This window comes from Struthio camelus, chromosome 3, assembly GCF_040807025.1.
Source record: "Struthio camelus isolate bStrCam1 chromosome 3, bStrCam1.hap1, whole genome shotgun sequence".
NCBI lineage: Eukaryota > Metazoa > Chordata > Aves > Struthioniformes > Struthionidae > Struthio > Struthio camelus.
In genome coordinates this window covers 74,446,304-74,518,392 of record NC_090944.1, presented here as the reverse complement: position 1 = coordinate 74,518,392, position 72,089 = coordinate 74,446,304, and the positions used below count along the sequence as shown (strand labels likewise).

Here is a 72,089-nt window from a genome sequence, read left to right as displayed (position 1 = left end):
AATGCCCATCAGTCCTCTCATTTGCTGTAACAGGCAGGGAGGACTGTACAATTACACCTGTTGAAACAATGCTCATCTTTAACTTGACTATTAAGCCAAGCTACCTGCTCTCTTAGGCTTCTGGTTTCAGTCACTCAGAGCCTCATTTGTTGAAAGGCTTCAAATACCGAGCAGTACTTCTTTTCTTTCTCGTCTCCCTACATAAGGAGTTTTTACAAGCAGTATTACCAGTGCACCTGCAGGCTCCTACCTTTAAATAGGCACCAGAACACGGGCCATAGAAAATGTCCTTGAATATCATTACAGACCTTGTCAAACAAACCTAATGCATCTTTTTTTAAACAGTAAATACTGCCCCTAACACTGCTAATTACATGCAACTGCATTTTTAAAAGAGGCACTGTAATCCTGAGGCAGGACAAACACTGAGGACTGTCTCTGTTTCTGAAAGGAAAGTCATGCTACATTGCAATAACGTCTGAGGTTATAAAGACATGAAAAGAATCTGGTCCTGTGAAATCCTCAAAGTTTGAGGTCTAACACTTTCCATAAGAATGGTTTTCTATTAAGAAAAGTTGATTTGATGAAACTGAAATGTGTATGGTTTTAGGTAAAATTTCTCATTGAGATAGCAGTATAATATTAAAATAAAATGTTAAATAAAAGTCCAAACAATAACTTTGGAATGAGACAGTCCAGGGAGTTTCAAACAATATATATCATTTGACTAAATAATTCGGAGATGTCAGTATTTCGTAACAGTTGTAAATTACCATATTTAAACCTAAAAATATTCATCAGAGCAGAAATTCAGTTTTTTAGCGCACTCTCCTGAATGACTGACAGCCAGGAGCAAGGGGAAATGCACCTGAAACGCATGTTTTTGTCAGAGGTTTGAATGTTGACCTGGAATTTTCAGAATTACTCTGAAGTCAGTGTTGAGTACATGAGAGAAAACATCAGCTGCCTCTGTCTGAAGGAGCCTTTCAGTTTTTGAGGGTTTTGCTACTGCTAAGACTGAGCATTACTGGAAATCTTTGCCTGCCAGAGCAGTTTGAGAGTCTTTTTTGAAATTAATAGAGACATGACAGAACTCGCTGAAAGAAAGAAATCAGCACCTGTCATACTTACAGATCTGGTGGAACAATCTTAGATCTTTGAAATATTGCTCTGGAAAATGGTATTTAATATGTGTTCTTTTCCTAAGCTTGTGAACCTCATTAAGTCCCAGTCTTGCAATGGGCTCTGGAGGAAGGGAGGAATGAAGAAGGAGGGAGGCATAGCTGGTAGCCACAGAGCTCTCTGTAAGTTCGGTGTAAGTGGTATAATTAATGGTGAATAAAGATACTCGCTTTACTCGCTTCATATCTGGGTAAAATTTACTCACTGGACAGATGATTTTACCCGCTGTTATTTTTTTCTTTAACCTCAGCTCTGATCCCATCTTATCGTGGGCTACAGTAAATTGCAGACGTTACTGTTATACCTAACTGCTTCTCCACAGCTCCCTTGCAGATTATAAATTAAAAAAAAGGTGGATGAAATCAGGTGGGGAAGCCCATAGTTGCCTTATTTTGCACAAGTTTCCTGTGTTACTTCTTTTCAAAAGGTTCTTCTTGTATAAAATAAGAAGTAGAGTCTGCTTAAACTCAAAGGAGATCAGTGCTGGAGTGGAAGATCAGGGTATTCATGAGACTTCTGTGAATTGTTGCTCTATATAAGAGTAGCTGGGGTTGCTAGTTGTAAAGGATGGACGTTTCAGAAATATTTCAGATGTCAGCAGCAAGAGTGGTACGGATCGTATCAGTACTCATGATCAGGAAGCAAACTTGCTGAGGTAAAGCAAGCAGCTGCACTGAGGTTGAGACAATAAAGTGAGGACAGTGATCGCAATGCAATGTGATGGCAGTATAGCCCAGACTCAGAGAGTTTTGAAGTTATTACCAACTTAATTCTTCTTAGCCTAGTCTCCATATTTCTCTCTCCTAAAAAAACCTATATTCCTGTTGGCTGTAGACTATGGAACACTTAGCATGTAGAAGGTCAATAAACTTGAAACAAAAATAGGAAATAACTTCTTGGGGTAAAGATGCAGAGATTCTGAAAGTAGTATAGCTGAAGCTATCATTTTAGCATCTCAAAAGCAGACCTGTTTTAGGGAAGCAGAAAAGCCTAGGAAAAAGTCAAAGGCTTATAATAGTAAGAAGGTCAAGAACTTTTGAAAGTCGATACAGGCCTTACAATATTCCTCTCATGCAGTAGTAGCTGGTCATCTTCTTATAAAATATTGCCCTCACGAAATGCAGATGCAAAGGATGCAGATAGCTGAAGAAACTGTAGGATCTTTGTTATTTAAAGCACTAAGGAAAGAACTGAACAGTTTTGTTCCTGTCATGGGAAAATAATTGTGATGAAAAATGCTTTTTTTCACCAAAAATGAATATTTTAGTTTTAGTTACTGTTTTTCATAAAATGACAAAAATGAAAATATTTCAGTAATGTTTACAAAATTTCAGGAAAAAAAAAATTGTTTCCCAGAATGCAGTTATTTTTACTGAAATTGATTTTTAAAAAACCTTGATATTATATTTGATGCTGTATTTTCTATTTTCTCAAAAACTAAAAGCTGTTTTTAAACAAGAAATATTGCTGAAAATAATCAAAACAACCAGTAAACTTTCTGGAAAAGCAAGACTTCTGGCAAACACTAGTAACCTGATAAGTTCAGAGCAAATGAAATGGGGAAGCCTCTTATTAAAGCAGCATGTTCTTTAACTCTGCATTGGAGTTACAAGACCCTGTGATCAAATCCCAGCAGCATTTTTTCTCAGCTATAACTGTAGTTTTCCTGAATATGGGGGAAATTGGGTGAAACTCAGTATGGCTATCCTGCTTTCAGATTGCAAGCTAGATTTCCGTGAAGTATTGCACCACACTGTAGATCTACCAGTATGCTGAGTTCTAGCTCACAGGTGTCTGCACAATGCATTGATAGAAATGTCTTTATTCTGCGGGACTCTTAAACCACTTTTGAAGCTTGGATTTATCAGTCTGAAATCCCTAAATTGAACAAAGTAAAACAGAGTACTTCCAATGATGATTTTTAGCAACTGGAGGTTGTCTTTTGCTAGAGGAGGCTTGTGGAGTTCCTGCGTTTGATTTCAGTGAGACTGAATAAGCCCCCGCTCTGTAGTGCTGCTGCTTAGTGGTTTCAGTTCCAAACTTGGGGAAGAGGGCAATGAAAACATTTTTTTAACTTTCCAAGTTCTAAATCATGCAAAAATACCCAGAATGTAAAGGCAATATTGCTTAAGCAAGCACACAGGATTTAGCCTCATGGAGTGCTTCAGGATCACACAAAGACATTACAGAGGTTTCTGAGCGAAAGCCTATGCATGCACTGTAAATGCTCCATGTTCCTCTGAGCTCACTTTGAAATCTGATAGCCAATCCATAAAGCTCTATCTCATGCTCTTAGCTATTATTATTGCTGCTCTCAATATCATTGATATTAATAGAAGTAGAAACTTCTGGTGTAGGATGTGACACAGAGACTTTAATTTCATCCTGCAAGATTTTATACAACTTCCTTTTAAATGAAAGATATTTTGTTCATTGACTCAAGTGAGCATGCATAAAGGCTACCTTTATAAGCAGAATGTTGTTGTATAGTGGAGAGAGTTTATCTACTCTGCTTAGGGAAAGCAGACTACCTGTGTAATTATTTCCTTAGTGAGGCTGCATAAAACTTCCTTTGCATTTAATTCAACACAAAACAATTTCTATATTTCATGTCATGGGTAGGAATGAAAATAGAGATAGTTCATCAATGCTGATATGTGATATAAAAAGAGCTGAGAAGCCAAGGGTATGAGAGTGCATAAAAATGTTTTGTGTCCTGACCACTACGTTGCTTAAAAAAAATTTTACAATCAGCCCCAATTGTTCATTCTTCCCATGCAGAAGATACTCACATATTCATTTTTAAAAGGGCAAATCAACCATAATTCAGTTTATAAACTGTGAAGCTGGTTGCGAATGTCTGGATGAATATTCATTAGAATCTCTTAATCTGCCATCGACTGTGATTCATTAGGCATATGTAAATATCACTCACTTTAATTGCCCCTAAACTGACTTAACATAATATTGTCATTAGCAAATTATTAGTTATTTGTGTAACTAATGGTACATTATGGTGCACACGTTAAATCGCCAAATATATGATTACAATTATGATGATGTTTTATGCTGGGTGCTTTGTAAACTATTTGATGAAATATAATGGAGCCAAATCAAATCTGGTATGTTAATAGGACAGTTGTGGAACTTTATTATTATATTTTTGCACCTTGGTGACTGCTGTAATACGTAAGCCTTTAGCCCACCCTGTGCTTTGATGGATTATGGATTGTCTTCGCTTTCCTTTCCATATCAGAGGCTATCCTGACACTTGCATGCCTGCTTTCCCCCACTTTTACCTAATGAACTCAGTTCCAGTTAATTATTGGTGAAAGCACCCTAGGTCACTGTGGTGAGACCTTTCAGCTGAATGGCTGGTGGGAGGGAACGGAGAAGATGGGCAGTGCAGCGTGAAACGTTAATAGGCCTTCCTCGGGAATGCAGTACAGGATAGGTTTTCTTCCAGTGCCAGTAACCTTCTGTCACGTGTTCAGATTCTCATTTCTTGTACTTTTCCCTGCCTCTTAACTTACGGAATATTATTCATTCACAGGATGAGAAGTCTTTCCAGATTGTTTGACCCACTTTCCAGCATTTCTAACAGTTCCGCGACAAGCAAGTAGCTTTAAAAGGGTCAAAGTTATGATAGCAAAGTCTGCTATTAACTTTGTTAAAATTGTTCTAATCGACAGACTAATAATAAGAAAAAAATGTTTGTGTAAAAGGAATTAGTGATAATCTCAAAGGCTTTTAGTGGGTCTATCTCATAAATGTCAATGCGTTTATGAGACTGTTAGTGTTCATAGTCCCAGGAAGCTAAGTAGGGGCCAATTCCTCTTGCCACATGTTAATTTAAGATGGATTTTATAAAACAGTTACTTTATTTCTGAGAAAAAGAGCTTATAAAGACACATTTACTGGGAACTAATGAAAATGTGACAAATACAGATCACAAATTAATACAGGGCTTCTGAATGGGTGTACTGTACCACTAAACAGTTCTTATCAGCTGCACTGCTCGCTCTGGGCCCCTGAGCCAACAGCTCAGAGACTACAAACAGGCCCATACCTGCAGTCAGTAGAGTAATACTAATTTGTATCAGCTATACATCTGGCCTTCCCAATCGAATAGGACACTTACTGTAGGTTAAGTAGACACAGCCAGCTCATTACTGCCAAAATAATTTGTATGTTTTAAAATACTACTTCGTCTCTATTTGATTTTCTTTCTCAGTGATTAGTCTTGCAAAGAAGTTTATTGGGATTCATGTTCGTTCTGGGCTTCTTCCAAAAATCTCGAGAACGTTGAGAGAACTTTTCCATTGACTTCAAAAGATAGACCTTCAAACACCGCATTTTAAGGCAACTAATGGACAAAGGACATAGGAAGTCAGTGCTGATGTTGCAAAATGGGACCATCACATAAAAAACCTGGGCTTATTTATGTGCAAATTTGAATGAATTTATCTAAAGTGGCTTTCAACTGTTTAAAATGGTGCAAAAAGCACATGGAAACTGTTTTGATGTGAGCCTAGATTGTATTGGTTTAACTTAATTCAGTCAGAAACATGTTTATGCTAGACCACAGAAAAACATTCGGAAAAAAGTTAAAGATCTCACATGGAACTGTGTACTAATTTAATAGAAATATTTAATGGAATGGACTGTCTTATGCAGACAGTCTCAAAAATTTACACTTGGATATCAGAACAGAACCCACTGCCGGGCATACAGCAGACCCATGTAACCAGTCAAGAGAGTTCAGATATTGTTCAGTGAATATTTGCAATAAACTCCTAGCAAATTAATTGCAGAATAATTCCCATAAATTATTGTCTGGGTAATTTTGAATAATGAATCAAGCAGGAGAAAAGGATGCATTATTACACAATTTGTTAAGTCCTAATAGAAACATTAATAATGCTCAATAAGCATAAAATAAATTGCACTTACATATTATTTAGGCCTAACTCAAACCTCACTGAAGGCAGCAGGAACGCTCCTCTATGCATGATGCGGCCAGAAGGCAGAACAGAGAGAGAGGCAAAAGATGGGCTGGTAGATGGGCTGCAGCAACAAACATATTTCCAAGGCAGATATAAATGTTAGTGAGTAACTAGCTCTTTGGGGGGCAAGTCTGTGAACTTATCTGCAGTTCTGTCCATTGAAGACGTCACTCGAAGACCTGCTGAGCTCTTCATCCCTAGGGCTTGGGGTGCGTGCTCCTGGGGCGGGAGCCATTCCCAAGTGGAGGAGGGAGGAAGGAAACGGCACCAGCAGCCACATACTGTGCGGCATTTCCAGCTCTGTTACTGCAGTGCTGGAAAACCCTGGACAAATCAGACTCAGCTGCTGCGTCTGTAAAATAGAGATAATGGTGAGAAGGAGACACTGGCCTGTGGATGGAAAATAAGCTGGCCTATGCGACTCCAGGCAACCGCTGTGAACTGTACTTCTGAAATGATCTGAGTTCACTTCTCCCTGACCCATCTCTTGGAGGGTTTTCTTCCTCTGTGGATCATTTTGTAGACCCACAGCTGTGCACACAGTTGCTTTGGTGCCACAGAGGGAGAGGGTTTCATCAGCGCAAGGGCTGGGCTTGGGATCTCTTTCTGAAAAGATCCATGGTGCTACATTGTAGGAGGCCTACTTGATGAGCTCAGATAAAAGTGAATTGACTGCGGCTGAGTCCACTCTTTTAGACAAGAAGTTTGCATTGATGTTATTTGTTAATTAAAAAGGAAAGCAAAGATGCGATGTTTGTATTATGTAGGAAACATTTGGGTTGCTCGTCAGAGTTCTTTCTGGTTAATAAACCACCTGCCAGATTAAAATATAATTATAATAAAACTGCCATAATATGATGATTAAGATGTAAGGCTGATTTAAATGTGAGTGTTTATGGCACTAGTAAGGGGTCCACACCTGAAAAATGTACTAGTCAGTATGGAAAAAAAATGTTTGGGAAATGAACATGTAAACTAGATACCATAAGGAGCTCTAGAAGAAGTTTTTCTTGAAGTGATGCAGTATGTTACCAGGTTTCTTGGTCATCAGGTGGGGTTAAAAAGATAGACAAGAGATGTGGTGCCTTGAAGGAAAGCAGTCACTTTGATCCCAACAATAGAAGTATGTTAGCTCTGCCTCTTGCTTTCTGCTGAGGTACGCGTGTGAGTTGCTGTAATAATTTCAGGTTTTATGACACACCCTTATTCATCCACTTCCTCCTAGGGGAATAATATTCATAGCATATTCATCTCGCTCAGATGATAGGGCTAACTGCATGCATTGAGAAAGACTCAAAAGGCTGATATGAGTTAAGCAGATTCTTACATTTTCTTCTTGCAGACAAACAGGAGGCCTGGAAATCCTTATTAACTATCTCCTCCCCTCCCACGTATCTCTGTACTGAGAAGATATGCCACTCTCTGTAAAACTTTCTCACTTGGAAAAAAGAGACTGGGTAGGAGGGATTCTTCAACCCTGAAAAGCCTAGAAGTATCTTACCAGGGTGGCTGGAGCATGTCCACAGGAATCTGTTTACTCAAAAGCCTAAATACAGTTGTCTCTCTCAGAGATTAGAAGCACCAGTGCTAACACCACCATGGTACTTCTTGGAGGATATTTTCAGTCACTGCAAAAAGTGTGTGGCAGCCCCTTGAAAGAGGAGTTCGCTCACTTAACCACATCCAACAGTATACGCATAGGCAGGATCTGACCACGTTTATGGGATGAAAAAAGACCAAACACCTAGCATTTTTAGAGGAAGGCAATTCTGTGTCCTGTGTAGAAGCATGGAGGACTTGGGGGTAGGGACTGGGAGAGTGAAAGAAGAACAGAGCAGGTAACTAGAGGAGGCTTAAACCACTTTGGATCCTTGCAACAATGGGTGGTGGCTCCTGTGGCTCAAAAAATCTTCAGAATAACTTACGCTGTTTCAGCACATGCCAAGCTGCCTACATACATACAGTTGTGAAGCCCAGAGCTTCTCCTTACTCTTTCCTGTTTTTTATACCTAGGCTTGGAAGGGGGGTCTCCTGTTACAGCAGGGCTCTCCTGCAGGTCCTGCAAAGGAGATTTTTCCTCCCAAATCTTTATGAGACTTCTAAACCCCCTTTTGGCTACTCTGGTCACCTCCTTGTTTATAGATTCTTGAAAAGATGAGAAACTATGTTCCCTGTCATTGTGCAGGAGTAAAGACCCAGCTTCTAGGCTGTGTTTTGGAAGAAAAATAGTTGACCTATGACTGTTTCTTAATGGCAAAGATACAGAGCGAGGATCTGACCACCTGTTAAAGACCTTCTCATACTTTCTGAGAGACCAGTCTTTGGCAAACGGGTGGGAGGTGAGAGCAGTGCTTGATGACTGGGAGTCCAGAATGCCACCTACTTCAAACCCACCTCTCCTGAGCCTGCTTACCAATGTGTAAAATCAAGGCAAAGATATTTTACTTGTTTTGTACCCACATCTTTCAGATCTGTGGGTTAAAAGTACAAAATAAAAGCTGTTCATTATTATAATGGTCTTTTTTGTTAGTACACATGCATAAACATCTAACTTCTGATTGTTTTTAATGATGAATACTTGAAGTGGCAATGCAATAGCTGGAGTAGTCTCTGCAGATTTTGCCATTAATCTAGAAATTAAGACACACCGTTAACTGTATGACCCTCATGGAAAATTTGTACCAAAGTTCGCAATTTGGCTTATGATGAAATCTTTTGGGAGCCAAATTTGCAGGCCTTACGGAAACAGAGATTGCACCACCGCGATTACATCCCTTACACTGCCTGATCGCACAGAAAAAGGAGTCCATGCGCCTAGGGAGTTTGAATCATGCAAAACCAAAATCCATTAAGTTACAATATATTTAAAGGAGTAATTGCTGCAGATTAGAACTCAGCGGAGAACGGTGCATAATGCCAAGAGGTGACCTTTTTCCAGAGGTGCTCTTGCGTGATTGTTAGGACCTTGTAACAAATGCCTAGTGCCATTTAACGATGGAACGACATATCTCTGATATGCAAATTTTTACAGCGCAGCAATTAAGCGGTTTAGAATTTTACGACAGTGTTTGGGCTTTCTACAACAAAAAAAGGGCCAATAAAAGCTGGTGATGGATGGGCTAATCCCCACTGGAAATATACCATGTAATCTCATGGAGACAATGCATTATGGATCTCATTGTGATTATTGGTTGTTAATATCTTCTCCCTCCTTCTCCTCCTCCCCCCCTCCCCCCAGGAACCTTCCCCTTCCCCCTGCTCTCGGCTGCCACCGAAACTGCGTGGCTGCCGCGCCGCTGGGGGCACGAGCCTCGGGTACAGATGGGCACGTCGGGCCACTGCAATCTGCCGTGCGCAAGGAAGGCCCTGAAAAGGGGGCTTGAGGCTCGGCAGCTTGTCAGCAGGGGACAGGCCTGGGGGCCATATGCCTCTCTTCTTCGCCCTGCTGTCGCCAAGTCTGCCACCGCCTCCTTCTGTCGGGGGACACTTTAATACCCAGCATGTTTTAAACGGTTTTGTTTACCTAGCAACAGCTTTCCTGGGAGGGGGGCCTTAATTAGACACCTTTCCACGATGCAGGGGTGGGATTGTTGTGCATGCACGCCGGCGCGTGTGCATGCGGTGGGCATTCATTGGGATGCACAGCTCTGCGGATGCCCCTTCCCCCTCCGGCACGGGATGCTGCGTGCAGCTGCGGGCACTAACCGAGAGCGACTTCTCTCCAGAGGCTGCAGTCCCTTTTTCTCACCATCCCCCAGCAGCTACAAAGGGCAGATTACTTTAACTCCACGTGCCAGTAACTAGTCACTGCTCTTCTAGCTGCTTATAGTTATTAAGTCTGCTGCAGTGACTGCAGTAGCGATAGTGCATGTTGTTTGCATGTGTGTGCTTTATATGCTGAATTTGCATGATTTCAAGCATGGCGTGAGAGCTAGGAGAGAGGCTGATTCTGGAGAAGTAGGGTGTGCGCCTTAGAAATACAAACTCTGGGAATTTTAACTCTGTTTTTAAAAGCATGTTGTAAAATTAAAAGAAAATCAATCCCTGATTGTTCCTTATAGTAGCAAGATAATTTAAAACTTGGATTTATTCACTTACAATTTGTTTACTGTCATAGAGAGTAATATAAAGCTTTTTATAGAACTTTTTTCTGTTCTTTTATATCTTTAATTAGAGATAATCTTTGATTAGAAGAGATGATAGATGACTGGAGAAAATGGGATTCTATTATCCATTTGCAGAATTTGAAATAATCAGAAATTCCATCATCATATATTGTGGCCAAAGTAAGTAAGAATCAATAGCACAGAAATATTCTGGCCTGGTTGCCCTTCCTATGGGGAAACCCTAGGCAGGAGGGGTTCTGGGAAACAAAAGCAGTGGGAGGATTCCCTGCCAGTGTTCCTTCAACCGTCAAGCCTTGAGTTGGGTGAAAGGAAGCAGGTTTGCTAGGGCCTTTACTCCTCCTTCCCTCCCCAAATAACGTAGTAATTCCACCAAATATGCTATACCCCTAGGGACTACAGACAGCAGAAGAATGTGTGTGGAAGAAACTGTTTCTGCACTAGGTCTGAGTTCCCATAAACTTTCCTTATAGCCCTTTTCCTAACAGTGAGGTACCACTAAGCTTCCAGGGCCTCACGCAGAGCAGAAGATTCCCATCACACCTGAGGTGAGGCCAAGAGGGGCACTGAGCAGACCTTATGCAGATCTTATGCTGTGGCCTTGTTTCTTTATGCTCTCATACATTAGGAGATTTATCATATTACCTAATGCTAAGCTTTCGCAGAGTCTCCACTGCCCTCTCCCTGCTTATCTTAATGAAAAAGATCACTGAGGATGACAGCTGAGAAAGCTGGATAGATATAGATGCATGAATAGACAAATGGAGAGATGGGTGGCTGAATGGATGGATATCTATCTATCTATCTATCTATCTATCTATCTATCTATCTAAGATATCTATCCTAGGATGTATGGATGGATGGATGGATGGATGGGTGACTAGGTGGATGGATAGATAGATAGATGGATAGATAGATACTGTTGGGAACTGTGTATAGACATGGACTTTTAAACGTCAGACAAGTCCTTTGCTGAAAAGGGAACAACAGTCAAGGAGAGCTCTCCTGCTTCAAGCCTTAGACCCCTCAAAAGAAACTAAAACATGTCTTCTGAACCCAGTATGGAAGGCTAATTCCAGTAATGAGAAACAAAACTTAAGGTCATGCAGTGAATTTTTTACAGGGTGTGCCAACATAAAAATTCCACATAGTTGTTAGTGGTTTGAGAATAACTGCTTGGCTGGTGTAAATGGGAAACCCTTGAAACTCTGGGCTTTTTCTGGAGTTATTTTAATTATCTTTCTCTGTAAGGTTACAAATACATTGTCAAAAGTGTCCGTTTCTCTCGACAGTGTGATGGAACTGATCAAAGGAAAGGAAGTGCTTCCTAGCAGTGAGTCTGTTTGGCTTTGAAGAAGTCACATGAAAGAAGTGATAAAAGCCTTGTAATCTTAATGTTTTAAATTTGTTAGGACATACAGAAAGACAGCCTTCAACAGGACAGGTGACAGGCTGAGATAGGAAAAGGATGAGTAAGCCATCTTAGTAGTTATTGTCACCTTGACCCTTTTTTTCTTATGAGGAAGAACCTCCTTCCCAGATGCTCTGCAGGTCTGACAGTGATCAGGCAAAGGACCCTAAGCAATTGAGTCATTTGTCCTTGACCTTGGGAGCTCTTGGTCATACTGCCTCCTTCTGGCTGCTCACCTGAACAACTTCTGACAAACGCCTGAACAGGTTCTGCTTGTAATCAAGGGGTCTTCAGTTGGGTCAGGACCATGCTCAGGTGCTGCACCTCAGTGCAGAGCTCGCGGTGAGAGGGGTGACTGACCGCTGGGCACCAGGGGCTGCTCTGTGCTGGATATCAACCCAGTATCGCCATGATGGCATCTGATCCCAGATGGAGTGAGAAGGACATGGTGATGTTCAGTATTTAGTATGGGCTAAATACTTTGTGGTGCCCACGTTGTAGCACTAACAGGAAAGCCTTCCCCTGCCTTACACCCTTATGTTGACACAAGCATTTCCTTGTTGGCGGACAACAAATTGTTGACATCTGTGTTGTCAGCCTGTGTTGTCAGTGTGGTGCTGCTCCATCGATTACAGGGCTAAGGATCAGAGAGGACGATTGGTACTCCATTACGGTGATGGCAGTGCATTACAGTACTCACCAGTGAATCCTAGAACAGTGATACCTTAGGGGTAGCTTTGAAGACTGCAGCAAAATGAAGCTGCAGCTTTAATATCTTTTGTTGCAAAATGGTAATATAAAAAATGATCCTCATGAGAAGACCAGAGTGCTCTCCAGTTCCTGCTTCCCCCTCCCCCAGCTGCTTGGTAACTTTTATATGCAACAGTGGAATTTGAATACCTAGAGCAGAGAAATGCTGAGCCGCTGAGCCACCGTGTCTAAATTTTCAAAGGAAAATCATCTTTTACCTGAGTCTGAAGGGAAAGAGAGGGATATAACTTATGGATCATTTGGGGAGGGACAGATATATTCAGGAATTTAATTCAAGGTTTTTCACTAAGAGTCAAGAAAAGACTGGTTCTGGAATGAGAGAGGTTACCTACAAGATGCAACAGGTATCTTCAGCTAAAAAATAAAAAAATAAAAAAGAAAGAACGAAAAACCCAAACCACAGAAGATCAGATTTCCTGGAGGCTTTGCTAGGGTTCAAAGTTTCCAAAACTGCTGCAGAATTTTTTTTTCAAAGTTGCAGTGACTCAGTCATGGAAATTTTCTTGGGTTGTCGCATGAGATTGCCTCTTTTCATTGCTTTAAACTGCTTTGAAAGACAAATAGAAATTCAAGGAGATGATTTCCAAATAGTACTTTGGAAATCTTGCCATAGCAATCATGAGCCACAGGTCACAAGAGGATGTGTGGCATTATAAAAAGGAGAGAGGGTTCATTTTAGTAATCTTCTTTATTTTATACCTATATATATTAGATGTGTTTGTGTGTATGTGTAAACATCTTTCCTATGAAGATATGGTACACCTGCATCTTCAGTTGGCATTGCTTTGCATCTTTCCTTCTTGCACTCTGAGCAACAGATAAGCATTATAACACCACAGTTTCACTTGTTTTTCTCAAGCGTGCACAAAGCCACCCTTCTGTCCTTGTTCAGCAAAGACTGGGAATTCAGGAGACTTATGTTCCATGATGGTGGTTGCAAAGAGATTGTTGTTGCCATGGCTGTGAAAGACAGAAATGGGCACAGGTGAAATGGGCTAGACAAATCAGACCTGAGACAATTTCAGCGCCTAAAGCCAAATGAAGTGTTTTCTGTATGAACTGTGAGCAATGTAATTTTAGGCATTATCCCAAAACAAGTTCTGACTTAAAATATCATTTGTCATTTCCAGTGCCTGAACTTCTACTACACTGGCTCGTGGTCATACCAAAAGTGTGTTGTGCTTTTGTGATTGCCACAAATGCAGACTGTGATGATCACCAGTTCCTTCTATTTCTGAGGCAGAATGCCTTTTTGTGGTGACAGTGAGTTCATCAAACAATTTCTCGTGGCGAAAGAAACTCAGCACATCCATTACTACCACAGTCTTCCACTTGAAATGAAATGACTGTTTGGTTCTTGCATCTGTCTAGGTCTAGCACCTAGTCATTCATCTTTACTGCCAGGAGGGCCACACTTCATCATCCTTCACAAGATGTCCAAGCTGCTGCAACCAGTCAACCAGCTTCTCAGTTTGTCACTCCTCACAGCCTCCTAAAACGCTTTTTAATGGTTCTTAGCTCTTTATCACTAGCTGTAAGACTTTTTTTTTATTTCCAGCACCTAAGCAGGTGGCTGTCTCCAGAACTGAGAGCTCTTTCTGTCAGATGAGCTTTCTGTGACAATCAAACTGCTTTGCAGTCTGTATATGCCTTCTCATATGACTAAGGAGCCAATAACCTACTCTCTCAACTCCTGCAGTTTGGGGTATCTACTAATCCCAATAGCTTCTTGAGGTTCCTTCCAGGCTCATGCTTGGCAATGCGATATAACATTTCATCTTTCATCCAGCTGCAGCAGGCAATGACCACCAGAGTAATCACTCCTTTATGACTTCTTGGTGAGCAGTGTTAGTCATAATGATCCTTCAATAGCTTTGCAGGACAGACACTTGTTTCTTCCAGTGATACCCAGCTCAGCTTTTCCTCATTTTGCAAGAGCCTTCTGTATGCAGGTATTAAATGCAGCTCCTTTCTCCGCTGTGGGGAGGCATTCATTCAGCCTCAGTTCCCATTTGGATCAGGAGCAGGGTGCTCGAGATACTCCATGAGCATCATTCCCTCCTCCCCAAAGTACGTGAGCTCTGCTTATCTTCCAGGTTAGCAGAGGAAAGGGAAAGGAAAGGAGAGTGAAGCCTGCCCTAATGCATTAAGCAACAGTGTAGGTAGCAAAGCAAAGCTCCAGGAAAGAAGGAGCTTTCGAAATGAGATTGAACATAAAACAGTGTGATTCCTTGGTAAGCTCATTTTAACTAAGGGTTTAGAGAGTGTTCGCCTATCACCCACACTGCCGTCCTGAGAATAACAGAGGTCTAAAAGAATAACTAAGAAGGAAGACCAAGAAGTCTGGGCTTTCCAGATGCCAGAGAACATAAATAATTCCTGGTGTCTTGAGAATAAGCAAATAGCAAATAAGAAGAAAGTTGTATTAAGCTGCATGAGACCTCTTTTCCTAATGGAAAGAAAGATGGCAAATTTAGCCCCAATCAAATGATATAGTCTCCCAGAGTGGTGTGGGAGATACACGACTTCAAGTGGATTTCACTGTCTCAGGAGATTCCTAAGACCAAGAGCCTGGCAGAATGATGATACAAATAAGAACAATATCTCAGGTTGCAATAACAAAAAAAAGGAAATAATTGTGTATTTCTAATTCAGAACATAAACTGACCTCTAAACTACAATGATTGCAAAATGGCTGTTTAGTAAGTAGCTTATGGCTCTAAAAACCTCTGCAGGCTCTTTTGCTCCTTTCTCACATGCTGGCTGGTCTGCAAGAAGCAATAGTGGATTACAGTATCCAGTAATCTTATCTAGCTTAATAATTCTTGAAAGGCTCTTGATCAAATTAATATCTGTTCACCTTTCATATCTGTGTATCATGCTGAAAAAAAAATCAAAGACACTAACATTCTGGTGGTTTGGGGCAGACTATTACAGGTATCTAATTCTGCTGGTATAACTCTAAGATCCAAATATTACTCAATCTGTGTGTGTTGGGGAAAAAAGGAAACAGTTTTGTGCTCATTTTTATTGGTGCAGAGGTGGAGCTTTTAGATATGGCATCACATCAAGAATATCCTTTTACCTATATCAGGTTTTCTTTCGCATTATGTTTGGGGTATGAAATAATTGTGTTCACAAAGTTATTGTAGGATTTTATTTACAGGCTAGAAGGATGACTTCACTGCAGACCAATTTAAAAAAGTTTTGTTATCTTTTTAATCTTTTTCATGTCTGCATTACTTCATTTGTCTATAGTCTGCATTGTCTTCCTTCCTCCACTGTGGAGGAAAATCGGTTTCTCATTTGGATTATGAATGAGACAACTAGCTGCTCAGAAAAACTGATGAAAACATGTGAAGACAGATTTTTAGCTCAGGTATGTACTCACCGTTCCCACTGATGCCATGTGTAAGCTGGGACGAAGAGGAAAGGGTTAAGATGGACACACCAAGGCACCGTGGTGAGTTAGCCACAGTGTGAAATGAAGATGGGGAACCTGAAGGGGATGCTAGCATCCTGCACGAAAGTGGAGGCAGCTGAGAAAGGTTAAACTGCAGCCCTCTCAGATTGCTTTGCCTCTGAATATGATTTAACGTTCTTAGATTTATGCACTCTAGTTTCTTACACTTAGTTAATTCATCTTATGTTCCTGAATGTCCCGGTGTCCGCCAGGCTTAGATGATGTGTTTCTCTCTACCTTGACCACAACGGAAGGACTGCAGTGGTAGCCCAGGAGGGAGAAGCAGAGCCGTGATGGATGCATGGCAGGGAAGAAATGTGAGCAAGAAAAAGATGGGGGAGTCCAGAAAGGCGGGCAGGAAGGCCAATAGCTGCTGTGCGGCAGGTGCAGGTGGCACATCGTCATCTGGACGGACAGCCCACAACAGCCCACAGCCACAGGCGTAGGCAGTGCAGGGTGGGTGGCTGGGGCCTGCGACAGAGACGAGGAGACCCCAAGAACTGCAGGACAAGGACATGCCTGTGCTGCGTTTGTTAGCGAGGCCATAAACTCATGTAGTCAATAGATGGCACTGCTTGGTTTAGTGTTAATTCTGCTCAGCTGAGCTGTGGTTTTGAGAAAAAAAGGCAGGAAGTTGCTGAGTTACAGCCAAGCGGGAGAGTTTTTCCTGTGTGCTTTGCTCTTCGTTGCTTACCCAGACTGAACTGAGCCTGCTACGACTTTATTTAGGTAGCTATTATTAAAAACGTAAACCAAGTCAAAAAAATGGGTTGTTCCCTCCCCGCAGCAGTGGAAGCAAGCCAGTCTTGGAGAGAAGGCAGCAGTACAGAAGCACAGCGGGTTACAAATGCCTTCTCCGGCAGTTCCCTCATTTGAGAAGAGCTCATTTCCTTCTGTGAGCTGACTGTGCTGCTAAGTGCTGAGCTCCTGAGAGCTGGAAACCCAAAACCAGGTACTGAGCACTGGTCTAGGAGCTAGGACCACATGTCAAATGTCGTTGGGCTGCTGAGTGCAGGAGCAGCATGAGACCTTGCCTGGATTGGTGGGTGAACTGCAAGCAGCTTTGCAGGGACATGGACTTGCGTGCCTTGCCCAGAGTGGCTGAGTCAGTGTGTCATCCTCTGTCTCTCTCAGAAGGTTTGGATTGACTGAGGATCCATAAAATGGGTATAGATGCGTACCCAGAACGTGTCTCAGATCTGGAAAGTGGCTGAATTTTATTTATTTTGGGAGAAGTTTGTGAAATATCAAGGCAGAAAGGCTGCGATGGTGGCACGGATCTTGGGAACTGCCGAGAGAGACTATATATGAAAGCTCTTCAGATATCTGACTAATTCCAGTATTACAACAAATAACTGGGGAACTCTGGCCTCCATGAGCACTCCCGAGTGTGCTCCACCCAGCTCACATGGCAGCGAAAACTTTTCCCCATCACACTGTGGCTTCATCAACCCTTGCTAATGTTTACTTAGCCATATTGCCTGTGGTGAAAGGGGTCTTTTTAATGGATCTATTCCCTGAACCTCACTTCTCCCGTCATTAGTATGTGCAGACATAGCTCGTTATGGCAACGTTTACTGAATACAAAACTAGGCAATGTTCATTCAGAAAAAAAGCCTATTTAGACCATGACTGATTGATAAACCCCTACTCTTATACCCTATAAGGCAGGGACCTCTTTTTGGCGCATTTATACTGTGTTATATTGTGTACTGTGCATTTACAGTGTTTGTAGATGCTATAAAACAGCAATGCAATTTAGCAAATCATTTGTGCCAGAAACTGAATACATCCAATTACTATTAATATTATTTACTTTGCAGCAGGACTGCGGGTACCTTATCGTAGACAGCACTCATTGTGCTAGGTGCTGTATGAATACAAAGGGAAAAGCCTATCTCTGCTCTAAAGGGATGTAAGTAAGCTTAAGCATTTGAAGTAGCTTGAAGAGATCCTCAGAAAAGCATAAAGGCTCTTGAAAATGCAAGGTGTAGGCAATGGAGACTGATGCCTGTCAGGCTGAGGATAAGAGTGCTGGTAGATGCAGGGCAAGTTTTGAAGGATCTTAGAAGAGAAGGCAAGCTGTATTGGATGTGATAAGGCAGCAAATGTCAACCTTTGCTCTGTGCATCTCTGAGGAGCTGTGAACAGCTCCTTGGGAATCATAAAAGATATTTAAGAGAAGCCTAACTTGCCATCCCAAAGGCCCAGCTAGCAAATAGTCTTGGCCTGTCACTTGCATTAGAGAAAGCTGTAGAGAAACCTAGTCCCCCAGCCCAAATTGCAGTGGTGGGCGGTGGGGAGCTGGGATGGGGTCTCAGCAGTGGCTTCGGAAAGCAATCTTTGCGGGAGGGTTGTTAGCGAGTTGTGTGGGAACAGATTGCATTTGTCATGCTGAGGCATTTAGCCTCCATATGCAGTCCAGTGTTTTTAGCTTTGCTCCGTGATATACTTTATGTTCTTAGCCTATTTACCTTGGAGTGGCAGGGATGAAATCACGTGATGACCATCTTTTGTTGTTGCAAAATTTAAAGAGAAGTTTTTGTAGTCAGAAAGACGTACTTATTAGCAATCTGCAAAATTCTTATCTGGATTAGCCTCGAAGGCCATGTGGCCATGAGCTTTTTCTTATAATGTCTGCTTGTTGCAGGTTCTTTGAAAGCAGCAGTGGCAGATATTCCCTTGTGGAGAGGGTGAGGATTTTTCTTAAAGTTGTATCATGCTGTTGCTTTGGCAAATCCTGCCAGATGACGATAACATAGCCTTTGGTACACAATAATCCTCCCAGGGCACATCTGGAGCCACGAGTGTGAAATGTTAACAGTTTTGGCAATTAATTCAGTGCAGTTCATTGCAGGTTACAGCAACTGGAAAATCAGTGAAGTCACAGCACAAGACACAAATAAATAAAGCTGAACTCAAAGGTAGAGATTTTAGCTGCAATATTTAAGAATATGTTAGTGCAAGCAAAACTGAAAATTGGTAATGCTGTGTGGCTGGAGTTGTCCAGAGGGCAGCTGTACGGAGCAGGAAGAAAACAGCCATGGAAACACCAGAGCTTTCCTTATAACTTAGGCTCTAATGTTGCTGCCGCTTGTGTGCACAGTTAGCTGGACGAAATTACCAGCATATAAAGTTGTACAAAATTCTGATTGAACTCATTCACACATTCCAATCACTACAACAAAAAAAAATACGTGTATTACATTGATTGTGAGATGCTTAATATATTCAATCTCAGTACGTAGAACTTCATGAGTGTATGAAATTTCAGTGTGACTTCAAATAATATACATGGACATTTGTTATTAGTTGTGTAGTATTTCCAGGAGATGATAAAGCTAAAGTGCATGCGTCAAGCAAAAAACTAAACTAGCCCAAGGTGGTAAAAATCCAGGGGAATTCAACTAAGGTCAGTGGAATTTGCATGGATTTACCTGGGTGTGAATGAGATAATCTACCTACCACAGGTGTCAAAAAGAGTAATGAAACATTTCAATGGGAAATAAGTTAAATTAGAGACTATTGCATATATTTTAGATTTCTACAATCTGCTAGATCTTTAACTTAAAAGTTTACATCTTCTAGTGGAAAAATTAATTTCTCTTTCACAAGTTCCACTTAGATTTTGTTGCTAATAAACCCAAGGATGTAAATACTATTAAGTACAAAACAGCCTGCTGCATAATTGTTTCAAAGCAATTACAGATTATATCGAGCCATTCGTTGAGCAGAAACAGTTTTTTCCAAGATACCAGCTCCCTGTACCTTGAAATTTTATTAGTCTAAGAATTTCATGCACCATATGTTGTAATACGAGACTAGCTGCAATTGAACAAACAACTTTCTGATATATAAGTGAATGATAACCTGATTTTAAATGTGTTTATCTAATGAGATAGTAACTGTAATTTACAACACATATAAAAACTCCCACTGTTACTCTTGGTGCACCTTTTGGCTAAAAAGGGTGATGCACTGAGATATGCTAATGAATATCGTCTTGGTTTTTACCAAGTCAGTAATAAAATTTGCATTTGATATTGTGCACAGTAAACTGGGTTATTAGCCTTGAAAATGAGTCTCATAAAATTTAAATATAGGCTTAAATCATATTAACTGTCCTGTAGATTTTCTGAGAGGCTTTAAAGCATTGTGTTTTCGTTCTATAGTGTTGAGAACGCAGATGTCATTTTGCCTTCAGGGGTGCCCCAAAATACGTACATATTGGAGCTTGAAGGCTGAACAGCTATTCAACCCCTTGTTCTTTCATGCTTGGGGAACTGGATGGAGTTAGAGGCCTGGGAAAATCACTATGGGAAGAAGGAAAGGAAAGGGGGAAAAAAAGTAGTGTTCCCAAGGTGTTCCTTCTTAAAGCTCATGCAAGATAAAACAGTGAGTTTAGCATCTCGCTTCTGAGCTGGGGGGTTGGGCAGCGATAACCACATTTTGGATGAAAGACATACCAAAGCGTTCGGGTGTCGGCATGATGTCTGATGACAAGGCTCAGAGGCAAATCCCACCTTGGCACTTTTATTGGTTTAGAGCAACTCCCAGAGTTCAGCAATGCTATTTCAGGTGTATAGTTATGTAGGAGATGAGAATTTGACCTCCTCCAGTGTTTTCAGTGGGGAGGAGGTACCAGAGTGACAGACCTCTGCCATGGGCAGATAAAGCTGAACTGCAACCTATTTGGAGGTGGAGTCATGAGAGAGGGAGATGGACAAAACTGAAACATGATGGTCTATCTCCAGTCAGAGATGTTTTGGGCTTGAAGCAAACCCCTGGTTCCAGCTGCAGGTCAGAGCAGGCTTTTGAGCTTGACTCTGCCAGGTGTTCAGTATTCCAGCTCACACTGAAGCTAGGGCTTAACCCTTTAAAACACGCTGCAAAACCCTATGTATATTGGGAGGGGGTGCACACAGGTAGAATCCTTCCAGGGTATGTCAGACCTTTAATTTGCTTTGTTAGCTTAATTACACATAAGGTAAAGGCTGATGTTTTCAGGGAAAGGAAGCCATTTCTTGCAACTGTTTACCCAAATACTTCATAAATGTTTGGCTCGCACACCAGTGAAATGCAGTCCTGTGTTAGATAAAGGACTATCTAACTACGGCACTACATAAGACAGGAGAGATGGTTTGCCTCTTTTTTAATCAAACTAATGTCATAGGATTTGTTAGGAACAGGGGACTTATTTCTGACCGGTTGCTATGACTCTCAGAAAAGACTTTAATCTAAAGAGGCGGTCTCTGTCCTTGTAATCTGTCTTTATTTTTCTCTGTTTCTAGCTCTTGCTTTCTCCATTGAGATCTGAAAGTGGTTCAGAAGGAGATAATTTAAAGAAACAAATAAGATTAATCCAACAGAGAGGAGCAGAGTTAGCTACAAGTGGGAGGAAGGTACTTTTTTTACCCAAGGCAGAAATGCAAATACTTTTGCTCATGGAAAGTAAGATTGACATGTAATGATATTATGGAATGCTGTATATTCATCAGGAATAAATTACTGCTCTGCAACTGGACACAGTCAGCATGCATTCTGTGCCAAAAATCTAGTGAGTACTGTTTGCTTATCAGTGCAAGGTCTTTTACTATTACTTTGCAATTGCAACTGTGATAAAATTACAGCCTAGTGACAAATGGCATTTATTATGAAATTCCAGCTCTCCTTAGTGACTGAAGATAGAGTGTTTGGGCACTGTGTAAATATTATACAAATTGCTGCAGAGCGTGGAGCCCAGACTGGGTGAACTGCTCCGAACTATTCTATGAACTTCTCCAGCAATGAATTCCAAAGGTTGATTTTTATACTTACACTTTAGTAAAGTGCAATATACTGTTTTAATATGATATTTTCTCAAGACTATATGAACACCTGAAAAGTGGTTGTGAATACCAAACAGCATACAGTACTGTGCATATTAAAGCATAGGTGTCAGAACACAGTGATTGCCTGCTCAAGGAGACCTGAAGTCCATCTTACCTCCTCTCCTTTCTGTAGCAGTGACTGGTCCTGGGTGTTTCAGAAAAGAAACCCTCTGATAAGCCATGGTAAGCGGCAGAGGCATGTGTTACCTTCAGAATAAGTCTTGTTCTGGCAGTTAGAAATCAGAGGTTGCTTAAACTTTGAAATATGAGATTGAATATCCCAACCAATCTGCTGTTCACATTAATTATTAACATCTCCAGAAATTCTTTATGACCCTATTGTGTCACTGATCCCTTTTTTAGTTTAACGTAGTCAACATTACACTTACGCAAACAGGACGGCAGTTATCTTCCTTCTGCTACTCCCTGAAGGAGCACAGTATTACAACATCAGGACCCTGCCAACGTTGCATTGGGCTTGGCTGAGTGCCAAGAGCCGAGGGCTTGAAAAGTTAAAAAAATACCAGAAAAGACAAGTGAAACATTCTGCCAAATAGGGAAAATGAAGGATTTCCTGACAGCGTAGAGAAGTTTCTCATCTAGGTGCTACACCTTTGGGCAGTTTGCATAGCACTTCCCACAGTACTCCGTCTCTGTCTGTTCCAGCGCATTACGATTTGGCAGGAGCCCGAGCTGCATTATGTAGCGTTAAAAGAGGCTGACACTTTCTTTGGCTGAGACATCTTTCCCAACTGAGGCTTCACTGCTCAGTTTAAAGAAGAGGAAACACCAGACTGTTTCCTCTTGTTTCATTCTTAATAACACAGCTCCGCAGACCGCCTAGCAGGCCCTTACTGATACAGCTAGGCAATTCGATAGTTACTTTATTGCTAGGTTTATCTAAAGTGACTGTAATGTTTCTGGATAAAAATTTTCCAGGAAAAAAATTAACTACCTCAAATTTTAACTGCATATTTTTCTTTGATTTCACTTGATTTTTATGCTCCTAGGAAATTTTTGTTTGGGAAGGGGAAAGGAGGGAAGGACTGTGGCCTAAGTCATTGACTGAAGAGTTTGGACTCCCTTTCATAATTAAAAACAGCTGAAATGGGCCCTTCATCATCATTAAGGACCCAATTGTATCATTACTGAATAAGGGATGGTGCCTAACTGGAGTGCCCCACGAGCACTGCAGCATCCAAGAATGAGAAAATCCTGTTTGCATCCCTGATCCTCCCGAAGGCTTGGGCTTGTCCTCACAGGAGAAATCCTTGCTCTTTTCCTAACAGGGACTTCTCTTTTTATACAAATATCACCCAGGAGAGGGTAGATGGGAAGAGATGTGGTTAGGTAGCAGAGAGTAGGTTTAAGGTTCCACTCACTTGCTGCCATGGTACAAAGGGAAAATAGCAACATCATTAAACCACCATTGATCTAATCCCTGTAGCAGATATTTCCTGCAGGAAAATAAAGGGACTTTTTTACCCTGGGCCAGCCAGCTGAGCCACAATGGTGTCTTTAAGTGACTTCTGACTGAATATATTGACTTGCAGAAATAGTGACATAGAGAAGTGAACATACAGAAAAAGGAAGTCTATTTAAAGAAAGATAATAAATGGAGGCAGATATCCCATGTTACAACAAGCAAGTTACTTGCTCTAGCGGGTCCTTGGTAGCAGACACTAAAATAAAGCGGCAGTGGAAATCACACACACAGAAGTTATCCTGTAGGTTTTCTTCTTGTCCTTTAGTCTATCCCTCATATATCCTTAAAAGCTGGAGGTCTTGTTCATTTTAATCCTCAACATTGGAACTCTTCTGCCTGTACTAGCATATTCTGTCCCCATTGTCACCATGAAGTGTAACAACACCAGCGCTGACAATGGCTTATTAGCTGATTTATAGGGGTAAATCAGGGGTAAATTGAGCCCTTCTTTAGAAAGCCTTGAGTTCACAATGCCAAGATATGCTGAACATAAAACTCATGTGGGCGGAAAAGAGGGATCAGAACAATACTGACACTGTGTGGAGCAAAGTTATAGACACTGTCACATAATCTCAGGAGGTCTGTGAAGAAAACACAGCATGTAGTGTGGTGGAATGGTACGTAGCACAGTATCAGCTATTGTGTTGGCTCAGAAACATGTAAGTATTTCTGTGGAAAAAAATAAAACAAAACATAAAATATTCATTTTCAGTGCAGGGGAGGATAACTTAGGGAGAGCTTTTATTAAACCCAAACTCAAGTTTCAAGTTTGATTTTATTCTTAAAAAAAGAAAACATAAAATTTGAAAGAGAGAGAAAATGTGTATTGGTTTTTTTGGATCACTTTTTTTTTTGCAAAAATTAACCATTTTAACAAATTCTAGAAATCATACTTGTTTTCATTTCAGCATTTAAGAATGTACTATATATTTAGTAACTATAAATAAAGACATATATAAATGAATTTTAGACTTATACATTTATAAATATGCATATATATAAAATAAGGCTATCCATCAGAGCAATGCATGCATCCTAGAAAGAGCCAGGCTATACTCTGAAAAGCTCTTGATGCAAAAGACAGACAAGCAATGGAGCTGAGCAGGAGAGGGAAACCACATCCTATAGTCCGTTAAAGTGACATCAAGAGCCACAATTTTTAAAGTGATAATCCATGTGCCAGTCTTACAGAAAGGCTGGCAATAAAACCAGGCTGCTTTTTTAACCTGTAACTTCACATTAGGAACTGAGGATTTCCATGCCTAAGGTTATACTGTGCTGGAAGACTTTTCTCAAAAAATTTCAGCCTGTTAGAAGCAATGAAAAAATAAGTTGTATTCATGTTACAGGAATCTTAATTTTCTAGAAATCTTTTGTTGCCATATTTTGAAGCTCTGATAACCTTCGTTGCTGTGTCGAGACTGTGGAGCACACAGAATCTGAGGCAGGTCACTGCCTGGGGACAGTGGGTAGATGCATGTGCCCAGATCCAGGAGCTGAGAAACATTCCATTGTCCAACAATAGCCTGCATGGGATTTTGCAGACAATTGTATGCCCTGTCCATAGAGAAAAGAATAACAACCAGCCTGGGAGAAGTTATTAGCCTAGGAGAAGACTTAGACTTGAGAGAGAAGTTCCTCAGACCTTCTGTAGGCACTAGTCGCTGTCAGGGCATAGCTGAATAGGAGTTTTCTTGCAGCTGGAGCCCCAGGCAGATGCAGGCTGCACGTAGGCACTAAGCTGCTCTCAATAGTCGCGTCTGCGTTCAGAGCCATAGGGAGGAGGTAGCTCCTAATTCAAGTTCAGACTTGGCTAAAGACAGGCCTGGAGGGCGAAGGAATGACAAGGAGTGGAGATAGGACAGAGGCATGGAAGAAAGGGGATTATGAAAAAAAGTTGCAACGAGCGCTTGGATAAGGGACATGGGGAGGAAGACTGAGACTGCAGCCAGTGGGAACAGTGAATAAGGGCAGAAGAGGAAGGAAATGACTGGAGACCAAGATACGGTGGGGAACCAACTGAGGGAACAAGGTTGTTGGACAGATTGGAAGGGTGATACGAATGAGCAGAAATGGAGACTTGCTAGGGGAGGAGAATGTGGCCTGAAATCAGGATCAAGGAAATAGGGAAGATACAGGTCAGATGGACAGAGGTTGGGAGATATGCCACAAAAGCTGCCAGGCTTAGCCAGATGGAGCAGTAGATCTCAGAGGCCAGACAGGGCCTCAACCTTCTGGAGTCATTTTGCTTCTTTGTCACCAAAAAATACCAGTGGGACTCACTGGCAGAACCTCCAGCCTCCTCTTGTGCTAAGACAAACCAAGCTGACAGTGTTACTGCTGTAGTGTACTACAGAGCTGAAACATCACATCCTAGCTGTTTCTACACAGCATGAAAATTCAGAAGAGTTCACCATGTAGTTTCTCTTGACACACAGTACTGGCATGTCCTTTCTGAACCCCACAAAAATGGTGAGACACCTCTCGTTGGCAGGGCTGGGTGAAGATTTTGCTGCTGCAACCGCTGAGCATCAGAGACCCCTCCCCCCCCGCCAATGGGAACAGTCCACTAGCTCAAGGGCTGGGGGTCTGCTTAGCTAGAGTATGGGGGGACAGGAAGCTCATCTCCTTGGCAGTATAACTGCAAGCGGCTTCGTATGCAATGAAGCAAACTGAGCAGCCACACAGTTGTTACAATACCAGTCTGTGCAGCACTGGCAGCATCTTTTTTGCAGAGTAAACTTGCTTCAGCCAAATGCAAACTAGTAGTTTGTACACAATCTGAAGAGGCAGCCTTTGTCCTGTAGATGAACAGGTTATAGAGCTCTAGCATTTGTAAATGTTTGATTAGTGTTTTAACTCAGCCATCCATGTAAAATGAGCAAACAAACCTAAACACCAAAATATTTCAAAGTATTGTTCTCTACGAACACAGCCATAGTAAGAACAGGATGCATCAGCTTGAAAGACTGCCCCTTTTATGACCTAGGACATCCTTTTCAAACTAACCAGCGCATCTTCTCTCAAGAGATGCAGGATTATTTAGCAAGCAGAGTGATCTCATGGTGTAGTCTGTAAGAGAAGCCAGAGAGAAAAGTGTGCACACATATATGCATATACACATAAGGGTTATGGATAATTTTTTTTCTGTACATTTATGTTTATTCTAGGGGATTTCTAAAAGTAGTCACACTTTTGATTTAATAGGAGAACTCTTTTGGAGGACTAAGGTAGTATAGTCAGCTCACCTGTCACTATTATGCATAAGTTCCATCTGAAAACATCAGCATTTGTGGAACTCCTTGCTTCCAGTAAGATAAGGTTTCTAGCCTAGGTGATTGCAAGAAAATATAGGAAAGTGGGAACCACTGGGCTCAAAATCCAAAAGAAAGTGAGAATAACCCATGTATCGCTTAAAAATAACCTATGATTTAAATAAATTGTATATCTGTGTGGGTTTAACTGATGCTGTGTCAGTACCTGGGGTGATGTGCAATGGACTCTCTTTTATCCCCTCACTATTTAGACAGCATTCATAATTCATGATGTCAGTCTGGCCTAGGAGCTGAGCTGAGCTCTGGGCATCCAGACTGGGTGCCCTGGATCCTGCCGCATCAGGGAATCTCCTTGTGGGGCAGCGTGGGTGAGGCTGCTCAGCTGGCTGAGTGCTTCTGCAGAGCCTTTGCAAGGAGGCTGGCTAGGAATGCCCTCGCACCCATCAGTCCAAAGGGATGATCTGGACAACTATAGCAGCTGCCAAACAGATGTTTGCAGGGACCTGTTGAGAGACTCAGTAAAAAAAATGGAAATTCCTGCAGCTGCGTAGCTTTGAAGATAAAGTCTGGTTACTCTCAGGCTGGCAAGAACCTGATTACTGATCTTACCATACCACTGCCGCTTCTCTTTGCTGCTACTCGTCTTTGCAACTAATACTGACTAAGCAGTGGATATTCTGGCTAGTTCCTTTATGCATAATAGATACCAACATTTCCTTTCCTTTTTGTGATGCATGCACAGTATGCATAGTATGATTCTCTGCATCACAGGCTTATACTGTTAGGCAATCTTGTATATCTGGAGTGTTTTTTTTAGCTAACTTGCTTGCAGACGGAGGGTGCAAAGGAGTAGCAGATCACTCACCACTGATCTTAGCCTATGGGACATTCCTTTGAAAGCCCAAGGTGGTATCTGGTATTTTTAACAGTTCAGCTACAGAGACTTAGAAAACGAGAACGGCAGTTTCCCTTTAAGCTCTCAGGATACCAAATATTACTTCATGAGGCGTATCTTCGTTGTAAACTCTATCAGAGGTTTATGAGGGATTTTTACAGAGCAGAGGATGTCATGGACAAGAGACAAATAACTCTGGATTTTGATCAAGAGCGGGCCTGGTAATCCAAAATAAATCCCTTTACTAGTGCAATCTTCTGCATGAAAAAAGGGGGAAAAAGGGAGGAGGAAGGAAAACATCCCACCATTTTTGCTGCAGAGAATAGTTTCCCATATGTTATAATAAAATATTAATTAATTATAGCTTTTCTGGCACTGGCTCTGTCACCAAAGTGAAAATTTGTTTGAAAGTTTCTCTGAGACCAACTGCAGTCCAGAGCAGTCATGCTTTCCTCAGCAGTGGACCTGTTTTCTCTCCCTAGCTGCGCTCTGCATCATCTACCTCATTTGAAATGTTAACAGAAGGGACAAAAGAGATGGTCTTTAAACTGGCCCTTGCCATCTATGTGAACATAGCTACTTAGAGCACTCGCCAGGTTTTGCTGTCGACTGGTGACCAATTTAAAACCTCAAAGGGAGTAAAATAGTCAGCTGTGAAAGAACTAGGAGCTCAGCACAGCCCTAGTCTGCCTTGGCAGGGAGACGATCACTTTGGACCCTCTCTGCTGAGGGCGAAGCCTGCGAGGGAGGACAAGTGGGTCTCACCTGTGCACCTGAGGGTGCCAAACCTGCTGGAGAGAGCACAAGTGGTTGGTCTGATGCTTGCGTGGGCTTCGCTAAAGCGTAGCAAGGAGTGAGTTTCCAAATGTTTAAAAAAATCCACGTCGAGGGCGTCAGCAGGGGGTTAATGCAAGCCTGGGTTGCCACAACACTAGAGGCATTCACAGAAGAGGCCTGCAGTTGCTGCATAGGCACATTTGGCCCACGTTTCCAAAGAGGCCGTATCTGTTACTGCAGAGGAGTACACTGCCTGCCACTGTTGGGCTATTAGTATGGAAATGAGGCATGTGTGTGACAGGTGGCCTTACAACCAACACAATTAACTTTCTCCATTAGCTGAAGCACTGACAAAACAGATGCAGCATCAATAAGCACCAAAAAACCCACAAACACTGAATAGGAATGACACGTTGCACACCCCTATTATTTATAAGGAGGAACAGCATAATTTCTTCGGCACACAGCGGTGAGGAGGAGGTGATCGGTTTTTCTTCCCTGATTATGATGTTTGTTTGCTTCATTATAATTATTATTTTAATCTTGAACTTCACAGAAATGTCACCGCGGACCTTAAAGAGCTCTCAGTGATATACAATGGACTCACGAAGGTTTGTCACAGCTATGAAGTAGGAAGTGCCCAGACCCTTTTCATATAAAATAAATCAAGTTGCCTAAGACCAGATCCGGGAACTCCAGGCTCTGAACTAGAGAGAATTGCTTCCAAGCCCTTTGGTATGGTGCATTTTAGCTGCCTGTGACAACACCACCAAGGACGTTAAGGTGGAGCAGCTGTTCATATCCTTGAACTGAGTTAAAAGGGCTTGTGACTCAGCTGAAAACATGGGATTGGGGAAGATCACTCGGCATATTAGATTTCAGCAGAGGAAGCAAAGGAACATGTCATGTTGGCTTGAAAGAAAAGCAGTTAGATTTCTTAACCGAGAAATAAATTTAAACAGGGTCTTAGATGGTTTTTATTTTAAACTTTCTGAGCTTTTTTCAGTTAGGCAGTTACTCCTGACAATGGGATTGAACCACACTGGGGATTTAAATAAGAGTAACAACTTGAACTGTCTGAAACACAGAATTGTAATGTAGTAACAAAAAATTTCCATAGCAGCCTCCTAATGTCAGCTGGTGCCTCCTGAAATATTTAGAGATACACTGAGTTGCATCCTTGGCAGGTGTAAACACTCGTCGGTCCTTTGGCTCCACTGGCTTACAGTAGAGCTTTTCCCAGGTTAAATCCGTTGTAGATCCCATCCTGTACTGTCCCAGTGTAGAAATGTCCTAGAACGGAGAGTGTTAGCTGCCAGGTCACACTGACAGTGAGCTATTTCGTTATGTATAACTCCAGTTAGGAGAATGTCTGTGTAGATAAAGCATCCAGTCTATAAATCGGCCCAATATAACCATAATTAAAATTGAATGGCCTTCTTTCACTGGCCTATGAATTGATCAATTGGAGTCAAAACCACATGCCTTTTTGTTGCTTCAACATACACGGCAGTAGTGGTAAATGCATGTTCAATATGCCATTTTGATAGTCCCTTCAGGTCACAGCTGGCAATTAACATGCTCAAACCCTCGCAGCCCATGTCAGGTATGTGTTGCAAACATGAGTTTCCAGGTCTCTGAATGGTCATGAATTAAATTAAAGCTAATCTCAGTTTCAGGGGAAAAAAAAAAAACCAAGCACAGCAACCATATTTACTATGGTATTCACTGCTGTCTTCTTTAGCTTAGAGAAACTGAACATGGTTTCCTCTATCTAGTTTTTTACACCTCACCTGTGTGCGGGGACATTTTTATACTTAGATTAGATTCCCCAAGACCAATGGTATATATATGCAGCAGATAGACATTTCTGGACTTTTTATGCCAAGGTGCCAATAAAAATTGAAGAATAGTTGTAAAATGCTTCGTTTTATTAAAAGACTGTAGTACAGAACTGCTATTGGTAATATCCTCTGGGATGCTAGTCCTATACAATTTCCTTGAGGGCTTTTCATTGGGTGTGCTCGGTTTAGGATGAGATGAGAAACTGCAGTCTGGATTGTGGAGACCAGCGCTGTACGATGTACAAGCTGCATCAGGCTGGCTAACTTCTGAGGTGCTAACTTGCTTTCTGACTATCTGAATGTCTTGCAGTATCTTCAAGTGCATACAGAATTCTTCCCCAAGTACAATGCTTCTACAGTTTCTGAATTTTGCAACAAAAAAAAAGCAGTATTTCAGCCAGCTCTAAAGCAAGCCAGTGTGTATTCACAGTTATGGACAAATATTATTTTAAAAACAGAGCTGGGGTTACAGAGAGAGGTGATAGCTAGTAGTTTGCCTGGCCCTGAGCCAGGCATTATTGATGAAAACAGCTGCATTATTTGGGGAGGGCATTAGGAGGCATCTGAAATCTAGATCAAAAACCTGTTTTCCAGCTACGTTTCACAGATGTAGACTTGGAGACAGCAGAATTTTTCCTGACAGGATTTGTGAAAGGAAGGCCTACACCAGACTCACAGTGGAAAGCATGAAATCTTACCTAGAAAGAAGTAACTGTCGCTCCATAATAATTATATGAGCTGTTAATTTTATTATTTTGTGTGGTGCATACATACATACCATGAAAGACCCCACTATTAAAGTGTAGTTTAATTGACTTCACTGAATTATGGGACAATCCAAAGCACAAAAACCTACTAATCTAATCAGATGCCCTTAGATATGCCATCTCCTTATCATTTCACTGTAGAGCCCATTTCTAGCTTTGGTATGTCAGTGCCTGGACCGTCTAGCTTCATTCTAACAACCCTAATTAGTAACCCCTACCACATAAAGCTATCTGCTCTTTCCTTTTTAACACCATCTCATCTACCTGACCAGCTAATAGCTCTCAACAAGTAGGTGTTAATGAAGTGGCTTAAATGGGGGTGCCTCCAGGGAGAGCACAGTGAAGGTAGGTTGATCTTAATGGGAAATTCCCATTTTACTTCCTCACTGTGACTAAGTACTTGCAGCTGAGTGACTGATAGTGGAGGCAGAAAGCCATTTTTCTCAGATCAGGAAGCCTCTGCAGTGGTTCTGTGGCACTTCAGCTTTAGCATGGGTGGCTGGGATCTGGATGCAATCACAACTTAAATTTCATGGTTCCTCCTGTTTTCACTCACTGGCAAACATCATATGAAAGATGTGTGTTGATTAGTTCCACCTGATGGGCTTTGCCAATTTTACGGGTATGATGTCTCTGTGCAAAGACTGTACTGCTCATAGCCTTTTCAAAGGGAAAGGAGGATTATTAGAAAGCGTCCCCCTGTCCCCGCCCCCCCACCACAAAGAAAGTTTTTGTGACGTAACAGCCACTTGTTCACATGTGCATGTGGAAATACCCTTTTCAGTAAACGTTCTTAGAAAAGCAAGCAAAGAAGACAAGTGACTAGGGCAGAACCAAAAGCTACTTAGCACTGACTCAGATATAGGTAATTGTTCCCATTATTTGTCCAGCTGGAATCATAACCTTTCCTAAAAAGCTCTTTTGGTGCCAACTCATTTGCTTGTTTTGCTGCATCCCAAAGGTGTCTTTTTACTTGAGTTTGAAGAAGTCAGCAAATTTTATGGAACAGTCATCAAGCCAAGTCAGCAGGAAATATGTGGACATGGATGTGTTTGTATGTGTGCGTACCTGGCTTCTTATGTAGGTATTTAAATATCTGTAACTGTTTTTTCCCTGTTGAAAAATAAGAAGTCAGGAATTTTTTGACCTCGGAGCTAGAAACCATTGAAATGTTCTGGCTTTTTAAACAACTACATTTTAAGTAACAGAGGTTCTTAGTGACATATTTAGAATGGACTTAAGCACTCTTACTAAAAAAGGAAATCGGCTGATTATCTAAGCATATTTGACCCATAGGTAGTTTAAAACATCAAAAGTTTTATTAAGATCCTCTCCATTTCTTAGAGCTCTTATTTAACCTTTCCTATCACACTGCCTCCATGGTTAATGCTGATTTTTTTTTTACTGAGTTAGCTTATACTACAAGGAAAAATTAATTTCAGGACATATCTTCAGATTTACCTTGTTAGCATAATGGGATGAGGCACTGGCACCTTGATAAACTCTCTACATTTTGTTCTATTTGCTTTAGTCAAAAATTGACTCTGAGGAGAGAGCTATTAGGAGGTGGATGGCAGATTTCTGCCAGTCCCATTCTTCTTCTTCTGCTCTGACATTTGCTTGATTTTGTGTGTTTGGTTTCCCATCCCATAGTAAGAGGTAGAAGGGGGAGCAGAATTCTGTCTTTGCAAGAGGCTAACACTCCTCAGACGCCTTCAGAAATATTTTGTCTTGGTAATCTCTTATAATATCCTCAGACAGGTGCTGCCCTGAAGGTGCACTTCAGTGGAAGGAGCAGGTGGGTGGCAGATCTGACACAGGCCTACAGGAGACAGATGCCCTTCCGGAAAACCTGTCCTAAAGCCTCTTAAATGGATTAGATGCTTATGTGCAGGCAACTGTATTGCATCCCTTAGTCCCAGCAAGAGTCATGAGATCATGAGAATTAGAGCAGTGATTCTGCTCTTAGGTAATTAATATGAAATATAGACGCAGTCACTGACTAAAAGACAGTAAAAAAAAAAAATGGGGCTGAAGCACAGTCATAGTAAAGAATAAGATAAAAGCTTAGGTACTTTTTCCAAGGTAAGGAGAAATGGATTGCAATAAATACCAGGTAAATCCCTTCTCCTACTTGCCATAGTAAAACTTCTTCAAAGGAGACTTCTTCGATGCATAGTTAAGCTGTGGAACTTCTTGCTACAGGATGTTACAGGTACCAGAGTCTTACCTGAGATCAGAAAGCAGCTAGGCAAATTCACAGAAGAAAAAAAAACATTAAAAGCTATTATACAAGGCAATATGAGGAAATTGCTTTTGTTAAGAATCCCCTAGAGCAGCACAGAACTGCACAGTGACATAGTACTGCATTTTAGCTCTTCTATCCTTCTTTAAGCATCAGCTCTTGGTCATTCTTCTAGATGTATACTGGTCTAGATGTATCTTGGGTCTCACCCAGAACGCCCATTATTATGTTTTTGATCTGCCTTTCACAATGTTTGGATCATAATATGCATGCTGTGTTTGAGATGCATGTCTAAATCCAGGATTCCTTTGGAGAAAGAAAAAAAAAAAAGGATTATATGAGTCATGAATACAGGTGCAGAATGGTTGTGTCTCTCATACACCTCCTCCAATAGGCAGTTTTAAGGTATGGAGGTGCTCTTGAAGTTCCATTCATTTTAATCTCAGTTCGTTTAAGTTAAATTAAGTTACGGTCATGAATTATTTGTAGCTCCGGAACCAAAAAGCTTTTGGTTAATGCAGTCATTCCACTTCAGTTATGAAGTCTTCTTTGGAAACAATTGCAAGTAGGAAGAAACCAGCATCTCTGTTCCTCTTTCACTGATAACATTGTAAGATGGGCCCCACTGAAGTCCATTTAGGTACAGCTTTATAAAGCTTGGACACAGGAGGGGACAGGCAATATTCATGTAATGGTAGACAGGGGCAGTAATGGTTGTGTTTCTTTCTTTACAGCTCATTTGTGGGAAAATGCAACAGCTGAAAAACTGCTGAGCCTGAACTGGAAAACTCAGTGGGTGCCTGATCCAAAGCCTCTTGGAGTCGGCTGAAGCTTGAGGTAGCAAACAATTCTGTGTGAGGGGGCTTTGCTGGTTTGGGATAAAAATATTCAAAACGCAATTTCGAGCAGGAACATGAGGGAAGGCTTTTCTTCAATCTGCAACCTCCACTTCCTCTTCTCTCAGTTTTTATATCTTCTCTGAAACTATGGGACAGTATGTTGGATTTACAGTACCTGTGACCAAGCTACAAAACAAATGTCTGTGCACTTCAAGTATCTGAGGCTTTATTTTCTGTCATGCAAAATAAAGGGCCTGCTTAACCTCAGAAAGCAAGGGGAAAGTAAATGGAACTAATGGGAAAGGTGCATCAGTGTGACCTAACTCCATTGGTTTAACAAGGCTAAAAATGCATGACTCAATTACACAAGAGTTAGCTAATGAGGAATGGGGAAGATGTTACAGTTTAAAACAAATGGCTACTAAATGAATTGGGTGCTGCCTTTCAAATCTATGCCATTCAACAAAAACCTGGCAAGACATTTTCTTCACAGGATATGAATCATCCGAAATAAAAAAAGCAAGACTAGGGCCACCTACATTCAGAGTTTGTACAGTATGACCTTAAGGCCCAACATCTACCAGAAGTTGAGTAGCAAAAGGCCAAGCTCCACAGAATAAAAGGGCTTACATCAGTATTAAATAATTCTCTCTTAGAGATGCAAATTTCTAATTAGTTACTGTGGAAACTGTAGAGGCCTGGAAGTAAGCCCTGCACAATGAGAATGAGAGTTTACTTTTTTGATTTACTGCAGGGCTGCAGTAGTCGAGGGAGGGCTGAGAGGGGGAAATAAATTCATTGCTTTTAACATGACAACAGAATAAAGTGCAGCAGCAGAAGTGACTTTGTTTTGTGTGCTGCTGCTGCTGTTACAGATCCCAGAGGAGCTTTATGTGACATAGTCTCACTTAAAATGTCTTGCAGGAATTGTAAAATGCTTTGTTTACAAACAAGTGACTTTCTGAACACCCTCACTTGTTGCAGCCCTAGCAAAGCTCTGGGACTCTATTTTTCAAAGCAAGCAGGAGCTAGGGGTGCCTTCTTTTTGTTAGGTAACCAGACCTGAATGTCAAAGCATAGCATTTCTGAAAATCAAGTCTTCCTAACTGGACCTGTGCTGAGCACTAAAAAAGTCCCATTGGAAATTCTTTTAGGATTTTGAATTTAAACTAGACTAGAAATCGCTTGTTAATTAGTTCTTTGCCTTATTTTCTATATTTCTATTTTACTTTACTTGAATTATTTAGTTTAAAACTGTAGAATAATTACAGTTCTACAGGCATGTGGTCTGTGCGTCTCATCCTGTATGCTCTAGAGTACACAGGGAGCCAGTGGCCCCCAGTTCTTATATAAACCATCAGTATTTGAGGTGCTTCATTCCTCACACATTCAGGCACCACCACCATCTTCAGTTTTTTCAGGGTAGTGTATATTAATACGGAGCAATTGCAAACCCAAAAAGAAAATTAACACATAAACGTCTTCATGTGCCAGTAGTAACACTAGTTATTTTAGCAGGGACCAGCTCAAAGTGTGTGAGGTGATTTAGATATATTCCTTGTCAGAAATAAGTAGCATTGCTGAATATACAGCAGCTGAATTCAGGGCTGGCTGGAACAGGGAACTGAGAATACAGCAGAATATAAAATAGGGAAGGAAAGAAAAAGATATTTTGCTGTAATACCTATATAAGATGTTTTACTCTTTTGTGGTCTCCTCTCTCTGCCCCTTCTGGCTGTCAGTTAAAAGAAAACATGTTTTTTGCTTTTTTGCAGAGCTTGGGCTCGGACACAGGGCATCACTGCAGGGTCTGCTCCGACTCCTGATGCCCGCTCGTCAGCCCTCTTGTCACTGAGGACGTCCCGGCTCTGCAGGGAGCTGCGCTCAGGCAGAATTCAGAGCAACGGGGAAGGTAGGAACGGATGAGGACTGAAGTGTTGAGGGACGCTGTTAACAGTTTGTTAGTAGGAGAAAAGAGAGGGACGATCATAGACTGATGGGACTTGCTGTGAGAAGCCTCTTCTTTTGGTGCTGGTAGCTGTTTTAAAGAGATAAATCATTTCTTTTTAAACCTAGCCAAGGAAATACACCTCTCTGAGCCAGCCACAGGCAGTAGGTGTTTTACCATCTAACCAAGGAGATGTCAGCATCAGGAAGATTGAAAACACTAGTTGGCTTGGTGGATTACAGCTTGGGCCACAGCCAAAGCAAAGGATTGATACATTACTGCTTGGTAGTTGTTACAGAAGGCTAGCTTCAGCAGAGGTAGAAAGATTAGCTTAGCCATGATAAGAGAAGCACTCTTTCTCCTTGCAGGTCACAGACTGACAACTCTAAATTCATTTCATTTGGACCATGCCCTGTTTTACTTCCATCTCGATATGCTCCAGAAATTTCTGAAGCAGGGAACTGCTAACGCTGAAATGATAAGAAGCTGTCATTTTACTTTTATGCATTTTTCCAAGTATGCAGCTGAAAGCTTACGGATAACACAGACAAGGCAAAATAGGAAGCTAAGAATCACGATCCTGTGATTTGACTGTGCCATACTGCACCAGAAAAGTGAAAATACTTCAAACTGATACAGTTTTTCCTAGCATGATTCTAGATCAGCATCTATGCAGAATTTCAGGATCTGTACCCTGAGCTATTGCTACTGAATACTCTGTCCTCATGAAGGCCATCTCTAGGGCTGGAACTGATGATGTGTGGCCCACTACAGCCTCCTTACCTTTGCAGCTAGTGCAGGGATAGAATTTGCCCAGATGTGACTCTAGAATTTTGAATATAAATGGTCTGGACACCATTTTGTGGTGTGTCATGATCATTTCACAGCCATGTTCGATCCTGAATTGTTTTTTATCAGTGACCTTACCTGTCCAACCTCTTCCCTGAATTATGTATTTAGCAAACATACTGGGGCGCAGGGAGCGCTTCGGCACATTTAGGTTATCTGTAATGCTGAAGACATTCTCCGAGTGGCTCTTTTTAATGCTTCTGGCACATCACTCCTCCCAGCAGTTCTGTTACCACCCTGCCATCGTGGCCAGCATGCCATAATGGCCAATTATGAAGCGTATTCTCACTGGCCCTCAGAACGGCACCCAGAATTGTCTGTCAATCCCTTTTAATTGCTGCCAGGGACGAAGCATTTTTATAGCACTTGTTTACTTCATTGCTTCTGTATTAAGTGATTTCTTTACTACTTTGTTACTTCCTTATTCAGTGATTTGTGTTTTCACTGTAGCAAAGTACTGAGTCAGTTACACAGCCTCTCCCAAAGTTAGCTAAATAACTAAGGACCACCATTTGGGTCTCTCTAAAAATAAAAAGGCAGCCTTGCAAGATTTGTAAGTTGATGGAAAGAACAAGACATGAAAAGAAGCATTTTTCTGCATACTTTAGACTCCTCCAGAGCTTTGAAAGGCTAGTGCCAGCAGAGGTGCTCTAGCAATTCCTCAGGTCAAATGCAGCGATATTCCCAAGGAACAATCCCATCAGTCCTCCTGAGAGGCAATGAAAGTAAGGCTCTTCATGTGGGCATTCATGATGGCTTTCTCCAGATCTCTGTCCTTTACATAAGAAGGATGGAGTTCAGATTATATCACTTGTGGGGATCAAGCATCACACGAATGGGGCCATTGAGTTTTTTTCTTTCCTTAACTAAAAGCAAAATGCTATTCCTGGCTGAACAGTGCAAGTAGCTTTGAGGGCTCCTGGAGGTCTTGCTATTCACTCTTTTATGTTTATATTTGATATAAATATGATTATATTTTCTGTCTAAAATATGTGTTTGCATTCCAAATGTCACAGAAACTATTAAAACTGTCAACATCAGTTCTATCCTGGAAGTTATTAGTAAAGAATTGGTCTAAAATACTCCATATTTTTTTATACCAATCCACTGATTCAGCTGAATTGACATTTTTTTCAGAGTTTGTTCAGAGTTCAGCATTCAAATTCACAAAGTTGCTGATGGAATGAAAGTCTCTGATTAGCTGATCTCTTGGTTCCTCAAAACTTGGAGCTCCCAAAGTGCTCAGATCCTCAGCAGGTCACTTGGATGACTGGCTAGGAGCCAGAAAACCCTGGTATCTTTAGCTTTTGTCGTCTTCTGGTTTCTGTCACAGTCCAGAATTTCAAGATTCTGCATGTGTCCATCAGATGGATTACCTTGGAGCAGGGATTTGATTCCCTTTTGTTTTCTATTGGAGCAGAACCTAGATGTGAAATGAGGTTACTTTTCTCTGACAAGTTCTGCTCCAAAAAACCTGACAATATGGTTTTCCAAGTCTTATATGAACTTTGGGAAATAAATCTTCTATTCTTCCTAGACTGATGTCAGAAATAGTTTACCAAGCCATTTCTACTGAGAAATTAAAAGGAAGGAGAAGAAAGAGGTAAGGAAGAAATATAACTAAAACTCCAGGGTCATGGCCTGACAAATTAAAATTAAGTCTGCTTTCTAAAAATGGATTGGAGAAGTTTTACTTGAAAAATAGTCTTGCAGTGTTGCTGTCCTTGCGTATGTGGGGGGGTGGGGGTGCAATGGATGCAAGAAGAGAGGATCACTTCTCTCACAATGCTAATGCCTTTACTACAACTGTAGAGAGTGATTAAGAATAAAACAACATTTCAATCCATTTTCCTAAGTAACCTTCACTTAAAGAACAGAAAAAATTAAACCAAGACAATAAAACTCTGAGGCAACAGAGGAGGAGAACCGCCAGCCTGTGAAGTCCTAATGCTCATTATAGCTGGTGCATGTTTAGCTTGTAAGGAGGGCTTGGGGAGGAAAGTAATTTAAGCAAACCAACCTGGGCCGTCTTTTCATTCTTTGTCATGCACTGCTGTTGTTACCTTTAGAAATCCAGCAGTGGGGCTGGTTGTGTTCTGTTTTAGTGCCCTTCGTAAAGCATTCCCTTTTCACCAGCTCTGATGGCCCCATTGGAGTGGCCATGACAATGGATGTTCATTTTACCGCTATAAAAGGGTTTAATGATTAAAAGGCCGCACCATTGCACTCAGCCACAAAACTCATTCTTCCACTTCTGTGGAGCCCTTTGATTCAAAATGTTCTTTTGACAGGATCAAGAGTGGTTTTCATTCTGTTGGCCAGCAGAAACATCTGCATTTTTTATCCTCTGCCTCCTCCTCAGTGCACATAGTTAATGTGTAATTAATGAAACATCCCTTCTCGGAGTGGCACACAATCAGCGCAGGTCTCCCACCAACCTCGCTCCAGCTCCAGTAAAGCAGGTTTGCTTTTATATCCTTGTACTCTCATTCAGTAGTAGTAATAAACCCAGTTCCAGGCTTATCTAGCCAGCTTACATCTTAATCTTTCTTTTTTTTTTTTCCCCTCTCTCTTGCTCTCTCCTCAGGGAAAAGGGATGAAAAAAAAAAACGACTTCTCTTTCTTTGGGGTTATCCAAGCACATTGGGAGGGGGGAACCAAGCACACAGTAACATTCACAGCAAAACAGAGAGAACAAGGGGTCTAAGGAAAGACTCCACTCCTCCCTCCTTGCCCTGGAAAAAAAAAATAAAGACCTTGGTAAGTAGTCAGACAAGCTGAAAAGGCAGCTAAGGATTTCTAAGCCCTATAGGTTAAGGCCTTCAAGATCGGGGAAGTGCTTGCTCTCATTAGTGCAAGGCATCTGAAATTTAACACAAAATGCAGCAGAACAGGACTACGTCCTCCTGCCCAAGAGTAGCCCCTTCACCTACTCTTCCATTGGCGTAGTTTGGGAGGCTGCTAGCAGAGGCTGTGCTTCAGACCTCTGACATTAATGCTTTAATTACCATCAAGGCTAAAGCCACATATTGCACCGTGACTGCTGAATGTTTTGTAACCGTATTTATTTACATAAGCTTTGCTAAATGCCCAGTATTTACTAAAAGATGCCGAACAGCATAACGTTTTAACTCTTCTCAACATGCACAAACTTGGCAGAGCCATGCCCTCATCCACTCCTATTAGTCTTCATTGCCTCTGTGGCATTTGAATTATTTTACTTTATGTCATTTTCAGAGTAACTACATAGAATAGTGGAGAAATGTCCTTCTGCATATGTTCATATCTAACAAACTTTCAGCAGACATCAATATTGAGGTTACTTTAAGTGATCCAAATAGATTCAAATGAAACCTGACCCACAATCAGTTCTCAGATAAGTTCTCAGAGTCACAGTTATGTGACAGCTCTAGGGAATACTGTACTGTGAATGAGTTGCTGTAAAGAACTTCCTGCCTGGAAAAACAGGAAAATGTTATGAAAAGAAAGAGATCAAAAAGAGAAATATGTGGAGTCATGCTGCTCCTGCCTGTAATGACTTCTCCTAGACTTCATAGAGATCTTAGGTAGTGTAAAACATGTCGCAGAGAGAAGCCATCACCTTTAAGTTTAGTTAACTGTGGAACTGTTAGTCTTGACATCCTGTGGCCTTTCTGTAGCCATAACAGAGGAAGGGGAGAACGCTCTGCTCATGAGGATTTCATTTTGAGCTGAAGGTCCAGCTGCAGACGTGGTATGGAGAGAGAAGTAATGAAGAAAATTATCTGATGATTAAGAAATTCACCCCAAAAGGAAGTCAGGATCATCCCAAACTATTTAAAAATTCAGGTCTAATTCAGAAACTAGATTTCCTTGGAAGAAAAAGTTCAGAGGTAAATCACAGCACTTCCTCTCCCCTTCACCCTCCTGCAAAGGGTCACTGCCTCATGTCCCAGAATCCTGCCAACCCAGAGAAGGTAGAAGCCATAGGTTCAAGTCCTCCTCTTTCTTCAGGTGATTCATCCTCTTGCTTCACAGTTTATAGGGCCAGGCCCTAACCAGCTTGTTCCTTCTCTGTTGGAGTAGGGTGGCACTCTCCCACCAGTATAGCCTTTCCTTGGGAGGGGATCTCCAGGCAGAACTGCTGCATGGGCACAAATGCAGCTGGGGAAGCAAGCGGCACTCAGCAGACCACAACCACTTGGCTTGCCCCTGGTGTGCATGGGCACAAATGCAGCTGGGGAAGCAAGCGGCACTCAGCAGACCACAACCACTTGGCTTGCCCCTGGTGTGGGACTCTCCCATCAAATGGTGAGAAGGTTACTAGCGTTTCCCAGTTGGTGGAGCCAGGGAATTCCTGGCCCAGCTTTTCCACCTGGCTCTGGCTCCGACATCAGCGAGCTCAGCCTGAAGCACTGCCCGACGCAGTGAGAGCCTCTGGCTGGCATTCCCTTTCTGCTGCACTCCCATTCCTCTCTGCAATTAGCACTTTTGTTGTCACACTCATTGCTAAGCCACTGGAGCAGGGACTGACAGAGAAGCACAAGTGTCTCGCCTCTTCAGGTGGGACCTAAGAATCCACCTACCTTTCTCCCCAGTTGATTTTAAATGTTTAACATAACACGAGAGTGTGCCTCCTCTGAAATATATTTGTTCAGATCTGGCCCTTGCTGATTCACAGCAGAGCCATGGTCCCTCCTACCTATCAGGACATCAGTTTAACCAGCAAGCCATTTTTCAACATTCTAGGCCTGTTTTTTTTCCTATAGAAAACAAATGTGTATTTGTATTTATACACTTTTATATTTATTTTTACATATTTTATATACATATAATCTCTCCAAGATTTAATTTCAATTCAGATCAAAAGTTTTAAAAGTTTTTTTTAATGTTTTGGTTTCAACATCTGGACCAAAAATATCATTTATTTCCTTGATCCGCAATACAGGAAAGTTAGTTTCCATTAAACATTTATGTATGAGTATCAAAACAATCTAAATCAGTAACATTTACAGCTAAAAAATTCACCCAGTGGAGCAACTTAGGCCCACTTCTGAATTTCTCCTTTTGGAAGCTTTCTCTTTCTCCACATGAGGAAGAAAGGGGATGCCTCCCGAGATCATTTTTACTTCTTACCTGTGATAAATCCTTTTACTTTTTACCTATGTATAAAACATCACCCAATTTTCTACATTACACTAAGTCTGAAAAAGCACTATTGTGCCAATAAAATCAGACCAGCATAGGAAAGAGTTTCAAATATGTAACACTGCAAATATTGTCTCTCTTCTTTGGAACCACAGCTAGAGGGAAGACCTGCCTATGAAAGCTGAAGGAACTGGTGAAGGGGATTTGGTATAAAAACGGGCATGCAGCATGATATAGAACAGATCCAATGCTGTTCTTATTTGTCCCAGTTCAGTTTCAAGTAACCTCCAAGATATCAGTAGAATGATTCCATATTTCTATTCACATGCACATCTGCAGCAAGTTTCTGTTTTTGGGTAGATACTTACTTTAACACGGCCTCTATTGCAGTCAATTGTATTTGTCTACAAATGGCAGGAATCAAGATTTGGACGACAGCAAGGAGAAATAGAGTCTTGCAACACAATTTGCTGGGCCAAATTCCACATGCACAGCTCCCACTGAGATCCAAATACAGGCAACATTTGTTTCCAGATTGAGCACAGAATGTGTCTCTATTGTTATTGAAATAGAAAAGGGCATGAGCTTTTGAATATTATTCCACTGGTGAGACTTTCCAGCTGAACCTATGACCAGGGATCAGAAATAATTTCAGTAAATAATTATTTTCTACTTCTTAAAGCGGTGCATGTTGTAATACAAGGACTCGGATACAGCAGATTGCTAAAAATAGGCAAACTTGCTGTCAGTAAACTTTGCTCAGGAGTGTTGCCTGCAGCTGTGCTTACATAAATGGCTTCCTACTTCTTAAAAAGGAAGCATGGCCTTCTGATCCTGTGTGACAGGAAGACTAGTATTCTGGAAGGGCCTCGAACAATTGCTACAGTCACTGAGCTGCACTGCAATTTATTTGAATTCTCGTTGGAGACTGAGAAGTCCAAGTTAGCTTACCAGAGCATTCAGAGAAAAGGGGCTTCAAAGAGAACTTTTTACCCTTGATTCCAAAGTGTAAGTGAGTATGGAAAGAGTATAATGTTTGCTGTTGGGATTAGCCTCCTACTGCGTCAGCTACATATGAACACACTGAAAACTGGCGGCATGCAAGGGGAAACCTCTCAGCTTTCTGCGGCTGAACTAAACCCAGGGAAGATTTCCAAGCACCAGAGCAGAAGGTGTGTGAACCTCATTATCTTCTCCTAGCATAGAAAAAGAACAAAGCAAAAATCACATTGAAAGGGGTGAAACCAAAAGGCAACACAGAATGGAAAACATTCCCCATTTTTAATTGGTGTAAGAAAACCCTTAGTATTATTGGGGGCTGCTTAAAGAAACTTGTTGCACAACTACATGCAAAGCTAACAGAACAACAAGTTAGAATATGTGCTTTAAGGAAAAAGGTAATTCAGATTAAAAATATGTTAGAGGATTTTTTGTTCCATAAGGAAGTAGTAAAACAAAGAGCCCCATCTACTAGCTGGCAGGCTGTGTCCTCAGCTTTAGGAAAGACTAGTGTCACGCTGTACCAGTTTTTGCTTATGCAGACTATTCAAACACAACACCAAATCAAGAATCTCTCTGCTCAGTATGATCTCAAGGTTCTTCACTCCCCTCTAGCTTCTGTTATGTCCTTTCCCTCACATAGGAGCTTATCCAAGAGCCTTTTGTATTTCCAGTTCTAAGAGCCAATTTTGACTTCTCAGGGTATCTGCCAGAGAGATACATCCACACAGGGAACAAGATTGCTATACTGTTGGTTTAGTAATTTATCTCTCTATAATATTCACAGACCAAGTGAGAGGTCTAAGTTCTTCAGACCAGGCCTGGGGATGCACCACCAGATAGGAGGAGCAAAAGCCAAAATGCTAAACAGGAATTTGCCTAAGGTAGCTTATGGCAATGCTGAGAAGAGAAGTGGAGCTAGGCACCTTGTACCTCCTCCATCGTCAGAGGGGACTGAGGGCATATGTCCTTCTGATGCCAACAGTTTCCCATGTGGAGCCATCAAATAGAAACCAATTCGCCTGAGGAAATGAGAATGGCCAAGAGAAACACTACCAGACCCTTAAGCAGAAACGGCAGTGAGCTCAGTGCTGCAAAGCAAATGGGAGCAGCAGCAAGTGAGAGAGAAGTGCAAGAGCTATTCCAGCTCCCTTTGCCAATACTGGCAGAGAAAGCATGTGGTGCTGTGCAGTTAGACGGGAGGCCATAAACTGGTTGTAAGAGAGGAAATTTCACTGAGGGCTGATTTAAGCATATGCGGGCTATGGGTACAGTTAGGGAAACTTTAGCAACACAGGTTGTACTTTTTAATTTTTAATCTGAGCTTCTGATTGAAATGAATATGAATCTCCAAATGAAACTTAGCTAAAAGGGTAAAAACTGCCACTCCATGTCAGTTAACTACAAATGAAAGCCTTTGAACATTGCCATCTAACCTATGATTTTCTGACAAATTGTTTTCTAAAGAGTCAGTTTAAATACGGATCTAACTGTAGCCTAGCTTGCAGACTAAATAGCAGTTAACTCCCCAGATCTCATGCTGAGAGTACAGGTGATGCCACTCTGGAGAAAAACAGAGAGAATGAAAAATACATTCACATATTGCTAAGTTGCCAAGAAAAAGTTGCTAAGAAACAGAATTTTGTATCTACTTCTTCAAGCTGAGGTGGAGAAGTACATTTTGAATCAGGAAACTGACACTGGCATTATACTAGCAGTGACAATGCTGTTTAAACCACCTCTATCTTCTCTTCAAATTTTCTTTACACCTCTAATCCCACCCTAATCTGTCCCCTCTTGTGTCAACATAATGATTTGTGTGGCACTGTAGGAAATGACACCATTAATTAATCTAGTTGAAAAATAACACAGCAAAAAAAAAAGAAAATAACCTTTTATTTCTCACCCAGATCAATTTCTTGACATGGTTTGCTGTAGGGGTCATGTGAACAGCTGTGTTGGCGTAGTGGAGGAAGTGAAGTAGGAGTAAGAATCAAATAAATCAAGAATGATATCAAAAAGTGGCTCATGTAACCATAGACTGAAGAACTACATTTTATAAAAACAGATTTGATAGAAAAACAAGAGAAAATTGCATTTCAGTGCCTTGCATCTGGCCCTCTCCACTTCTTCAAATGGAGATGCATCACTCAAGTAGTTGTTAAGAGAAATTTGAAATAATATATGTATTTACAATTCTGAAATGTGAGACAGCCATGTTGCTCAGGGCTGCAAGGTTCTGTCACTTGTCTGGAACTCCTGGAGATTTAGTGGTACTTCTGGTAACCGCTGTGTCTGTCACCTCCCCGTCTGCCTTTCTCAGTCTGGGGATGTGAGCTCTAGAGCAATCACAACATGCTGTCCAATGACCATTTTTTTCTGTGCAACGTAGTTTGCCTAATGCAGGGCAGAAGAAATGGATGGCTTAATTCAGCAAAGGTATTTGCTGAACGCAATCAGACTCTTGCATCCCTTCTACTACTTGCATTAAGCAATGCAACTACAGCAATCTAGTTGTCCATGATGGTTTTTTTTTTTTGCAATTGCAATTCTTGCAGACCTTTTAGGAGTGCCTATTGTGGAAGGACAGCAGGTAGAGCTACCAGACCAGTGGTACCCTCTATTTTAAAACAGAAGCTCAGGAGAACTGGGGATTAGCAGAGAATAAGCTTTGATGACAAAGTCCTAGAAACAATAGCAGTTACATGCAGTTGTTTCCTGGCACGACTGAGAAGAATAACTTGTTTTAAACATAGCACAGCTTTGGTTGCCCTGTCCCACTTGTGCCCAGAATAAGCATCCCCTTGAAATGCATATATCTGTAAGGTTCATCTTGCCATTGTGAGTTCAAAGGCCTGATTTAGTAGTTCTTTTTTTTTGAAAATCTAGCTGCTTGTATACTCATTTAAAATGTTGATTGCCTTTCCTTGACGGTTTGGCTTGAGAAACATGCTGTGGAATTTAAATTCACTCCCCCCTCATGCTAATGTTGACATTATTTGTGTGTAAACACATTACATACGATAGCAGAAATGTAAATGAGATTTCAATGTTGAACTGATTTATAAACAGCCAGTCTCTTAATTTATTGAAGTCTGCCTTGTGCCCTGTTTGCACGTGATTAGCAGCATATACCATACATAGGATGCCCTTCCGTAACATGTTCAGAAAGGAGAAATGCAAAATATATACCATTATAGCACCAAAAGAAGATCTTATTGAGCTTCAAGATACTTTGAAACATGTAATTACTAACTTAACTCTGCCTGTGAACTTGTCCTCATTAACTTCGTAATTAGCAAGATCTTGTTTGATCTTGGAGTTCATTAGACATTGCAGCTGGAAGATTGTTTCAGTTTTAACACATCAAAATAGACAATTAAAGTGACAATAAAGAATCAATATCACTTCCCTGTTTCTTAGATTTTTCTAAGGTTGTAGTGTGCCTAATTAAATTTTGTTTGAAACCATGAGAAATTAAAAAGTAATGCTGTCATATTTATTTTGGATTAACAGGCTATTCAAAAGGCTATTTGAAATATGCTCTGGGACATACTTTCTACCTGCATTATGAGAAAACGGATGGGATGATTTTCAGATTAAGCTGCAGACAACTGGAGACTTGAGAAGACAATACCCTCATGCTCCCTGTGCTGCCTGGGGCATATACAAATCCCCTTCCCTCCTTTTATTTTGCACAAGACAACTGTAGAACTGGCATAGTCAGTGCTGAGCATGTCTGTAGAACAGTGACACCTGAACTCAGGTCATGACAGGGCTCCTTCCTCCTGTGCTTTCCCTGTAAGAGACCTGCTGGGATCCTCTTAAACACAAATGATTCTCTGGTTGTTATCACAGCCTTGAAAGCAACGTAAACTAAAGCAAGCAAAGAGTGATCTGTGCTCAGAAACTCCAGATTCAGGTGGACTTGATTCTGCCTTCTCTTAATCTTCTCTTTGACAAGTCTCCAAAATTGTAATACATTTCTGCATCTCCATTTTTCAATGACAAAAGTGAGGCTCTGAGTCCTCATACTGGAATAATATGTAGGAAAGCACAATGAAATTTCCCACATAATGAAATGCAATAATATTCTAAACAAGATTAGCAAGACTCAACATCCTGCTTCTACATACGTACTTTTGCCTCAGTCCTTCATCGTTTTCATTTAATAAGCACAGTTAACTGAAGACACAAATCATGTCACTGAGGGAGAAATGGATAATGAAGGACCACCGAAGCACTAATCCAACTAATCTTGCCTTTGGCTCTTGAATTTCTATAGATCCCAACAGTACATATTAAGTTCCACATTCACCCAGTTGATTTCAATGTTTCTTTTAGCCTACAGGGTGCTACATCTTTTCATTGTGTTTGCGACCATTTGAAACTAATTTGTTTTAAAGCTATTAATATTCTTCATTGATTTAAACTGAAACAGACTGCAGTTGTTGGCATTTGGGGCAGATGATAGAAATAGGGTCAGATCCCTGGCTGGTGTGAACCTATTAAGAAAACAAAATGACAATGAGGATTCTAGCTTATCTAACCTGGATATAATGCCCACGTTTTATGACTGTATCAGGAAAAAATTTGCCCTCCATGAACATTAATGTGCCAAGATGACTGTATACAAACAAGGATAACAACATCTAGGCTTGATTTTCCTCATTTCAGTACATTCAGATGAGCATACTACAGACAAGATTGCAAATGAGGACTAGTCTAGTGGCAGCATCCCACTGCCTTGTACAACTGCACTACAGGCTAAGGCTTACCAGATTACAGCTGCGCAGTTGTACCCTTCAGGATGCTCCCAGGCATGACTCTTCATCAGCCAGCATTTGAAGCACTTCTAGAAAGGCCTTCTTAAATTTGCCTAGTTGTGCCAAAAGTCCTGTATTACCACCACTCAGTACAACACAGATTTGCCTCCAGTTAATATGACATAGCCTTGCTTGCCCCATTATTGACTGTTGCCTTGTAGCAAATGAGCCACTGGTTGGAGTCACACTGCTCCTTCAGGGCCTATCTTAGTTAGTCAGGCAGGGTGAGCAGATCTTTGGCCTTCAAAACCCAAATGCCTTCAGGGACCACACTGAGCTCCCACAAGCCAAAATTAAGTCACATCAGCTACTTCCCACATCCCCACAGGGCCTCTAACCTAGGGCCTACATGAAATCAAGAAACAGGGTCAGCACCTCAGGGTCACCTTCCCAGGTGAGGGAAGCAGTGAGAAAGAGCCCAGTACAACCCAAAAATCCCACTGTTGTTGGCCAGAGTACAGCACCTTTGCTCTCTCAGGCCCAGAGCAAGGACCTGGCCAGGCCTTTCTGGCTATGTTAATGTTGTAATATTTTAGGCATCTGGAAGCCTGCCAAAGCTGGCAAGGAGCAGTCTCCCTCTGTGACCACCCCAGACTATGCTAAAATTTGTCACCGAAAGGAAAGCCAGATCTAGACTTCAAGGCCCTGGGACAAAAACTCCACAAAACACAGGCAATATCATAAGAATCTTCTCAGATGCAATCTTCTGCAAAAGTTACTGTGTTCACATGCCAGTGGCACTTTTTCTTACCGGCATAAAACCTAATCTGAGGAAGATACATCCTATTTCATGAGTCTTATCAGTGTGGCTTTCCAGTCTGGATTAAACACCATCTATCCAGGCAGACCTTTAGGCTGATCAGGAGATAAAATTATGGAGCAATTATCTCTAAGGGAAAACCTGAACGAATGAACTCTGTGCCCAACCTGAAATTTGTTTACAGCTCTCGGCAGTCTCCAGCAGTCATTTCACACACTCAAACTGGCTTCTGCCTTATATCTGTGCAGCATAGGGTTTGTTTTGCGCCACCAAAGGCCGGCTCAGGCCCCCTCCGCCGCGCGTTTGTGCATTTGTGCTGGCTGAGACAGCGGAGAGCGCTGAGGCCTGGGCAAAAATGACCTTGAACTAGCTAGGGTGACCTCTGCGAGCTGGTGGGAGAGGCAACAGAAAGGGGCCAACAGGCATTGCCGTCTGTTGTCGAGGCTGAGGCACACCATGGTTACACACTGCCTGGTGCCATGGCACGAGCACAGGCTGAGGGCTCCATCAGCGGTGCCTCAAAATGGCTGACTGGCTTTGGCCTGGGCCCGTACAGGAGCTAGTGCAATCTGTGGCTTCTGCTCGGCAGGCCGTGTGCATGCAGCCACCCTGCTCTGGAGGGTCAGAGAGCCTAATGGTACGGACACGGGCTGCTCCCCACCCCAGGCCTCAGGGCCCCGAAACAGTCAGGGACCCATGGTGCCCGCCACCACTGAGAGACAAAATGGCGCCAGCTAGGAGAAGGAGGGGGAAATTGAAATCGGTCATCTGGGCATGCTGATTGGCTGCCTCCATGGGGGGCAGTGATGCAGTCGGTTGCTAGGCAGGCTTGGGACAGTCGGCAAGGTCAGGTTTGGCGCTGGGGGCAAAGGAGGCCTGTGGTGTCCCTGGGTGCCAGCCTAGGGCTCTGCATTGCTACGTGTGGGCATTAATATGTATGTCACCCCTCGCTCCCCAGCAGCACCTGCGGGGCGGCTGCGCGGGCCCCTCGCTGAGCGGGGAAGCTGGGCTCCCCACGCGTGTCGGGGGCAGCGCCTGCGGGGCCGTGGGCGCCGGGCGGTGGCTGCCCTCGGTGGGCCAGGGCCACGGCGGGGCACACGCAGGAAGCCTGAGAGTGTGAAAAGGGCAGTGGGGTCAGAGCCGTCCTCAACTTGCAGTCTGGACCTGAGGTGCCAGGTCAGCCCGCCGAGCTCGCTGAGGTCTGGAGGTTTGGGTGGGCATCGCCTAGAGAGCGCTGCCAGGGGACCTGCAGCAGGGTGCAGGCATTAAGCCCTCCACAGCATCAGCTGGCTTGAGGCCCGTAGGGAAAAGTTTGCTCTACGGCTGGCTGGCAGCCTGCAGCTCAGGAACCTGCTGAGCCAGAAGCGTCTATTTCTGCATGTTTCCTAGCACAGTCTCTGAGGAGTGGTTCCTTTGTGAATTTTTCTGTTTCTTATACTCCCGCAGGTTTTTGGTATGCACAACATCCTGTGGCAATGCATTCCAAAGGTTATCCATATGTTGTACGTAAATTATTTGACATAAATGAAATCAGCTAACTTATAGGGAAATTCTTTCCCTTTTCTCCTGCAGCTGGGAAGGCCAGAGACACGTAGGATACAAGCCTAAAGTAAATGAGCAAGTGAGTCGAAGTACAGTGAGTATTTTCTTTGTTCTGAACAGCTGGGTTTTGCTAAGTCTCCTCCTGTGCCAGCCTGTAAGACAACGCACCAACGAAACTGGTGCAGAGGCAGTGCTGTGCAACACCAGCTGCACGGAGGACAGCACTGCTGAAATCAGGTGAGAGCATGTATGCAGTATCAAAGGTGTCCCTTAAATTCTGAGACTGAGAATGTTTCCTCGCATGAACAGTGTTTCTCTTGCAAGCAGTTATACCAAGTTTACATAGCCCCACCATCACTAGACTTAACTAGTGCTTTAATCTCCGCCCATTTTATTCCACATGTATTCCAATACACACTACATTTCCTGCCTCATTTTCCTTTACTGAAGTGGCTTTAGCCTGTCGTGGGGTTTTGCTTAGCATCTTTCCAGGAGAGAATCATATTGCTCTATCCATGCAAAGTTAAGGATCTAGCCTTATCTTCTGTCCCTGTGACATTCGAGAGGTTCATATGCCCCAAAAATGGACTTCTAGATCCTCAGGCTGATTTTGGGATGCTTTATACTATCTCTAAACAGCAGGTTAATTTCAGCTGACACTTATTTATGAAAGCAGAAAGTCTGGTGAGGTAATAAAAAAGCCAACTCCTGGAGAATTTATAGCCTTAGATTTTCTTACCTAACATAGTTTTATCTAGAGATTTATTGAGCAAAATAAAGATTTGGCTGGCAAATAACATTATCAATTTCTCTATAATTTAAAATCTTTTGAAAGCATAAGCAAAAAAAAAAACCAGATTAATTTTCTTGTATAATATCTACTGTGGGGTATAAACATGCTTTATTCAGTGGCCAGCCAAGAAAGTGTAAATTAGTTGTCTGATCTTTGGGAAATGCACATGTCTGAATTATATGACCTGTATATTTGGAAAACCTGTAGGGTCTGTGTAAGTATCCAGGTGAATGTGAATTGTAAGTAACAGCTGGTTACTGAACTCTGAGGTTTCAGTGTTGAGTAATAAGCCCACTTTCCCTGTAAACAACATGAAAACTTCCCTTGTCTCAGTCTATTCTATTACTTATGTATGTTTAGATGTTTAGATTTGAAGTCTGAAATCAGTTTCCAGAGAGCTGAATGAATACAAGTGATCGCTTGTAAACTGACTTCTCCGTTGCCTTGTTAGTGTTTGGCAAAGACATCTGCTTACACGGCCTGATTCTCACTTGTGCTCAGAGTAAAAGGGTCGTCACTAAGACTGAGAGTCAGACCTTTGCCTGGGGCTGAGATCCCAATCCCCTCCATATCTTTGTGTCCAGAGTAGGAGCGATAGCCCACAATTCCATCAACAAATCTGCCTTTCAGAGCAGCGAGGTTGGGAAATAATGAAGTCAGCACATTAGTGCCTAGCCTGCTGAGCTCACACTGCTGAAAGCTGCCGGTGGGTGAATTTCCCAGCATTTGGAAACTTTGTCTCAGTTCTGTGGGTTTGCTCAAGTGTGCGATGGCTGTTTGCAAGGGAGCTTTCCTGCTGGGTGGGTTTGCTTTCCTCCTAGCAGCTCAGAAAAGGTGAGAGATCTCCTTCATAGCTTCCCTGCCCCCACTGCTGCCCCTCGCTCACCCCACAAAGACAATGCTTTCTCCAGCAGGTCCCCTCTGCTAGGGAGCTTTTCCCTCTCCCAACTCCCACACTGGGACATTTTTCCACATTTCCAGGATTATGGCCACTTTCACTTAGATCTATGTGTGTTGCCTCCACATACAAAGAAGCACTTGGGGACGGGATTAGTAGGATTAGAAGAGATTCACATATGTCCAGTTCAAGCAATTGGTATTCAAAGCTTTACACTTTCTAATGCCACCAAGAGAGAGAAAAGGAGCTGAGCGCTGGCTTTGCATTTCAGCACCTTCCTGAGAGGGACAGTGCTTTTTTATCAGTGTTTAAAGCTGTGGTTTCTGAGGATAAACAAATTCTTCCCTCTGTTTAATCCAGCATGATGCAGCACCAGCAACCCCTTGCCACAAGCTCTTTTGCTTCAGTAACACTGGTGGGTCTCTATAGTATAGCCCACTCAATCGTGCACTGACAAGAAGACAGAAGTATCATAATTTTCCTGGTTTTCATTTTAGAAGTTCATTCTATGAACTTCTAGCAATCTCTGCTCAGGTTTGGTACATAAACAAAGGCCCTCTCTTGTGCAATGTTTTACAACTATTTCTTTTCTGTTGTCTGAAGAAAAGGAAGCATGACTGGTTTTAGAACATAAAGGCATGATCCTATAAAATTCTCCTATTCTCCCTTTGCTCACACTAAGTTAAACTACTCACATGTGTAAGTAAACTATTCATGTGGACAAAGTAATGCCTTAAGATTAAGCAAGTGTTTTAGGCATTTCCTAAAAAGCAATAGAAAAATCTATGATTTCCTCTTCCATTTTTGATAGACCTTCTTCATTGCCTTTAGGGCAATGACAGTGGTAATTTCCTGATAGTAAAAGCACAGTCTTTGTTACATAGTTTGCATGTTGGCAATCACTGCAATAGTAAACAAATCGTATTGTTTAAAAATGAAGAGGAAGGTTTTAATATCAGTCAAAGTAACAAACCTCTCTACAATTGAGTGAGAGATTTTTGGATCAGAGCAGGTGGAATTTTTTTAATACATTCATCCAATAATTAATTAATTCATTCTTTTGTTCAGTTAGTTTCTGCTCACTAGGATAAAAGCTCTTGTGGAATACTATATTGTTTGCTATGACTTAGAAGAGGCAGGAGCATATATACCCAGATGAAAGAAAATAATTCTTTTCATACCATGCAGAATATCTTTTTTTTTTTTTGAGATAAGTGTGTCTTTTTTTTACAATTTTCAGCCCAGGAATGAAAATTCAGAGTATGTCAAGTAGGCTGAAGGAGACTGAATTTCTGCTAAAATATTATAGATGCTTTCTTAATTATTTCTATTTGATTTTATTTTTAAAAGGCATTGAGTTCTGCGAGAGTATTATCTGCAGTCAGTATGTTTGATAGTAATCTACTAATACCACCAGTAAGTCAGCTCAGTAGATCTTTATTCTCATGAGTAAGATGGGCAAGTTTGAACTAATATTTTGTTAATTTGCCATTTTTGCAACTCCAAGGTTTATCTAAGTGTGACTTCAGATAAAAAATATATGGGGAAGAGTACCATGAATGCCCAGATTAAAGGAGATAAGTGTTGGAGTTCTGGTGATTTTGATAATCTACAAAATTTTGCAGTGCCCAAATTACAGTATGGGATTTGAGACGGGTGGAAACCATTAAAAGTGGGGAGAATATCAGGTCTGTATATGTGTCCCAAATCTCCAGGGAGTCCAGGGCAGTTCACATACACTAATAATGCAAGACTAGTCTTCCGCAGTTTAGCGAGGAGGTGGCGATATTGACAGAATCCAGAGCTGCTACACATTCATCATCCATTTCAAGTACCTGCCAGTAGTGGAGAAGACATTCACTTAGTATCAAAGCCAATGTGAAGAAACGACAACTCAAAGCATACACACCTGTGACCTTCATTTTAAATAGAATATTATTTTTAGAAGTGACAAAAATATTTATTTTCTACTGCAGCTGTGGACAGCTGTCATGCAGAGCGCTAAAATTAAAAATATGTAGAACCTCTTGCTACTCTTTATCATTGCTGCTGCCCTTTCCCATCAGCTTTACCTGTCTATACAGGTAAATGAAGGTTCTTCATACCTTACTGATTTCTCCATCTTCCCTGTGCCTGCTGATCTCGCAGAACTACAAACAATAACTGTCAAGGAAAATAGCAGACCACTGATAATTACACAAGGAGACTACACTACTGATGAGTGGTTAGGATAAAATATTTATTTGCCTTTGTGTGAATTGATGTTCTGGCAATTAAGAGGCAAAGGATTTTCCTCATTTTGTGCTGGTGTCATGCCTCTCCAAAATGACATTTCTTTGTACTTGGAAGAGCCTTGGAGCTCTCCCCTGGGCAAACATACAAAATACCCAAAAGAGATGAGGGAGTGGCATAAGGGCAGCGCAAACTGCCAGTTTCCCTACGGACAAACTGGTAGATGAAAGACTGTAGCTCCCAATGTCCCGTTCTTTCCTGAGCTCCTAGCCAGTAGCATGATTACATGGCATTTCCTACTGCTGGGTAGAGTATTCAGCAGAGCTAACCTTCACCAAGGAATCATTCATTTCCCCTGATTTTCCTCTCAAAATTAGATTTGCTGACAGTATCTCAAGCCACTGAATTCCAGATGAAAGTAGTGGTTCATCAGGGAGCCTGTTAAGCCTCACACTTCGTGTGAGGAAGTGTTTTACTGATAAAGGGAAAGAGATAATGGCTTCATTCTGGACCTGGATACATGAAGCTGTTCCTACTGGACACTGAGCTTTGGTTCAGGCACAGAAGAATAACAAGAGAAATGGCTACAGAAGAACTATTAGGAAATAGTGAAGATGGCTTGCTTTTCACTCGCATATTCTTCCCACAAAAAACAATTTTACTCAGCATCAGTGGCTGAAACAAAAATGTGACCTCCCCTTAGCTGGGCTTTATGTCTATGGCTGGAATGGGCTCTTTTTAGATCTTATTATTAACATTTCACTAATCAATTTCCTTCCTGGGAAACAAATATGAAAGGGCTTGCCCCCAATTAAAGCATTTTTGTTTAAAAACTAAATGATCTCATTGGAGTAATTCAGTTCTTCCTTACAGTACTCACCGGTTCTTTATTGCAAGGAACTGCACTGGTAATTTGAATTTTAGGGGCCTGAATTCGGAGTCTGTTGAAACAGAGAGATATCAGTCAGCCTCAGGAAAGTTTGATTCTGTCCTTGGCAGGCCCCATAATAAGCAAACAAACACCACAGTTTGTCAATGTTTCAGTAATTAATAATTAACTTTTGCCATAAGCTGATGAGAAAAAGATGGTGTCAGTGGACCTGGTTTTCCTTCCTTCTCTCTGTCTCTTTTCTCTGTCTTAAGAGACAGAGATAGGTCTTTTACAATCCTCATTACCGAGCACCTGAGCACTTTCAAGCCAGCTACAAGCTCTCAGGAAACATGGGCTACCAGTATTATATCGGTACATCTGTGTATTTTCTAGTCAAGTGGCCCATTCTGATAATCCATCTTGACCTAGGCTGAAGAACCTCCAGCTCAAGAAATAGTGCTGATGGGCCCTGCACTTCCCTAGTCTCTCATGAAACAAGGGCCGTGTGCTTAGTTTTAAGCGTAGGAGGTTCCAGGGATTTTTGTCGGCTTTGTGCAAGAAACATACATTTCAGAAAGATGAGCTTTCCCTTTCTTTTTTTTCCTGCAGGTGTGGTGGGGCAATGACCATTGGCCTACACACTTCCAACACTATGCTTTCTCATGTGCCTGCTTTCTGACCATCATTCTTCTATTTGCAATTGCACTTTATGTTGTTTTGCTTCAGTGTGTTTTATTTTCCATTTATCAAAACACATCTATATTAGCAGTGCAACTACCACTAAAAATGAACTGCCTGATTTGAGCTACAACTTTAAGTAAGGTGAGATTGGAGAGTGATTCAAACTATAGAGAGGGAAAACATGATTTAAACGATGCAAAAAAAACCTTACTTCATACAGTAAAGCCTCCCTGCACCTTCAAAGTTTCAACAGCTTGACTAAAAGTAACATAGCAAGAGACTTGGAATTAACCTATAAGAAGAGCCTTACGTGTTAGCCGGGCCAGATTTTGCCATCATCGCTGGTGTTCATTAGCATCTCATTGCACATGTTGTCCCATTGATTCCAATGGAACAAACCCACACAATAGGGTTCTATTCAAGACTGGTGAAGGCAGCCCTTACGCCCATCCCCGAACACTGAGACATGGCAAAGGTTTGTGAATAGACTGCAGATAATTTTTGTTGTGTCTTCTAGAATATGTACTAGCCTATTAACAACCTGTAAATATTCACTTGAGACGTGCATTGTTTAAAATTGAGATACAAAATGAGACAAGGTTTTTTTCTTTCTCTTTAATGAGCCATCCCTGCTTTCTAATATCCAGCGGAAGAGTTATTCAATAATTTCTATGGCTTTATTTGTTTTCACTATACTGATTTTAAAAAAATGAATCTAATTAAACTTATTTCTTTTTTAGATAGCAAAATATTTGAATCTTTAGTCTTTATAACATTAATGTTTTCACTGTGGCCCAAAGATAACTTTACACAGTTGAGAAGCTTATAAAAAGGCAGCATATCCAGGATTTCTGCTGAGGAGGGTTTGCCGGTAGTCTCATGTACTCTCTGTCTCTTACTTTGTTTATAGCTGATACCTAAATAGCCTGTGTGACTTCAAAGCTAACTCAGTAACCATCGACTATCTACTAAAGCAAAGAGGGAAAGCATTCTTTAAAAGTCTGTGGACAAGTTTCTGTATTAAGCATAGGAGCTGGAGAAAGTTCATAGAGATGTAGGTGCAAACAACTGTAAGTGATGTGAGGGACAAGAAAGAAAGACAAAGAAATCTCTCCTATATGAGAATGCTAGCATTTTAGGTATGACTATTATTTGAGGACACAGAACGTAAAGGCAAAAGAGAAAATAAATACAGGCCTCCGAACAGTGTTACCACGCTTGAACGCAGTACAACCAGCCTTGATTTCAAATGAATTAACAAGTTTGTTTAAGACAAGAATGCCAGATTTAGCCCTTTCTGCATATGTGGAGAGTGCGTCACAGTCTTAGCTCTGTACACTGATGAATGCTTTCAATATTTTGGAGGTACTACAAATTTTACCAAGCATCTAAATATAAGCAATTTAGTGGATGCATATTCAACAGTACTGGCAGTTTTTTCTTCTTACATTCCAAAGATAGCAAGTTATTTCACATTTGGCTAATACCACGGCACATCTGATAGCTTTGGAAAAATTCAAACTGATTTACTATAATCTTCTAATAAAATAAAATGTAGGCTTCAGATGCACTTGCTACAGACAAAATAAGGGAATGAATTGCAAACTGTTGATTAAGGGGTTTTATTGTTTACAGAAACCAATTTCAGGCTTTGGTAACAAATGTCACGTATCAGAGGATTAACAATTTACACACCTCTAATTAGACTAATTAGTCTTTGACATTTTAAATTTGATTACTAGATTTTTCTACCTCTTTTCAGGAAGTTTTGGAAGTCTATTTAAATACAGAAAATAAAATGCCATCCTTCATCAATTGCTTCTGAAATGCCCATTAATTACCCCTCAGTTATTTTTCTGTAATGTTATATTATCCTAGGAAGCAGTTAGCTAGTATGGGCCCCATCCTGCAGTCATCTGAAGGATGACCAAAATAAGGGCTCCAGGAGCATAGTAATATAAAAGGAACTGTTCTGACTCATTCAGGCCAATGGGTTCGAAAATATATGAACAGAATCCAGACAGTGGGGAATTATCTCCAGGTTTATTTGACTGGAGAACTACAGTATTTTAGGACAGCCTTCTAATCCCTTCAGTCATAAGGGAATTTGATACTGCCCCCACCGTATGGTCAAATCTATTTCTAGAAAATAGATTTGTGATAACAAGAATTAAAATAGACTTTCAGCCTATTCACTTTGGTAATGTCAAAAGTGTCAAATGATGAGATACTATATATCTGAATTATACTGTTGGTCTAAATGCAATCCAGTAATAAATTTTGAACAAAACCAGCATGCAGTTGAGGAATCTTGGCTGTCCTCTCTTAAATAAAATGAAACACAAGCAAATTTAAGCTTTAGCTTCGAATATGATAAAGTACAATAATTTGTAGCAACATTCATCTCAGAGAGAGCTGGCTGAGAGCTGACTTTCTTCTTAAGCAGTGATCTGTGTTTTGTTCTTAGTATGAGTAACTACATTATTATGTTACTAAAATATATAACTAATTTTATACTAAAAGCACAGTTTTCAAGCACAGTCCTAATTAAATTAAAAGCAAACTGAGATAGCAAAGCCAAAACTATAGCCTTCTACTAAGCTCACAAGAAAAATACGTAATACTGATTTAATCGGTCTTTATATTATGAATCAGATCCTGAGTTGCTTGTTAATTCTCTCATACTTGTACTGCATGTGGGAAAAGTACATTACGTTTCCACACCAAACTCTATAAGAATTTAAAATTAGGCTCTGCCTTGAAGTTCATTCATTATTTAAAATCCGATAGACTATATTTAAAAACTCATAATTTCCACTGTGAGATACCTCGGAAAATCAAAGCTGTCCCATGAATTGCAAGTTGCAGTCGTGCGTTTAGACGCCGTTACGATTAAACTTTCAGTTACGCATGAATTGCGTTTCACGTCCGCGTAGGATGAGCGCGGGCAGTGCTCGGAGACCGTCTGGCAAATGATACTCCGCACACTCTGGGGAGTTTACCTTTCCCACGAAAAATACACTTCCTTCCCTCACCAAATTTCTCTCCCTTTATGAAAACAGAAGTTAAAGGGGGGGGAGGGTAATTTGACTTTGCACAGTTTAGCTGCAATTTTCTCCCTTCTCCTATTCCCCCGGTTATTGACACACTTGATTTTCTGAATCCTGGGATTTAATTTCGTTGAAATCAAGTGCGTTTTACTCCCGACCGGAGCGGGAGAGCGGCGTGCCGTGACCTCCTGAACAGCCCCGTCCGAAGCGGCCTTCGGCGGGGATCGCTGTCACTTACAAAACTTCTGCGGCACCGTCCGAGCGTGGGTGAGCGCGGGGGCGCTCAGCGCCCCGTGCGCGGACCCGCGCCCCGCTGCGTGCCCCGCGCAGGGCGGGCTGCGTCCCCGGCCCGGCAGCCAGCCTGGCTCGGGGCAGGCTCCGGGCGGCCGCGCAGGGCGGGCAGGCACCGCCGGCGGGGCCACCGCGGCCGCGTTCAGGCGGCTGGGCCGGGTCCGTGCTGCGCCCGGGAGCCGCACTGCCACGGGTACCGCTGCTGCTCCGACAGCTCTCTGCTCTTTTCCTTTTTTCCTTCTCTTCTCTTCTCTTCTCTTCTCTTCTCTTCTCTTCTCTTCTCTTCTCTTCTCTTCTCTTCTCTTCTCTTCTCTTCTCTTTTCTCTTCTCTTCTCTTCTCTTCTCTTCTCTTCTCTTCTCTTCTCTTCTCTGCCTTTCTCTCTCTCTCTCTCAATCTTCTCTGGCAAAGTTGCCTCGCCAGAAGGCAAAGGCAAGCAGCCCCGGAAAGCCGCAAAGCCCTGGACAAGGTCAGGACTCAGCAATCGCGCTGGGAGCAATGTAGCCCTTTCCGTCACGGCTTCGGGAGGGACCCCATCCCTGGCGAGCCTTCCTGTGCCCGGGATTCAACCTCGCGCTATTTTCCCAGATCTTTCCCTTGCCCTAACGCCACTCCAAACAGAGCCCCGTCCCGAGCGGAGGACGCTGCAACCGGGCAAACGGGACCCCCGCTTCCAACCAGCCACAGGGCGCTGGGGAGCAGCGACATCGCCGGGCAGGCGGGCGAGCAGAAATGGGGCCGTCACGTTGCTCCCGCTGGCGGCCTGACCTTTCCTTCTCGTCCCACCTCGGGCCAGTCCCGCCCCGCGGTGAAGCACCGGGGCCGCAGCGCAGGCCGGACGGCACCGTTCCTTATTGCTCCCTCGACGGCACCTTCTCGCCTGCCGCCTACAGCCGTCTCAGCAAGGGCCGGCTGCGGGATCCTCCAAAGCGCCGGCGGGGTGGAGGCTCCGCTGCCCCCTCGCCCCGGCCCCAGCGCGGCCACCGCCGCCCCTGTGGAGGGGAGAGGCTCCGTGGCCCTGCCGCCCCCTGCCCGCCGCCCCAAGGCACCCCGGGGGGTGCGCACCGGGCCGCGCTGCCCGCCGCCGGCCGGCACCTCCGGGCCCCGCCGGCCGGGACTGTGTCGCCTTCAAGGGCTTCGCCGTCCGCCCCGTCCACCTCCACCGCCGGAAGCCACCTGCCCTCCCCCAGTCCCGGGTTTCCAAGCCCGGTGGGGCTGCGTTTCTCCTCCGAGGGGGCAGGAGCCGTGTCACGGGCCGGAGCTGGCTCTGGCCGGGGCAGGCTGCAGCTCGGGAGGCGGGTGGGGGCCGTGCCCTCGGCGGGGCGGCCGTGCCCTCGGCGGCGCCGGGGCCGCGCTCCTCCTGCGGACGCGGCTTTTCCTCCCCCCCGCCCCCGCTCCTGCAGCACCGTCACACTTTCCTTCCGAAACGCTAACGAGCCGGGTGATGAACGGCCGATTGATTAGCCAGTAACAGGCTGTGAAGTGGCTACGCCGATAGATTTCGACGGCCTGGCTCTTTCGCCGTTTTAAATTTGGCGGCGGCGCTTGGTCGTTTATTGCAGTCCGGTGCAAACGTCCCCGGGAGGGAAAAGCGGAGAGGAGCGCCCGGGCTCCCCTCGGAGCACCCAGGGGAGCGGCTAGGCCAGAACAGACCTGGTGTGCGGAGAGGGAGCCGCCGCGGGCCGCCGGCGCCTCCCCCGTGGGAGCCCCGACGGCGCCCGGCTCCGTGAGGGGGGCAGCGGGCGCGGCGGCGGGAGTCCGCGGGGACGGGGCGGGGGCACGGGCCGGCCGCGGTTTGTCCGGCAAACGTCTCAGATAGGGAAAGAGAGGGATGGATTTACGGCTCTCGCAGCGGACGCGTGATAACCTGGAGGAGCGTTCAGTTATTTCTGTGAAACAGTCTTCTAAACAAGGGGTGATTCGCCTCGTCTCTCATTCAAGTAACTTTTCTTTTCCTTTCCTTTTCTTTCCTTTCCTTTCCTTTCCTTTCCTTTCCTTTCCTTTCCTTTCCTTTCCTTTCCTTTCCTTTCCTTTCCTTTTCTTTCCTTTTCTTTTCTTTTCTTTTCTTTTCTTTTCTTTTCTTTTCTTTTCTTTTCTTTTCTTTTCTTTTCTTTTCTTTTCTTTTCTTTTCTTTCCTCCTCTCCTTCTCACCGCGGGATCTACTGACAGTGCTGAAAATCAGAAGGCTTTAATTTTCCTCAGCAGACCAAGCACAGTCGGACTCAGCTGGATAAAAGTGTCCCTCTTTCCTCGGGGCTTGGAGACGATTTTTGAAGGAAGGAGATCACGCCAGGGAGGCTTCTTTCTCCCGGGCCCGGCCCGCCTAGTCCCGCCGGGAAACGCCGGCAGCCGTCTCTGCCTGCAGCCGGCGCGGCGCTGGGCGCCCCTGTGCCCCGCTGGTCGCAGCGGGCTGACCCGGGGCAGCTCCGGGCAGCTCCCGCCCCGTCGCGGCTGGCACCACTGACGCTCACCGCTCCGGCGCATCCCGGGGCTGGCAACACCCGAGCAAGCGCCACTCTCCTGCCGTCGGGCGCACACACGTCTCGGACAGGCTCTTCCTGCCCCCGTGGGACTCTCAGCCCCGCAGCTGGGCCGAGCCTGTCCCTCCCACGCGCTCCCGAGCCGTCCCGGCCCACACCGGGGGCAGCGGCAGCGCTGACGCCCGGCGGATGTTCAGCGCGGCCCCAAGCGCTGGGGCAGAGTCGCACCTGCTCCAGGCACCGCGCAAGCCCCGCCGGGCAGCGCCGCCGTCCGCCGGCCCCTGGTGCTCCCCCTCCTTTCCCCATCCCGCCGCCGCAGAGAGACTGTCCCGTCCAGGCGACAGCCGCTTACTTACTGGCGCAAACACCTCTGGCTCTTTTGCAACGCTCCCCCTCGGGGCTGGCTCCCCGTCCGCCTGCGTGTGTCCAGGGCTTGAAGGCAGCCTCTCGGTCCCCTCGGCGGCGGGCTCCGGTAGCCCCCCCGCCTCCCCCCGCCCCTCCGGCAGCTCCGCTCCCCGCGGGGCGAGCGAGGCCCGGGGACTGCCGCCTGCCCCGGCGCTCGCCCCCCGCGGCCCCGGCGGCCCCCGCCGTCGCGGCCAGGCGCACCGGCGTGGCACCGCGCTCCGCTTCCCCGTTTATTTAAAGGGAGCCGCTCGCCCACAGGGAGGCGGGTTTCCCAGCGCGCATCTTTCCGCGGAGGCTGTGCGCGGGCTGCCCGCGACGCTAGTTATCGCTCCTTTAAACAAAGCGGCGAGCCAGGTAGAAGCCAATTGCGAAGAGCCCGGCAAAGCGAGGGAGAGCCGGTGCCACACAAGAAACCCTAGACGGGGGGGACCGGGGGAGGGGGAGGGAAACGAAAACAAAGCGGGGAGCAGCCCCTGGAGCCGGGTACGCTGCGGGACGTGGGCGACTGATCCCCCCCCGGCGGGTAGGGGGACTTCCCCGGGCTGCTCCTGCCCGCTGCCGCCCGGGACCGGGCTTTCCCCGCCGGCCCCGCGCAGGCACACATCCCCCCGCAGCCCCTGGCCTCCCTACTGTAGACGGGATGCGGTTTTATATTGGAAATTAGGGGCAGGGGGAGGAGATGGCGTGCACACGGAGCGATGAGTGTGTGGTGTCAATCAGAGGGGTTTTGTGTCTCCTTGACTCCTGATGGTCCATGGCTGAGGTGTCCCGGGTGGCACCACAATGAATATGAATAGGGGTCCTTGCTAAATGGGACAGTCAAAGCGCACCGCCCTGAATAATGGCACGTCATCCTAACTAGACCATTATACATAGGAGGGCTCCTTTTGTCTCTGCTCTCTGCTGCAGCTCTATAAAAGCCCCTCTTTTTCAGGCTGAGGTTAGTCCAAGCATACACTAACTAGCCATCCTGTAAACAGGCTGAATAACCAAGGGGGAGAGAGAGAGAGAGGGAGAGACTGGAGAGAGAGTGGGCTGAGGGGCTTTTTTCTTCTTCCTTTAGCATTTTGAGTTTTTTGTCAAAGAGCCTGCCGTCTGTTTATTTATTTTTTGTTTCATTTTCGTTGTTTTTTAACGAAGAGTTGTCTTGTTCTGCCACATCCAGAGCAGGGAAGTTTCTTGCTCAGAAGCCTGAATACAATGAATTCTGACTCCAGCTCTGTCTCCAGCAGAGCTTCCTCGCCAGACATGGATGAGATGTATCTGAGAGACCACCACCACCACCACCACCATCACCACCACCAAGACAGTCGGCTCAACTCTGTCTCCTCCACCCAGAACGACCTGGTGCAGAAGATGTCCGGGGAAGGCCTCTCCAGGACCGGCTCCAAGGCCGGAGGGGAAGGCAGCAAGTACAAAATCAAGAAGCAGCTCTCGGAGCAGGACCTGCAGCAGCTGCGGCTGAAGATCAACGGCCGGGAGCGTAAGAGGATGCACGACCTCAACCTCGCCATGGACGGGTTGCGGGAGGTGATGCCCTACGCCCACGGACCTTCCGTGCGGAAGCTCTCCAAAATTGCCACCCTCCTGCTAGCCAGAAACTATATCCTGATGCTCACGAGCTCGCTGGAGGAGATGAAGAGGCTGGTGGGGGAGATCTACGGGGGGCACCACTCCGCCTTCCACTGTGGCACGGTGGGACACTCAGCCGGGCACCCGCCGCATGCTGCCAGCGCTGTGCACCAGGTGCACCCCATCCTCGGCAGTGCCTTGTCCCTCCGCCAGCACCCCCACCTCGCTGCCCGCCTCCCTGCCGGCCCTCGGCACCATCCGGCCCCCTCACTCCTTGCTCAAGACCCCCTCGACTCCCCCGGGCCTGCAGCTGGGCAGCGGCTTCCAGCACTGGGCGGGCTTGCCGTGCCCCTGCACCATCTGCCAGGTGCCCCCCCCTCCCCACCTCTCGGCCCTCAGCGCCTCCAGCATGGCCCGCATCGCGGGGGACACCAAGGACCTGCTCAAGTGACTCGGCGCTGCCCCGCGGGCCCGGGGGGTGGCGGTGGGGCGGGGGGCTGCGGCAGGCCCCCCTCACTACCCCCTCCCGGCCGGCCCCGGCCCCTGCCCAGCCCTCGCCTCGCACGGGCTTAGTGTAGCAAGGACCTTGCAAAGGTAATGTTTTAGGCGGCTTCTGGGGCGGCGTTTTCTTATTACGCTAAAACGAAACAAACAAACAAATAAACAAATCCCAGCTGTAAAAAGAATAATAATAATGCCGCTCGTGGTAATAAAATGTAAATATTTCCTTTAAATGGATGAGAAAAAAAGACATGGTTGTCATTGTAGTGTTCGCAGCTACTCAGAGACGATGAGATCGGTTTGGGGCTTCTTCTTCTTTTCCGGGATTTTCCTTTCTTTTCTTTTTGAACGGCAACATCTCAAAAATCTTTTTTCTGCTCCAAACCGGGGTCTGGAAGCATAGTGGAGTCCCGATGTAGCTCAAAAAGAGTGCATGCATGCTTCTAACTGAATCTTCTTAAACGTGTTGTACAGGCAATGATGCAGTTTTCCTTGTAACAAGGACTTCATAGTGAATTTACTAAAGTTTATTTCAGACTTGGCTGCGATGCGGTTTTGTTTGCAGTTCTTCTTCTTCTTCCCTCTGTGTCTGCTTGAAGTAAAAAAAAAAAGAGAGGGAAACTGTGCAAAATACAACACAACCGTCCTCCAGGTCTGTTTTGCCAAATCTTCATCTCCTGCTCTTAGTGGAGTGTACTAGTTCAGCTGGCTGGGGTCCTCGTCGCTTATTTCCCTTGTTGGCTTTGGTTTTGTTCTGTTAGCTTTTATTTTCCTTTCGTTTTTCTTTCTTTTCTTTTCTTTTCTTTTCTTTTCTTTTCTTTTCTTTTCTTTTCTTTTCTTTTCTTTTCTTTTCTTTTCTTTTCTTTTTCTCCTTTTTTTTTTTTTTTTTTTTGCATGCGGGGTCTGCTCTTTCCAGATCGGTGACTTGTATTACTAAATCGGAATTTTTTGGTGTTTATTTCTTTTTCGGTATGTTTTTCCGGGCATTTGCTTGAAAAACTGCTATTATTAATTCCTTTTGTTTATTTTTGGTTAGGGCCTGAAAGACAACACCGTGTCTTTATTTTTTATATATTCTTGATAACTATCGATATATTTATTATTGACCAGTGTTTCTGGGTGAGATTTCCAAATAAAAAAATGAAATACAAGCTGCTGGTTTCGCCTTTGTCTGGGACTATAAACTGAGAAAAGGATACGTATTTGATAGCTTTGGGTTTCGCTGTGACTTTTCTGAGCCAGCTGGAGGAGGCTGGTAAATCTACTTGTGTGGCTCACGAGTCACACTGCCTTGGAAATAGCAATAAAAACGAAAGCAATTGTCCAAACGTCCCTGTGTGTGTGTAAGTGCGTTCTTTGAATTATAGGGCTCTCTCTTTTTTATATAGTGCTGGAAGTACGTATGAATTCAGAAACTAATGGCCATCAGGCGATTGCTAAGCGGCAGGAAGGACGGGCCGCAGTCAGAGCTGGTGCAAAAGGGGACAGACGCGTTTATAACTAAAAAGGGGCAACAACTTTTTTTCTGGACATCCAGCTGTCAGAGCTCTTCCAGGAGGGAAATCGAAGCCTGAAAATAACTGTAAAAGTGAACAGTTCCGCGACGGGGCGCGATACTCCGCGAGCAAAACGGTGCTCAGCAAGAGCAGGAGAGGATGCTCCCTAGGGAAGCGGTCCCTGCTGCTGGACCCCGCGGTGCAAGCGAGATCCCCCGGGACGCGGCCCCGCTCGCTACTTCCCAGCGGACGGGCTGCCCGGCCCCCAGGGCAGATGCAGAGGAGAAAGGGTCCTGCTGCTGAGCCAGCAGCAATTCCCGGTTTGGCAGGGGAGAAGCTGTCCTCCGGAGCCAAGGGACTGTGGACAGACCGAGGAGAAGCAGTGCTTTTGCAGGGGCTTATTTCCACCGGGTTTAGGCAGGCAAATGGGGGACGGTTCCCCCTTGGTGATTCGTGCTGCCGAGTGATGGAGGGGCTGTTGAGGAGGGACTTCAAGGAACATGGGGACCCCGACTCCCTTTCCCAGAAAGCTCAGTACTGACAGGTGAGAAGGTGGCATTTAAATCGAGATATGGGACAACTTTTCGAAGGTACCTAAGATAATCATACTGATGAACGAGCCATTGAGTATTATAACAACTAATTCATTAAGACGTAAGAATGCTTACACAATTTTTTTTTTAAAATCAGAAGGACAGCTATATTTGCCCCGAAAACATACCAAACTAACGAATCATGTTGTAAAAAGATCACTCTGTGTTCAACGAATCCTTCCAGCACCTCAACAAGATGATCGAAAACTGCTGCAGTTTTCCTTTCCTTTCCTCTCCTTTCCTCTCCTTTCCTCTCCTTTCCTCTCCTTTCCTCTCCTCTCCTCTCCTTTCCTTTCCTCTCCTTTCCTTTCCTTTCCTTTCCTTTCCTTTCCTTTCCTTTCCTTTCCTTTCCTTTCCTTTCCTTTCCTTTCCTTTCCTTTCCTTTCCTTTCCTTTCCTTTCCTTTCCTTTCCTTTCCTTTCCTTTCCTTTCCTTTCCTTTCCTTTCCTTTCCTTTCCTTTCCTTTCCTTCCTCCTTTCCATTTTCAGCTGTGCACACTCCCTCAGCCTTTCAGGAGGGTTTCCTTTCCCCGCACCCGGCCTGCCTGTCGCCCCGGAGCAGCCCTGCCGGCTCCGGCGCGGGGGGCGCAGTCCGGGCTCGGTGCGGTGCCCGGGCAGGCGGCGCGGCGGAGCGGCTCTGCCGGGATGGGACGGGACGGGCTGCGGGCTCGGTGCGGGGCGCTGGCCTCGGTCCCGCCCCCAGCTCCCCCGCCGGCCCTATACAGCCACTGGCAGAGCCCCCCCAGCCCGGCTGGCAGAGGCAGCCTGCGGCTTTGGTGGCGGAGGGGAAGGGGCCAGTTGTGGGGCTGGCGGCCCCTCTGCAGCCCCCCCGGACCGGGGGCTAATGCAGCTATGCGCAAAGCTGCGCCTCCCCCCGGCAGCAGCGGAGCCGCCGAGGGGGCTGCCTTAGGGGAGGTCTCGCCTGGCCGGAGCTGGCCCCAGCAGCTCCCGGCAGCAGCTTGCGGGGCCTGTGGCGGGACTGGGCTGTCAGGCACAGCCGAGAGCAGGCAGAAGTTTCCCTGCGTCCCAGGAGAGCCACTGGGGAGCCCGGAGGCAGGTGCCTGGGTCCTGTCCGGCCGTGGCCGAGTTACCAAAAAGCACTCCAGCTCACATACCCAAAAGCATCCCCGGGCCCCCTGCGGTCCTGGGGACCGGAGGGAGCTCTGCCTGAACCAAAGGGAGGTTTGATCGCATTTCATCCCTTCCAGCCAGCCACTACATGCAAATCCACTCCCTCCTACCTCTGGCGCTGGTGGAAAGAAGCAAAACAAGTGCCGCTGCTGCAGCTGCAAGACTCTGCCTTATTTTTCCTGTTTCCCTTAACTTCACTGCGCACCCAAAGCCCTCCGGCTCAGGGCGCTGCTCAGGGCTCATTCCCAGCCCTGGCGCTCCTAGGAAGGGTAGAGGGTGGCGCACAAAACCACTCTTTGCTTTTCCAGAGCAAAAGCCCTCAAGCAGCTGCACGGCGCAGAGCCCGGTTTTTGAGTGCCCGAGGAAGGAGCTTTAACCACGCGTCCCCGGAGCCCGCCCTGCCCCGGGCAGCTCACGGCGGCACGCCAGGATACCGGTGCGATACGAGACTTCTCGCCTCCTTGGTTTGACTTCCCGACCCTTGGAAAGGGGAAAAAGAAAAGCACATCCGCAGAGATGCCGTTTCATTCTCTTTTCCGATGCGGGAAAACCCCAAGCCACGTGAGGACGCGACCCCGTGGAAGCGCCCTCGGGGAGGTTGCCGCGTACGGAGGAGGAAACCTCTGCCAGTAAAAGAGAAAACCCAGCAGCTCCGTGTCCCGTCCCTCACTCCAGGCACCGGCGCCTCCCTCCCGCCCCGCCGGCTCGGGGGGCTCCCTGCGGCCCGGACGCGGGCTCTCCCGGGGCTTTCAGGGTCGCTCACCGGCCTCTTTCCACCGGCTGCCCCCGGTTTGCTTCCTGCCCGAGGGCTCAGGGCGCTGCCGGGCGCTGCGGTGGCCGCTCCGGCGGGGCTCTGGTCCCCCGCCCAGCTTCCTTAGGGTCTTTAAATACTGGGGAGGGAAGAGAAGAGAAGAGAAGAGAAGAGAAGAGAAGAGAAGAGAAGAGAAGAGAAGAGAAGAGAAGAGAAGAGAAGAGAAGAGAAGAGAAGAGAAGAGAAGAGAAGAGAAGAGAAGAGAAGAGAAGAGAAGAGAAGAGAGGAGAGGAGAGGAGAGGAGAGGAGAGGAGAGGAGAGGAGAGGAGAGGAGAGGAGAGGAGAGGAGAGAAGAGAAGAGAAGAGAAGAGAAGAGAAGAGAAAAGAGAAGGGAAGGGAAAGGAAGGGAAGGGAAGGAAGAGGAGAGAAGAAAAAAGAAAAAAAGAGAAAAGAAAAAAGAAACTTCCAGAGACGATTCCCACGGGGCCTTCATCTGCAGAGAAAGGAGGGAGATCTGCGGGGTTTTTGTGTGTATATTGGGGGGTGCCTCTTCCCCCTTCTCCAGAAACATTCTCAACAAATATAATAAATCCAGAGGGGAAAAGGAGGGACGAAAACCAGGGGCTGGGTAGGAAAAGGAAACTGGGAAAGATCCAATGGCAGGGAACCGTGCCCCCATCCAGGTCTTGGGGGCTCCCTGAGCCCCGGGGGAGGGGGGGTGCAGGACATGGCCAGGTGGCCTCCCCCAGCCCCACATACGGCAGTGCGCTCCAGGCTACAGCAGCACCGCATGGGCTGCCCAGCACAGGCTGCTGCTACCTGGAGAGACCATGACTTCACACTGCCAACAGGAGCATAATTTTCACCGTAGAGATAAGTAGTGTGTGTATACATACATATATATCTATATGCAAATATACTCATATACCTATGCACACACATATGTGTATGTGTAGGCATATATATGTGTGTATATACACATGCGCGTGCACGCGCACACACACACACACACACACTCACTCACTCACACTCAAGGTGAATGGTTTCTGGTTCATTCTCAGCTGTGCATCAATTAGCTTTCTGATGGGCCCCAGATCTGGGTGGGATGGAAACTGCTGCTCTCTTAGTCCCACTGGGAAGCAGTTTCCTCTCCTTTCCTAGTGCCTCCCAGTTCCCCTGGTGGGGGGGACCCCACTGCCCCCACCTCCCTGGATTCACTACAAGCTTGACACCTACCCCCTGGCCCTAGGCATTCAATTTAACTCCCTCAGTTGGATTTCTTTTCTTCTCCCTTCTCCCTTCCCACCGATTCCCCCATCTGACAAATGAGAGCCGTGCTGTCCCCTTAAGGGGCACCTTTTCCCCTGCTGCTAAATCGGGGCCTGTGAGGGGAGGTGGGGGGGGTGGCTGTGTTTTGATTAATATGGAAATAAAACGCAGAAATAGCAGCGGTACTTAGCTTCATTGCTTCAGTTTCGAGATTTATTGGCGAGGAGATAAACACTAGTCTGGGGGCTAGCTCAGTAATTCACAGTCTCCATCAGTTATTACCAAATGAGTAAATCGTTTTTCTTGAAACAGGCAGAGAAAAAAAAACAGAAAAGACCAAAAAAAAAATCTTCTTTAATAGGCTGTCATCACCTCGGGTCTGATCAAGCTGCTGCCTGCCCAGCTCTGGCGTGGGGCTGTGGCCCAGCTGCTTTGGCCAGGCCCCCCCTCTCCGATAAAACCTAAGGAATTTATCACAGATCCCTGCCTCTTAAAATGAATACATCCTGCTCTGCTTTCCCTCCAACTTTCTTTTATATCTTCCTAGGAAAACTTGTTCCTGTCCAAATGCCTCATTGAATCTTTGCAGCCTCAGACTCCCTCCTGCAGAAGGAGGTGTACAGTGATTTAAGCTGGAAAGAATTGTCACAGGATGTCATTGCACTGCTGCCAGGGAAAACAAAGGGCAAGGCTGAGAGAGGCCTGTAATCTTTTATTAGATGCAGTGATATACTTGGGGAAAATGGATCCTTTGGGGGGACACAAACCTATTCTCAACTCTGAAATGGAAACAGAGAGCCAAATGCAAGCTAAATACTAAAAGTAAGTGGACATCTTTCACAGGACTTCTGTGAAACCTAAGGGCTTGAGTTTGTTGCTTTGCATTCAGTGTCACTGGAGATGCCCTGAGACACCTGAGACATCCACACTGTGCTGGCAAAAATGACCCAGGACACTAATGTTCTTCTGGACCAGCAGCAGAGTCTGAATGGGATATCCGAGGGCATCTCAAAGGTAGTAAGTACGTACCTTTAGGCAGCTGATTTGAGCCTTATTTGTTTTGGTTCTTTACTCTTTGAAGTAATGAAGCTAGTTAGAACCAACAAAGGCTTGGGGGTCACAGGAATAAAACTGAAAGGAGTTGCTAATCTTACATCATGTAAAGGGGACAAGGAAGTTTTTAACAGAGCACTAGCTGTAGGTGTGCTCCCTCTGGCACATCCAGTCATTGCAAAATAAAAAAACACTGAACTGAAGACACTGGAAGAGTGAAAGGAAGATGCTGCAGTCTGCTAATCCCAACCAATCTCCCTTCTCTCCCCCTCCATTTCCCCCACCTAAAGTTCAAACAAAACCACAGTACAGGCTGGGGGCTGACCTGCTGGAAAGTAGCTCTGAGGAGAAGGACCTGGGAGTCCTGGTGGACAACAAGTTGACCAGGAGCCCACAATGTGCCCTTGTGGCCAAGAAGGCCAGTGGGATCCTGGGGTGCATTAGGAATAGCATTGCCAGCAGGTTGAGGGAGGTGATCCTACCCCTCTACTCAGCTCTGGTGAGGCCTCACCTGGAATGCTGTGTCCAGCTCTGGGCTCCCCAGTACAAGAGACACATGGAGCTCCTGCAGCAAGTCCAGCGGAGGGCTACAAAGATGATGAGGGGACTGGAGCATCTCTCCTATGAGGAAAGACTGAGAGAGCTGGGCCTGTTCAGCCTGGAGAAGAGAGGACTGAGGAGGAACTTGATCAATGTGTATGAGTATCTGAAGGGTATCAAGAGGATGGGGCCAGACTTTTCTCAGTGGTGCCCAGTGACAGGGTGAGAGGTAACGGGCACAAACTGAAACACAGGAAGTTCCATCCGAATAACAGGAAAAAATTCTTTCCTATGAGGGTGACAGAGCACTGGCACAGGTTACCCAGAGAGGTTGTGGAGTCTCCTTCGCTGGAGATATCCAAAAGCCACCTGGACACAATCCTGGGCAACCTGCGTGACTCTGCTTGAGCAGAGGGGTTGGATTAGATGATCTCCAGAGGTCCCTTCCAACCTCAACCATTCTGTGATTCTGTTATTCTGTGACATTAAATTAGAGCAAGCATGTAAGTGTGGCCATTACACCTGCAGGACAGTAATGTCTGGCTGAAGGGCAAAGCTTCTTAACAGCTAGTGTCATCATCTCAGATTGCATGACCAAAATCTATGCCCAGTTCCCCAGAGTGTCCCAAACTTGGAGTGAACCATCAGGACGTGATTTGATACAGCAACGGCAAAAAAACACACATCAGTGTTTTTAATTTAATCTTTCTTGTTTCCTTTTCCACGCAGTGTTGTTGATATGGACATCTTGAAAGTTTCCCTAAGTTTTGGGCTTCTGTGCACTTTGACCCAATGTGAATGATTTCTGAGTTACCTGGCAGAACACCATCAGAACCTGCCAGATAGGGCAAGAAAAAAAAACTGTGGGCAGTGTAGTAACTTCAGTATTTGTGCTGAAGACGATCTGTGGGGAGCTACAAATCAAAAAACTAATGGAATTCTTCTAGAACATGTAAAGGACTGACAACAAGAGAGATTTGTACAGAGCCTGTTTCTGATGCCATGTAAGCATGGCATGTAAGCTAGGTTAAGCAGCTAAGACTCAAATTTTAAGGCAGAGATAATGGAAGAGCAGCAGCAGACCACAAAAGCTCCTAGTTACAACAAGTAGGAACAGGAGCAGCAGCAGCAGTGTTATATCCCCCTCAATTGCAATTGAGACCAGCTAGACGAGAGGAAAGTTTATTAGTGTTTAAATATTAGTGCATATGGCTTCATGATCATTGCACAGAAATTGAATTATAATAAAGAACAGGTAGTTCCTCAAAAGGAACTTACCCTTATTTCTAATAGCAGTCATATGTAACGTTTGCAAAGGCAGCTTCAAGTACAGACCAGTCAAACACAGAATAGGGCAGGACAGGACCTGTTGTTTCTGGGTGATGTCCCATTTCCAGGGAACTTTGTCCCATGTCAGTGATATAAGTAAGGATATAGTGGTACTTTAGTTGTACACAAAGGTGCTACTTTGCTATGTTTC

General features: G+C 44.1%; 1 protein-coding gene and 1 long non-coding RNA gene across 2 annotated transcripts; one reads left to right on the top strand and one right to left on the bottom strand.

The window, feature by feature from the left end:
• The first annotated feature begins 33,879 nt into the window (after positions 1–33,879).
• Positions 33,880–63,728, top strand: OLIG3 (oligodendrocyte transcription factor 3). The gene is given in 5 exon segments (XM_068936455.1): positions 33,880–33,953; positions 35,731–35,867; positions 50,037–50,085; positions 62,871–63,480; positions 63,482–63,728. Coding segments are annotated over 2 exon segments (822 nt in total). The 5' UTR covers positions 33,880–33,953; positions 35,731–35,867; positions 50,037–50,085; positions 62,871–62,905.
• LOC138066755 (uncharacterized) lies at positions 52,628–61,793 on the bottom strand. Its single transcript, XR_011140232.1, has 3 exons — positions 61,657–61,793; positions 54,810–54,870; positions 52,628–53,532 (listed from the first exon to the last, which is right to left on the bottom strand). It is a non-coding gene; the product is annotated as an uncharacterized lncRNA (long non-coding RNA).
• Positions 63,729–72,089: the final 8,361 nt, after the last annotated feature.